The sequence below is a fragment of the Magnolia sinica genome, chromosome 4 (assembly GCF_029962835.1).
Source record: "Magnolia sinica isolate HGM2019 chromosome 4, MsV1, whole genome shotgun sequence".
Classification (NCBI taxonomy): Eukaryota; Viridiplantae; Streptophyta; class Magnoliopsida; order Magnoliales; family Magnoliaceae; genus Magnolia; species Magnolia sinica.
Genome location: NC_080576.1, coordinates 70272142 through 70344230, shown reverse-complemented (window position 1 = coordinate 70344230; position 72089 = coordinate 70272142).

Below are 72089 nucleotides of genomic sequence, written 5' to 3'. Positions count from 1 at the left end.
TGAGATTTGAAGATTATGACATGCATGTTTTGCTTAGGACTAGCAAAATGATTATTAGGGGGTGCGTTAAGACTCAAATATTATATATTTAACCGTTCAATTACATTAGTTTTTCGGGTATTTAATTAATAATTTGATTTAATTATATACATTTTTGTCATGCGAGGTGATTCAGAAGTTTATAATAAATATGCGATTAAAAGGATGGATTTAGAGCTCAAAAGAAGATAATGAAGAATTGGAGATTTGAAAGTCATTAATTAAGAATTCAAATGCTAAATATTCAAAGAAACCAAGTGAGGAATGAAGAGAATCGAATATTTGAACTGAAGAAAAGGAATCTTGAAAATTATTCTTAAAAAGATATTATGAAATTCCAGTGCCAGAAAAACATAGTTCTGAAATAATTCCAAAATAAACTTTAATTCTATCGAAGTGCCATCGAAGGTGCAATCGAAGCTAGTTCGATTAATCGAGAATTTCAGAATTTTTCAAGACAAATTTGCTGGACAGTTCTAGACAATTTTCGATGGCATCGAAGGTGCAATCGAAGGTTGTTTGATGCATCAAAGGTGTTCCACGAATTTTACGTGGAGTGCATAAATTTGAGGCGGTTTGTAGATTTTTCCAACTCAGCATGAAAGATGGAGATCCACAACTATAAATAGGAGTCCCTAGGATGCTTCAAAGCATCTTCTAGGGTTTAGAAAGGTTACAAGGAGCCTAGCAAAAGGGTGGAGCAGCCGCCAAAGAGTTTTTCTTCTTTCGTAGTTTATTTTTCATGTTTTTTTAAAGAGATTTGGTTTTAATCATGTCGATGGTGAACTAAACCTCTTAGCTAGGGCTAAGAGGTGAAGCTTGTAGCATGTTACGATGTTTATCTTGCTTTGATTCTTGTTTATGCTGAACTTCATTGATTTATAGTTTGAATTTACAGAATATTTTCAGTTTTCTATGATTTATTGTGACTCAAATTATAATAGATATTGTGATAGCTTTGAATATCTTCTTTCCTGTTCTCAGATTGTGAGTTGGTAAAACTCGTGATTCACTATCATCTCCTAGGCATGGTGGATGCATGAATTCACTTCCAATCATCATAATACTCCTTCATTGAGGACTAGATTAATGAAAAGTTCAAAGATTTGATTTAATTACTTCATCTTCTAATTGGATAGGATAGGACTCTGATTCCATTTGTATTTATTGAATCAACTAAGGTAACATCCTGATAGGCACAAGTGGATCCTTGGCGCTCTAGTTTACTTTTGATTATTGATACTTTATTCACAATTCCTCTCAACTATTCCAGAATTCAATTTAGGTCTTTTTCTAGTTATAGTTCTAGTTATTTTCAGATTACATACAAGGTTTAGTCCATGTGGATTCAACCTTGGTCTCACCAAGTTGTTACTAAATCGCGACCCTGCACTTGGGGTTGTGAACAATTTCTTTCATTGATATGTTTCCATCATCAGCTACTACTTCCATTATAAGAGGAATCCATTTAGTTACAATGGCTTGCCACGTATTTTCATCAATGGATTTGAGGAAAATACTCATCTTGGCTTTCCAGTATAAATAGTTAGAGCTATCAAAGGAAGTTGGCCTGGTAATGGATAGGCTTTCAAAATTTGATATCTTTTACCTCTAGATCAAGTTCAAAGATGTAAATCCAAAAAAATAAAAAGAGCAACCCGCTCTAATACCATTTGAAAAGGAGAGCTAGAGATGTCCTAGAGGGGGTGTTTCGAATAAGAAACAAATGCATTCAATTTGGGGGAATTCATTTAATGATAACAAAGAAAGAATGAGAGAACAATGATCACAAGATATTTTATTCATTCTAAGTTCATTTACATCTTTGGATTCCCTTGATTCTGAAAACAGAGTACAATCAATGCAATGCAATGAATGAAATAGAAGGCAGTTCAGTGGCAATTTTAGCAATATTTTGACGCTTTGATGTTCATTGCAAAGGCAGATGGCTTATGCAGACTTGAAGTCCTTAATTTAGTTGTATGATAGGTGTTGATCATCGTCTTTCCATTTATCCTTTCAATCATATGAACAGACACTTCTTTCTTTTGGAAGTCTCTTTCTATACTTCACACTTCCTTCATTTTTCATCTGAAGGTGGAGCACACGACCCTTGAAATGTGGAGCACGCGACCTTGAAATGTGAAGCGCACGACCCTTGAAATGTGGAGCTCACACCCTTGAAATGTGGAGTACACACTGTCACGCCCCAAACTCGAAAACCGGGCCCACAAAATTCTCAATCACCGAATCTAGTGCCGACAGCCTCCGTAGTACCCCTTTCTCGGCTTATAGTGCCACATGCCAGATTCCAATCCTAGGATCCTACAAGGAGGATTTTTAACGTACATTTGCCTCATAAGAAGCATAACTACAAGTATACCCAAATTACAAGAACAACATCATCACTACATATCCACTAATATAGTCATTCGAGTACAATGCTGAAATGAAAATATAATATAGAGATATCAAAGAAAACTCCAAAAGCTCCACCGCACACTCCTGCCTTAGCTCGGCTGCATCCTAACGTCACCTGCATGTATCTATCATGTATAAGCTTATAGAAAGCTTAGAGAGTGGTGTAAGTGTGTGTAGAAGGTAAGTGCCAAGTATACAATGCAGGTCCATAAATCATACAATGTCGAAAATACTGGCAAGTCTATAAATCATACAATATCAGAGTATGCAATGTAGACCGATTATGCAATGCGGAAACATAGTAAGCCAAATATCAGATATCGAGTCCACGAATATTGTCAACCTTAATCAGGTTATGTAATATAAAAGCACAATAAACCAAATGCTATGTGCTGAGGATGTAATGCAATATGTGATATGAATGAAATGACCAAGCTGGAGTGTGAAGTCAGGATGATAATACGTAGTATCGCAGGCTACGGGGTCCACCATAATGGACTTTTATCCAAACCAATCCCATACCTAAATTTGGATAGTCAGACTCAATGTGGTAAACTCCTAGTCTTAGGTTAGTCGTGCGCCCCAATCAAAATCCTAGCCATTGCAAAGGTACACGTAACAAATAGTTGCGCACCACCAGCTTGAGTGGATAGTGAATGAATGAATGAATGAATAAACAACTCCTGCTCAATAAGTCCACATATCAATATCGTACATCACTGGGATCATCACCACGGTCTAGTATACTCTACATGCAATCGCCTCCCACTGGACGCGTAACCATGCAAGTGGAAGAGACCTCACTATTCGCCTGGCCAGTAGTCAGCCAATATGTACCTGGTACGTTGATAGTGGACCTAATCATGAGCTGGTCAAACTCAGCCTAGTTATGCCTACTACCCTCGGGCAGGTAAGGCCACTACCCCTTTCCAACCGACCACGACACAGTGAGAGACGTAGCCTACTAGTATTCGGCACTTGGGCCCTCATGTATCCACTTAGTCTCGACGTTGGGTCGTCTCCTGGCCTCGGAGGTTTAGGGATTTTTACCCAAGGCCATCCATGGCGGCCCGATGCTAGTAACAGATTTTCGGTGTTCCATCTGGCTATCCACAATATGCCTATGGAGGCTACGACCCTCATCTCATTAGGGCGTACAGTAGTCATAACACACAAGTGAGATGCATGAGTCATACAATTTAGTCATGCATTAATCTTGCGCATACCTTGCACTCATATGAGACAATCTCTGCCTATCATGAGTGTCATAACAACCTGCCTAATGACATATGCAATGGTCAACCATATCTCATAACAAACGTGTAAATGATACGTATGGGCATGTATTATGATGCTATGCTGTCACATACTCATAATCAGTATCGATAACCACCGATAATCGGCCTCGATAATCAGAATCGGCTTTGACAATCGGAATCGGTAATCGGCCTAGCAAAGGACCTAAGGGAAGGTCACAATGTGGACATTTAACCATCATCGCCCATCAATGTGGACATTTAACCAACATTGCCCCTAAGGAGTGGCCCACATAGAGCCTAACATATAGTGGACCCAGGGCCTAACATAAGGGCCCAATACACATCCCATTAGCAGCACACAAAAACCCCGTGCACAATGTAATGAGCCTCATTAAATGGGCCGCAAATGCATTAAGGTGGGCCTCATGGGGATGGGCCATAAATACATCAAAGTGAGCCTCATGAATAGGCCACAAATACATCAAGGTGAGCTTCATAGATGGGCCATAAATACATTAAAGTGGGCCTCATGAATGGGCCACAAATACATCAAGGTGGGCCTCACAGATGGGCCACAAGTATATTAAAGTGGGCCTCTTGAATGGGTCACAAAATACATTAAAGTGGGCCTGACGGATGGGCCATAAAATACATCAAGGTGGGCCTCCTAGATGGGCCACAAAATACTCAAGGTGGGCCTCCCAGATGAGCCACAAAATACATCAAGGTGGGCCTCACTGTCTGGACTGATAGATGACTGGATATAGAATACATGCACCAAAGGGCCCACCGTCCCTAACAGATGGACAACGAGGAGAATCACATACATCATGGCATGCCCCACTCAGCACCGTCTTTGGACGGTGTGTTTAAAACACATACATTAACTGGCCCCATAGCACTGTCCCAATTCATGGACGGTGCAGATAGAATAAATACATCGAGGCGGGTCCCGCCTGTCCACACATGTCACACGTGTGGGGTCGGCCCCACGCCTCAACAGATGGATGGCTAGATGTAAACCACAAGCATCATGCTGGTGGGGTCCACGTCCTCAGTGGACGGACGATTGGGATATAGCCCACACCTCATGCCAAATCCACAGAACTTATTGTGTCAATACCACTGCTATACAACCGTATAACGGACACCAGCCAATCCATTTAAACATAGGTGGGTCCCATGTGGGGCCCACCATAATGTTTATTTTCCATCCAATCTATTCATTAGGTCACAAAGACCTGAATTAAGAGGAAAAACAAATTTCATTTTGGTCCAAAACTTCTAGGATCCAAAAAGGGTTTCAATGGCAGACGTTCAATCCCCCACTACTCTTGTAGTGTGGACCACCTGAGTTCTATGTACAGCTGATTTTTGGGGTGACTTGCTGATTAAAGGGGACCCATCAAATGCATGGTGTTGATGTTCAACAAACATCATGGTAGGGCCCACTGCCCCTGCCTGTTCTAAGTAGCAGGACACTGCTTGCTGCAGCATCCTCTGGATGCTGGCAGCAGTAGCCTCTACGTATTATTTTTCAAAGTATTTTTATAGGTGAGGCCCACATCAAGGCGATCCAATCCACCTACTGGGTTCCTGGGCTCGGGAAAGGTCCAATGAGCCCAATATTGGGTATGTTTTGATGCACAGAAACATCACAGTGGGCCCTAACTATTTATTAATATTAAAATAATTATATCTGATGGTGTGGCCTACTAGAGATTTGGTTTGGCTCCATTTTTTAGTTCAACACCTAAAATGAGCTGAGAAATTGGATCGAGGTGAAGATATAACATACATTTAGGTGGGGTCCTGCTTCAAGTAAAATGGATGGACGGTGTTGAATAACACATACCTTAGTCAGACCTACAGAACTTGGTAACGTCAATACAGCAACAATATAGCTACTGTAAAGACTCCAACCAATCAGCTTCCACATGGTGGGTCCCACGTGTGTGGTCCCACGCTGCTAGGCAGTGAGGATAAAACACATATAGCACGATGGGTCCCACGCATAGACGGCATGGATATGATACATACTTCATAGGTGGGCTACATTCCATCACCAAAGGATAAAGAGAGGGAGAGATAGATAGGGAGAGAGAGAGAGAGAGAGAGATCAGAGTAACAGAGGGACCGCGCCACTTGGGTCCCTCTTGATACAATCATACATCAAAATGGGTCTCACCATATGTGGGCCCTAAATTAAAAGAAAAGGTACTATGAACACCCACCTTTCCTTCTTCTTCCTCCCTAGTGCTCCAAGGCTCCTAAGAAGCTCCTTCAATGGTGAAAATGATAATCTAAGGGTTTAATTGAGTGGTAGGAAGGTGGGCCACATCTAGCTTTCTCCTCTCCCTTGGACGTTCTCTCTCATGGTGCTTGGGATGGAGTGAGAAAATGAGAGAGAGAGGAGTGGTGATGGATGGAGTGATGGGATGAGAGGTATGGTGGTGTAAGGAAGGGATGGGTGGAGAGAGAGAGAGAGTTGACTTTGGGAATGGGAGAGAGACTGGTGGCTATTACTTGACTTGTACTTGTGCTATGATGTGCACTTTGATTGATTGATGTGACGTGTCGTAGAGATTCTCTCGGGATTCGCACGCACGGAGTTATCCTCAAACTGAACGCGAGCCCACATCTCTTGGCCTGGGTATCGTTTCAATGCGCGAGATGCGACGTCGGAACCGCGGTGACAGCGCGGTTGCAAGGGTATAAGTCTCAGGATGAATTGATTCAGATCGATAGGATGCAACTTAGGATCACGCGTAAATGCCGATTACAGGTCGCGGGTTGTCAAAATTTGACCGGGAGGACCGTGGGAGCCTACGGAGCAATATGGGCTAGGATACGGGTCTCACACACACCCTTGAAATGTGGAGCGCATACCCTTGAAATGTGGAGCGCACATCTCTTGAAATGTGGAGTGCATCCTCTTGAAATGTGAAGCACACACCCTTAAAATGTGGAGCGCACATCCCTTGAAATGTGAAGCACACACACTTGAAATGTGGAGCTCACATCCCTTAAAATGTGGAGCAGGGGAGAATGTCTTCAAGACAAAGCACAAAGGAGCACACAAAGCTCCTTTATAAGTGGTGCATAATGCCAACTCTTTGGACATGGGAGCATGAGAAGTGACGCACAACACTTTGTGTTAGGACAAAGCTCCATTAAAAGTGGCGCAAAAGATATCTGTCAAGACAAATCTCCACCACAAGTGGCACATGGAGCAGGCTTCAAGACAACAAAAGCCTTGCTTTAAGACAAAGAGAGAAAGAAGTGGTGACCAAGCCTTACTTCAAGATAATATTCCTATGGAAGTGGCGTTCAGGCTTCTCTTTAAGACAAGCTCCCTTATGAAATGGCGTTGAAAGGCTTCCTTTAGGCCATGCTTCCTTATGAAATGGCATTGGAAGGCTTCGTTCAGGACATGCTTCCTTATGAAGTGGTGCTCAGGCTTCTCTTTAAGACAAGGAGAGAAAGAAGTGGGTTGTGCGCTAGGACGAAGGTGGCGTTGTGTGCCACATGCATTGTGCGCTAGCTTAAGACAAGGACCCTTCCAAAGTGGCGTACAAAAGACTTCCGCACAATGCAACCTTAAGACAATGCTTCCTTTGGAATGACGCATAATGTAACCTTAGGGCAAGGGTTTCTTTGGATGTAGCACACAAAGCATGATTACGCACAACATGAAACTGCGCACAAGGGGAGATAACACACAACATGAGACTGCGCACAATGGATGAGTTGGACAAGCTCCTCTCCACTTTCTTCTCCCCACCTCTCTCCCTTTTGTCTCTTGTCCAATTGAGGATTAGGAGGGGGTATTTATAGGCCTCCTAGGCTCCTCCCCTCCTTAAACAGTGGTGATCACCACCACTTCTCCTTAAGGCAATAACCAACCTCTTTCCTTTACATAGTGGTGTTCAACCACTTCTTCCTTAAATGATGGTGTACCTCCATTTACAAGAAAAGAACCTCACTTCCTCCCCTCATACAAGGCAACGCCCATCCACTCCTTTTTACCAAAATAACCATATCCACTCCTTTTTACCGAAATACCCCCACACACTCTTTTTTACCGAAATACCACCATTCACTCCTTTTTAACGGCATACCCCGATTCACTCCTTTTTACCGAAATACCCCTATTCACTCCTTTTTACCGAAATAAGGAATGCACAACCCTAGAAAGGATCCGCACCATGGAATTCTCTAACCAATGCAATGGACACGCAATGAGATGGAATATTTTTATGCCTCAACAAGTGCCCCCTTAATTCTTCTTTGATTGATTCATGAAATCAAATGGAGGATCGATCTTTTTTCGACTGAAGAACCAAATGAACTGCAACTGAAGGATGAGTAGATGCTCATGCTTGCATGGAAGACTGAATTATCACTCTCGAATGGAAGACTTAAATGATCATGTTCAAACGGAAGACTGAATGATCACGCTTGAACAGAAGACTTGAATGATTGCGTTCGAATGGAAGACTTGAATGATTGCGCTCGAACGGAAGACTTGAATGATCGCGTTCGAATGGAAGACTGAATGATCACGCTCAAACGAAAGACTTGAATGATCTTGTTTGAATGAAAGACTTGAATGATTGTGCTCAAACGGAAGACTTGAATGATCGCGTTCGAACGGAAGACTTGAATGATCCCAGCCAGCAGTGTCAAGTAGATGCTTCACTAGAGAGGATATAATTCTCTTTCCATCAAAGCCTATCACTGTAATAGCTGAGGTAACTTCTTCTTTAAGTAACTTGACCAAAGAACTATCTTTTAATATTATTGCTACTGCAATGGCCTTTTTTATTAACTCTGGCAACTCTTTCTTTGAACTCTGTGTCTAGGGAATTGTTCTTTAATGTTGCTCCTGCTGCAACAACTCTTTCGATTGTCTCCTTTGTTCATAATCTACATAACTCAAGCTTTAAATGATAGTCTTTTCTGCTAAATTAATTGAAATTAGTATCTCCAGATATCATAACTTTCCAATTTAGCTTCATGAAGTATTTATAATTTTGAAATATATTGAAAGCTTTTTCTCTCTTTTAGGTTGATTGTGATATTTGCAATATGAGATTTAATCATTTCATCTTTTTGCTTGTCATCATGCTTCGCATTACATTTGTTGCATCCTTTACTCATTATATCACGCTTTCAGAGATGTCATTTGTAGCTCCAAGGGTTTAACCGCTGAGTCTTTTCTAGTTTGTGCTCCTTAACATTTCTTTATAAACTGACTAAAAGTATATGTTCCTTGTACCTTTACTGCTTTTGGAGAATAGATAAGACTTTTCTCAATTCCATTTAATAACTTTCCAGAGGACATAGAATCTACTGATGATGATTTTATCTCTTTTGATAAACATTTATTCCTTATCTCCATCAAATCCGGTACTTGGAGTCTTACAATATCATTGCTAGAACAATGAGAAGTTATGACATCGGACCACATAACTGGGCCTTAATATAAAAACAACTCTTGAAAGTTCACACTAGATCATGCTTCATAATTCTCGGCATAATTCTCCAGTTCATACTTAGTGTGTTGGTGGGGTCATCAATATTACTTAGTGCATGATTATTGCCCAGCTGATTATGTCATATTGATTCCTCCGCAGTGTATAAGAAATTATCAAAAAGACTAAGGCATGGATTACTTTAGAGAAATATATCATGCTTCTTCTCTAAGTCAATCTTCGCATAAAGATTTCTTCAGAAGATAGTATTTCTGAAGTAAAGCCTGCTAATACCCTTGAAGGATGGAAATCTTTGCTACTCCTTTTAAAAAATCTAAAGGATATATCTGAATCTTTAGATGGCCTAGAAGAGAATGATAATCCTTAGCTAGTTTATTCTCTGTCGCCTTTGAGAATTTTGTGAGATAATATTTCTTTATCATCAAAAAGATAAAAAGACCTCGCAGCTCCTATCAGAAGAATAGATATATTGAAATTGAAGGCTAGTAGTTGATCTTGAAGATCTGGACTTTCGAATAAAGAACTGCTAATATTTTGAAGGCATTCGCTGTTGCTGTAATTTGAACCTGATTCAAGAGAAACACATTTTTTATATATTGTCTAATCAATGTTTGATATTTTCATCAGGCAATTGCATATTTGAGCATATCTTAAGTGAAATATATATTTGCAGCATTTTGATGCACGCATAGTTTAAGCTCTTAAGTATTGGAGCCAACATACTTTTGACTGACCATACTTTGACCGAACTGAACTTGACTGGACTTAACTTTACTGACTGGAATTAACTTGACTAGACTGGACACTTCACATAGTTTAGGCTCTTGACTAGTGGAGCAATCATAGTTTTTTAGACTCATAAGTAGTTGGAGTCAGGTCTTACATAAATGGTCTCTCTAATTCTCATGAGTTCTCTAGACTTATGATCTAGACTTATCGCGGTCGGGGAGTTCACAAACTCGATCCATCAGAGGGGCCCAGTGAAGCTACCGGGGCCGTGAACTCAGTGGGATTTACGCACAGGGTTGGCCACAGTAACTCTTTAGAGTTCGCGGGGCTCACAAGGCTACCTTTGGTACCAAATCTAAGGCCGCCAGTCCATCAATGAGGGGGTATTTTGAAATGTTGTTATCATGAGTTAATACTAAAATCAAGCCAAGGACCTAGGGGGCTTTATTCTTCTCCCTGTTTTTCTTCATCTGTGAGTTAGGACCCATTCACGGGAGGGTATTTTCATCCTCGTCCATGACGCTATCAGAGAGCTCACAGACCACATTGGTCTCATGCATGACTGGACATTGAGGACTTTTTGGCCGTTTAGGGCTTTTAGTCACTGACTTCGTCTGCTGCCCGCATGGGTATACATGTCATATGGCCTATACGAGCTTTTTAGGGCTTTTGGCTCCACACTGCTGTCCCGAATAATATATAGGTCTTATGCATAGTTGGTCGTATAGGGCTTGGCTAAGCTGCCTTAAATGATAAACTATTGTCGCTGACGTGATGGTTGATCGTACAGGCTTTGTTGAAGATAAAAAAAATTGATAACTGAAGATAACAGATCAATGATTGATATATCACCCCTGCTGTTGTTGCTAATATTATAAAATTTGGTCCGAATGGAGCTTCAACTTGATAATAATATCAATTTCGATAAACTTTGATAATAGAATAATTTTCATGTCAGCGATATGGTGATGGCAATAGCAACTTGTTATGCTTGGGAATCTGTCTCTTATTCATGTATGACATCGGCATTCTAAGACTTGGCATTCTGAGACTTGCATTCTGAGGCTTCGGTTATCATGTCCCCTTTTGATTTGGAAGTATTATGCTAATAATCTTCAAAATTAAAACTGTAATTACTTCGAGGGTAACATATTTTGTATGCTTTTGTCTGCCCCCTGAATAATTATGTCATGAATCTTCTGAGTTAAAACGCCATGAAACTTCTTGGTATGCAGAGATGATATATTTTGTTGAACTGGCAGGTATATTGATGAAAATTTTCCCTCATGATGAATATACTTATCTAGCTTTCTTCTTGCCCGTTCTCCTATAAAGTGAATATCTTTAATCGGGATCACATGTCATTACTTTTTCTCTTATTTCATATATCTTCTTCATGACTATTTCTACTATCATCGGTTTTCTTTGATAGAATACCCTTTTCTTCTTTGCTTCATTTCCTTTGATGTTCTCTGTAGCTAGCCATTGATTCATTATACGAAGTATATCATTTTCTTCAACCGTATATTTCCCACAGTCCTTGAATTGTCTGAGCCCTTTCTTTACTTTCTTAATAGTAGAACCACCCATGTTCTCTCTCTCTTCTTTTTTTCTTTTTTTTTTTTTTGAAATTTCTTCTCATTCATTTTGACGAATCTTGCTTTTCTTTCTTTGGTAATATCTGTTGCTGCTCTCTTAAGATTTTGAAATAACCAATTCATATGAGATATGAGCAGCTTTACTTTGACTCTTTCTAAATTGCCAACTTTTATAATCAGATCTTAAAAGATTTGTATATTCAGATCATTGAGTTCTAATATAATGTCTATTTTTATGCATTATGTATGCAACTTGACTTCTCCATTGACTGATGAATTCGTTAATTGATTCGTCGTCTCATTGATGAGCAGCAGCTAATTTAGTCGAATTTACTTCTCATCAGAAGGCTTTCCTTAGGGTTTAATGCTATTCACAGTAGTCACTGTTGGAAAATTAGGGACTTCTTCAGTAATATGCTCGTCTAGTGAAGTCTAGTTAATATCTGTTGGCAAATTTTCTGTTTCTTTATACTTCGAATATACTGATATTAAAGGAGAAAGTGAAAACTGTATTGTTGATGCTGTCGAGGAGGATGAACTGAATGAGTGAGATAAAACCATGCCTCGTATATTGTGCATGATCGACCGGTTATCCATACTTGACAGATTGAACCTTTGTTTTTTTTAGATGTCACTATCATCCGTCCTTCATTGTCTTACCGTTCTACAGTTGAAGCATAAACTATTCCGAATATTACTTGATATTATCTATCCTTAATCGTAACTGATTTGATATTCTCTGATGCTTTCTGGTGGAAATTCGTTGGATGCGAAGTAGACAATCAATTTAGTCGGAAGAAAGGTTATTGCAGTATACTTATCATTCAGAACAGAGTGCTAGTTATTTTATTTAAATAAAATTGTACTTTGTTTTTAAAGATGAAGGGGAGGATGATCCCACTAAGAGTCACCATTTTGGCATCTATACAGATGCCAAAAAGTGATAAATGTTCTCTGAATATTTTCTAAGTTATTATTGTAAAGTATCCCCAGCAGAGTCACCATTTCATTTCGAACAAGAAACAAATGCATTCAATTTGGGGGAATTCATTCAATAATAATAAAGAAAGAATGAGAGAACAATGATCACAAGATATTTTATTCATTCTGAGTTCATTTACATCCTCGGAGTCCCTTGATTCTGAAAATAAAGTACAATCAATGCAATGAATGAAATAGAAGGCAGTTCAGTGGTAATTTTAGTAGCATTTCGACGCTTTTGATGTTCATTGCAAAGGTAAATGGCTTGTTTAGACTTGAAGTCCTTGATATGGTTGTATGATAAACATTGATCCTCGTCTTTTCAATTATCCTTTCAATCATATGGACAGACTCTTCTTTCTTCCAGAATTCTCTTCTATACTTCACACATCCTTCATTTTCATCTGAAGGTGGAGCGCACGACCCTTGAAATGTGGAGCACACGACCTTGAAATGTGGAGTGAACAACCCTTGAAAGGTGGAGCGCATGACCCTTGAAATGTGGAGCACACACCCTTGAAATGTGGAGCGCACATCCCTTGAAATGTGGAGAGCACATCCTTGAAATGTGGAGCACACATCCCTTAAAATGTGGAGCAGGGGAGAATGTCTTCAAGACAAAGCACAAAAGAACACACAAAGCCCCTTTATAAGTGGCACACAATGCCAACTCTTTGGACATGGGAGCATGAGAAGTGACGCACAACACTTTGCGTTAGGACAAAGCTCCAGAAGTGGTGCAAAAGACATCTGTCAGGACAAATCTCCACCACAAATGACGCATGGAGCAGGCTTCATGACAACAAAAGCCTTGCTTTAAGACAAGGAGAGAAAGAAGTGGTGCCCAGGCCTTACTTCAAGATAATATTCCTATGGAAGTGGCCTTCAGGCTTCTCTTTAAGACAAGCTCCCTTATGAAATGGCGTTGGAAGGCTTCCTTCAGGACATGCTTCCTTATGAAATGGCGTTGTGCGCCACAAGCATTGTTCATTAGGACAACTCCCTTTGAAGGTGGCATTGTGCGCCACATGCATTGTGCACTAGCTTAAGACAAGGATCCTTCTAAAGTGGTGCATAAAAGACTTCCACACAATGCAACCCTAAGACAAAGCTTCCTTTGGAATGACGCACAATGTAACCTTAGGACAAGGGTTTCTTTGGATGTAGCGTACAAAGCATGATTGCGCACAATAGGAGACTATGCACAAGGGGAGATAACGCACAACATGAGACTATGCACAATGGACAGGTTGGACGAGCTCCTCTCCACTTTCTTCCCCCCACTTCTCTCCCTTTTGTCTCTTGTCCAAATGAGGAATGGGAGGGGGTATTTATAGGCCTCACAAGCTCCTCCCCTCCTTAAACAATGGTGATCACCACCACTTCTCCTTAAGGCAATAACTAACCTCTTTCCTTTACATGGTGGTGTTCAACCACTTCTTCCTTAAATGATGGTGTACCTCCATTTCTAAGACAAGAACCTCACTTCCTCCCCTCATACAAGGCAATGCCTATCCACTCCTTTTTACCAAAATAACCCTATCCACTCCTTTTTACTGAAATACCCCCATACACTCTTTTTTACCGAAATACCCCCATTCACTCCTTTTTACCGAAATACCCCCATTCACTCCTTTTTACCGAAATAAGGAATGCACAACCCTGGAAAGGATCCGCACCATGGAATTCTCTAACCAATGCAATGGACATGCAATGAGATGGAATATTTTGGTGCCTCAACAGGGGGGTGAATAAGACAATGCCAAATAATCAACATAAATGCAGAATATGTAAAGATTACAAATATTTCAATCACTTAAGTATTGAAACCTAAAATATTAGGCAGGACAACCTTATTTTATGAATTTCTTTAAAATTAATCATTTAAACTTACAAGAGAATATAAAAATGATTACAACATTCACCACAAGAATGAAATAGTAAATAATATCCAATCACCAAAAAGAATAGAACATTCACCACACGGCACAAGGAGTTATAGTGGTTCGGTGCTTAAAACAATCACACCTACTCCACTCCCAAAATTACTACCCTCGTAATTTTAGCTTTCACTATAATAAGGTTTTCACAGGGTCACCTTAACAACCTAATACAGTTCCTTATGATTTTCATGGGCTATCACAATAAAAACCTATTTGTGATTTTCACAGGCTCTGACAAATAGAAACCCCACTGAGATTTTCACAAACTATCTCATACAAAACCTCACCGATATTTTCACAGGCTATCTTAGAAAAACCTTTACAAAAATATAATAAATGTACTTATCTTCAAATGGAGATTCGAAGACGTGGCAGAAGCTTGTTGCAAGACTTCTTTCTTGAACATAGATGTCGCAATGTTCAATCAAACAGAAAGAGTCTAGGGTTTTATAGATTTTATAAATGAAAAACCTGAATGTTACTTGATTCAATTATCTTAGATCTCGAAGAAGAGTATAGTTTACCCTCTTAAAATAAGATTAAAACGATCTAAAGATAAGGGAATTGAATAAGCTATAAATTAAATTTATAAATACCAACAGATAGCTTGCTGAGGACTTAAGCTTCTCTCTTTTTCTTTCAAAAAAATTATAGTAATTTTCGTTGTAATTTGTGATGAAATAAAGCTTCAATTTATAGGCAAGGAGGTTGAATCTTCAGCTAGCCTAAGACTGACTTCGGCTAGCCGAAGTTCACCGGATTTGTTCCAATGGCTCTCGGATCGCATGGGATAAGATATATCCAAAATTCAGCTAGCTTGAGGACAAATTTGGCTGGCTAAATTTGCCAATCGACTAATGAAATTTCTAAGAAATTCAAATATTTTCTTTGCTGGAATTTCCCTTGAACTTTCTCGAGCTAACCGAACCAAAACTTCAGCTAGCTAAATTCTCAACAGATTTTGATATTTAGTTTGACCTTTGTTATTTAGTTCGAGCTTGAAGTTTTGCTGACCAAGGAAGTTAGGTTGGTTGAACCATGAGATAAGCTAGCCAAATTCCAAGATAAAAATACTTATAAAACTCAATATAATGATATTTTGAAAGCACCTAATCTTAAGGTCTCTCTAGGATTATACCACCTGTGTTTTAGCAAATGAACGATTCATCTTGTCTCAAACTTTGACTTGATCTTTTCTTGAATACAGGCGTCAATTTCTTTGAGAAGATGTGCCGATCTTGACTTGTTCATAAGTTGATCTTGAGTTCATCATAAGTCATGTAAAGTAGTTGTGATTCCATACTTGTGATATGACCTTGAAGCACTTTTGTCTTATGAAATTTGACAACCTATTTGTGCTTAACATAATAGCACACACAGTAACCCCCTCTTTCACCTTCATTGTCAGAATCATCCTTTGGTTCTCTTTTTACAGCTTCAACTGTAGGAGAACTTTGGGTTGACTCTGATCTGGAGGTGTCCAAAAGATGGTCGTTTACATCTGATGAATCGAATGGTGGAGATGTCTTTCCATCATCCTCATTCATATATTCAACAAGCTTTTTCATTCACATTTTATGCTCCGATTTGTACGGAATTACCAACTGCCTATAGAATGTTGCATGACTTTTAAGACACTTTGATGATTTACTCGTGCATGCTTCGGCATCATGTTGCTCGGAGGGGGTTAATGTTGCTATTTGGTCCTAGATGCCATTTTAAAGTTTTCTTTTATAGCTTCTCTATAATCTTGTTCTTCTTGCTCCCTGAAAAGTCTCTCTTGTTCTTCTCTACTAATTATGGAGACAGTTCATCTGCTTAACCCTTCTTCAATTATAATAGGCCTATATATCTTTTGTGGCTAGTTGTATTGGTTGTAGTTATAGGGGAAGGGGTGGAGAAATTCTTTATATTTGGGTCGAGAATGACTCGAAATAAATCCCAGACTTCCTAAGGAGCTTCGCTACATGGTGCAACGTCTCCTCCCCAACAAGCTAAATGTAATTTTAACCATTTTTTTAACAAATTGTTTTCCACACAACTTGCATTGTAACTTTATCTTTCTGTCCTGGGAGTAGACTTGGGCTCCATAATCCCAAATATCTGTCGATGGATCATCTTTCAATGACATATCTATAGGTGTTTATTTTGAAAGAAAAATATTTGGTTAGGTTAAGGCAACATAAATAATTAAGGAATGAAAATGAATAAATGCAATCAGCCAACTATATGAGATTTAAACAACATTAACTAATTTAAAAGTATAAATGAAAAGAGAAAAATATCCATCCGCCCATTAAATATTACAAACTAAGTCTACAAAAAATAACTGTCAAAATCTTGTTGTAACTTGTAAGTAAATGTAAGAGAAATAGAAGGCAGAGTCTCATCCTGCAGCCTCTTTCATGCAATTGTTGCAAGTACTGTCCCATCTTGCTTGTTATTCTCCTCTTCCTCGAACTCCTCATTAACAAAATTCCCTTTCCCCAAGATTCGAGGTAGCCAATCCTGTGTACAAATGAGCGCTTCAACTGGTTCCGGTGTAAGTAAGCTTCAATACTTGTTCACAACCCTACTCCCTATACTAAAAGTAGATTCTAACACCACGGTTGAAATTAAAATTTCTAATATGTCTTATTCCATTAACGAGAGCACAGGGTATTGTGAATCACGAGATTTCGACTTCCACTAGTCTAAAATATCAAATTCTTCACCTTTGTACTTTATAAGTGGCTCTTTAAGATAGTGGTCAAGTTTTGATTGGGTTGTCTGTGTTTGAGTCTTAACCTATGTTAGGAAAGACATGAAATCATCAATCTTATTTTTTTGTTCATTAACAATGGAACTAGAACCCACTTTAGGAGTACTTAGGCCTGCGATTGCAATATTGTCTTTTGCGCTACCCAAAGTTTGTACATAAAAATTGTACAAATCATCTACTACATCACGAATCTTATCGACCTCAGTGGCACTCTTCTCACTATAAAACTTATCAAAGATAAATATAACTATAAACATCTTGTATCGAGAATCAAGAACGACTACAACAGCCATTACTAGATTGCATTCAGACTAATACTTATCAAACTTTAACTACATACCCATGGTCATTAATTGTAAAAAGTCTGGCCCACTACAGCTTCTATGCAAAACATCTTTTACCCTCCAAAGTTTAAGTAGAAATATATTTGTTGTTACATACTTGCTTCTTGAAAATTTTCTCGTTTTGTCGTAAAAAACAGAAAGGAACTTGCGAACTGATTCAGCTCTCGACCAATTATCATCAGAAGACAACCAAAGATATGCACTATTGTGCTCCGCATAGTGAAAGAATGCATCTCTAAAAGCTATTGTTGAATCCAACATCTCAAAATTTGAATTCCAACATGTCATGACATTCAGCTTCTATGTTCTCTGAGATGACAAATTCAATCGTTTCACGATCTCATTCCATGTATATAATCATGAAGGTGACCCCTGTATGTACTTCACACTCTCTTATGTTCTCGATCGTTGGCTCAATTGTATTAAAGACATATTGTACAATTAAATTTAGGATGTGGCCACAACACCTAACATAAAATATCTTTCTACTAAAATACAAGTCACCGGTGGCCCTAAATTGGTTATGCGAATTCGTTATCATGTTATCATTTATAAAGACATTGTTTAAAATTATTGAGGATATTTTCTTCTTAATGCCCCACTCCACAAGACATCTGTAAATGCAGTATGAAATCATTAATCCAGTGTGAGAAGGTGCAAGATAACGATAGTTCATAATTCTTTTGCAAAGCCTCTATTCAACATCAACGTAGTGGGCAATTCGTGACATATACCCCTTTCATTGATTGGATGTCTGATGCCAGGTTGATTCAGGAAACTGATTCTAACTGTCCTTTCGAGTTGAGCTTCTCTCTTGTGTCATGACCCAAACTCAGAAACCGGGCTCACAAAATTCCCGATCGCCAAATCCAGCGTAGACAACCTCCGTAGTATCCCATTCTCGGCTCCTGGCATCCATATACTAGGTTCCGATCCTGGGATCCTGCAAGGAGGATTTTGAACATGAATTTGATTCATAATAAGCATAACCCACAAACAACAACCAACAACTCCATCACATTTTCACTATGATCAAAAACTTTGAGTAAAATGTGCATAAAGGGAAATACAATGATAATAATAATAAAACTCCAAAAGTTTTACGGCACGCTCCTGCTCCTGCTCAGCTACGTCCTAACGTCACCTTCACACATCAATCATGTATAAGCTTATAGAAAACTTAGAGGGTGCTGAAAGTGTGTGTGCATGATAGCAATGCAAGTATGCAATATTAGAGTAATGTAAAAATATTGGTAAGTTCATGAATGCCATCAGTCATACCAAGGCAATGTGATGCAAGGCATAAATGCTATCGGCCATACCAAGGCCATGCAATGCGAGGCATGAGTCCTATCGGCCATACCAAAGCTATGCGATGTAAGGCCTATAAGGCTAATGTCATATGCAAGGTGCAACTCAAGCATACCAAATCTCATTTGAATCATCATATCAATACAGTTTATTCCTAGAATATATATATATATATATATATATATATATATATATATATATCACCAGGGTCTAATACACTATACACCATATTGCCGCCCACTAGACGCGCAACCATGTAAGTGGAAGAGACCTCACTATCTACCTATCAATATCGGCCCGGCCAGTCGATAGTGAACCTATTTACAAGCTGGTCAAACTCAGCCTAGCATTGTCCCCTACCCTCGGGCGGATAAGGCCACACCCCCTTCCCACTGACCACGACACATGGAAGACGTGACCTATTGGTATATGGCCCTCGTGCGCTCATGTATCCACTTGGTCTCGACATTGGAGTCATCCTATGGTGCCATCAGGTTTAGATATCTTCACCCAAGGACATCTATGGAGCCCCCATGCTAGTAAGAGTATTTTCGGTGTCCAATCCTGCCATCCACGATATGCTTGTGGAGGCTATAGCCCTGATGTTGCTAGGACATACAGAAATCATATCACACAAATGCGAGATGCATGAACTGTACTATCCAGTCATGTAGCAATCCTACGCGTACCGTACACTCATGTGGGCAACTCCTATCAGGGAGTCCCATAATAATCCGCCTAATAACATGTGCTCAATCACTCCTCATATCGAGCATACATATGATGTGCATGGGCATGGATCATGGAGCTATACAAAGTATGTTATATGATGATGATGAACTCTCTTCATAACAAGGATGGGCCTAGACTGCCTACTCATAACAAGTATGGACCTAACAATTACGAGGGCCTAATGGTTTGGGTTAGCCTACTAAGGGAATATGAGAATGGGCCTAACAATGGTCCTTTGGGAAGGTTACAATGCGGACATTTAACCATCATTTCTCTTACATTGTGGACATCTAACCATCATTGCTCCCAAGGCATGGCCCATCATAAACATCATTACATACATCATGGTGGAATCACACATCACATTGGTCCTCATATATATCGCTTTGGGCCTCACACAAGAACCTCACATACATCACATTAGGCCTCACTCATGGGCCTCACATGCATCACATTGGGCCTCATATACATCACTTTAGGCCACAACCCATGGGCCTCAAGTACATCACAGTGGGCCACAACCCATGGGCCTCAAACACAACACAATGGGCCTCATATCTGGGCCCAATATACATCACATTAAGGTGGGACCTACACGTGTGGTTAAAACACTTTCATTTTATTATATCTACACTATTCATCTATTTTTAGAGATCAATATAGAGCATTACCCAAAAATGAATCATATCAAAAGAACATCTGGATCATACCACAAATAGCAGTGGAGATAATGATTTTCACTGTTAACAATTCACAAGGGGCCACCTTAACATTTATTTTCCATCCAATTTGTTCATAAGGTTACAAAGACCTGATTTAAAAGGAAAAACAAATCTCACATTGATCCAGAACTTATGTGAGCCCCAAACAGTTTCAATGGTAGACGTTCAATCCTCCACTGATTTTTTGCAGTGTGGTCCACTTGATAGACAGTGTGGATATAGAACATATACATTAACAGTGGGTCCCACCATCTAACCATCTAGACGGTGTGGATAAGACCCATACATCATGGTCGAACCCACAAACTTGTTGACGTTAACACATCAGCTATTTGTTGCTGTGTGCATAGATGGATGGTCTGGATTAACACATCCCTCATGATTAGGGCCGTAGAACTTGCTGACAATAACACAACAACTATATAGCCTGTGGGGTCCACAAATGGGTGGTTTGGATGTAACACATACATCATGAGGGACCCACAGAGCTGCTGATGTCAGAACAACAACTATTAGCTGCCGGATGAACGATTTGATATAACACATATATATCATGTGGTCCCATCGTCTCATCTGTCTGGATGGTGTGGATGACCACATACATCACAGCAAACCCACCGTCCTTACTAATTTGGACGGTGGGGATAAAATACATGCTTCAAGGTGGCGCCACGTGGGTGGGCCACCAGATCTGAATCAAGCTGATTTCTGTTATTTCCCTTCATCTGGGGTCTATCCAGGTAGGACGGCCAGGATAAAGCACATGCAACACGATGGAGTCCCACGATCTAGATGGCCTTGATAAAACATATGCAACACGGTGGAGTCCCATCGTCCCCTCTGCTGGACGATGTGGACTCCACACATGCCAGGTGGGTCCCACCGTCCCGATAGTGGATGGTGTGGATAAGACACATAGATCACGGTGAGTCCACGTTAGCATGGCCCACCATCTGAATAAAGCTGATATTTGTGATTTCCCTTCATCCAGGCCCGTGTGACCGGCTGGTCATGCAGGCCTGAAAATGGGCAGATAGGTGGTCCACTTAGTGGACAGCAATGCTGTCCCACTGGATGGACAATGTAAATAAAATACTTGCATCATGGTGGGCAACAAGCAGGGGAGGGAGGGAGAGAGAGAGAGATCAGAGGAGATGGGAGGAGCTCCTCCATGTACATGTATGCATCGAGATGGGTCCCACCACATGTGGGCCCTCAAATAGAGATTAATGATGAAAATCTTAAGATCACCCACCGATGGTCTTCTTCTTTAGCTTATTGGAATCCTTGGCTCCTAAGCTTTGATTTTGATGGAGGGTGATGAAGATTAAAGGGTTAGATGGTGAGATGGGGGGGTAGGAAGTGGGCCTTCTCTTTTCTCTCCTTAGAATTTTCTCTCTTATTGCTTGGGATGGTAGAGAATGGAATGAGATGGAGAGAGAAGGTGATGGGATGAAAGGGATGGAATGGATGGGAGAGAGGAATGGTGTGGTGTGAGAGAGAGAGAGAGAGAGAGAGAGAGAGTTGACTTGTGGGGGTGAGGTGGCATGGAGTATGGGTTGTTTGTCTTTATTAGTAAGAAAGGGATGGGAGAGGCATGAGTTCTATACTTGACTAGTACTTGATTGATTGATCTAATGTTTGGGAAGAGAATCTCTTGAAATTCTTAACACGCGGCATTTTTCTCGAAATAAATGCGAGCCCACAACTCCTAGCCTGGGTATCACATTGGCGCGCGAGACGTGGTGTTAGAACTGCAGTGACGGCATGATTGCTAGCGTACAAGTCTCGACTCGAGTCAACTTAGATATACGGGATATGACTTAGGGTCACGTGTAAACGCCGGTTACAGGTCGCGGGTCACCAGAATTCGATGGGGAGGATTGCGTGAGTCTAAGGAACGGATACAGGCCTTATAGCTCTCCCCTCCTAATAAAAATTTCGTTCTCAAAATTTATACTAATATCACCACTAGACATAACTCATATGGAAAGAGGAAACATAACATCATCATATAAAAATCGGAGACAGTGTATAAGATACAACATATAATCAATCATTAAAGAGATGGAGATAGTGCTCTCGAATCTCGATCTTGAGCTCCCAAGATGCTTCATCAACAGAAGGTGACCCCACTGTACCTTCACCAAGGGAATAATCATGGTCCGGAGGACCCGCTCCTTCTGATCAAGGATACGAATTGGCTGCTCAATATAAGAAGCATCCTCACAAACCTCTAACGGCTGCCAATCAATAACATGAATGATATTTGACCCATAGTTCCTCAACATAGAGACATGAAAAATGTTGTGGACGCTAAACAATTGAGATGATAAGGCAAACCAATAGGACACGACGCCAATACACCCAGTGATCTCGAAAGGTCCTATGAATCTTGGGGCAAGCTTGCTTTTTGCTCCAAAATGAACCGCACCTTTCATGAGTGAGACCTTGAGATACACATGGTCCCTAACGGTAAACTCCAAGGGATGACGCCGACGATCAATAAAACTCTTCTACTAGCTCTAAGCTGTGCACATCCTTTGCTTGACGATATCAATAATCTTGATGTCTGGTGCACAAGCTCAGGAATTAGGAGACGCTGCTCTCCAACCTCGATCCAACAACTCAGTGATTTGCACAGTCTGCCATATAGTGCCTCAAAAGGGGCCATGCTAATGGTCGCCTGATAGCTGTTGTTGTATGCGAACTCAGCTAATCACAAATGCTCATCCTAGATACCCCTGAAGTCAATCATGCAAGCCCGAAGCATATCCTTAAGGATCTGGTTGATCCTCTCGGTCTGCCCATCGATCTGTGGATGATATGCAGTGCTGAGCTGCAAAATAGACTCCATCGCTCTCTAAAAGCTCCTCCAAAACTGAGACGTAAACCTTGGGTTTCGGTCAAAAATGATCAAAATTAGAACGCCGTGTAGTCTCACAATCTCCTTGATGAATAATCTGGCAAGCCAGTCCAAAGGCTAGGTCGCACGAATCGCAAGAAAATGTGTCGACTTCGTCAGATGATCAACGACAACTCCGATGGCATCATGACCGCGCTGAGTCCTCGGTAAGCACATAATGAAATCTATTGACGCGTGGTCCTACTTCTACAATGGGACACTCAACAACTGCAATGAACTAGGGGGTCTCTGATGATCGGCCTTGACACACTGGCATGTGTCACACTCGGCCACAAAACGGCGATCTAGCACTTCATCCCCTTCTAAAAATATTGTCGCCTCATATCACGGTAAATCTTTGTCGAGCCAGGGTGGATAGAAAATTGTGATCGATGTGCCTAAGCCATAAGATCTCTGCGCAACTCTGAAATATTCGGGACACCTAATCAGCCTCTAAAGCGAAGTCCACCATCAGAACCAATCTACCAATCTTACTGACTCTTAGATTCCGCCTCTGCTCTATAACTCTGCAATGACTCATCTATCTGCTGAGCCTCGATCACCCTTGCGACAAGAGAGGGTTGAATTGATAGGCTCGATAGCTGCATGATAGAAGTCTGCAGACCGATTTCGAAGTCATATGCTGCCACATCCTCAAACATCTTCCACTCCTGAACCATCAAATGCACCACCAGGCCCCGTGGCTGATGGCTGAGGGCATCCGCCACCACGTTTTCCTTATCTAGTTGGTACTAAAGATCAAAATCATAGTCCTTCAGGAGCTCTATCCAACATCTCTGCTGCATATTTAGCTCAGACTGAGAGAATAGATACTTTAAGCTCTTGTGGTCAGAGAAGAGCTCGAACCTAACCCCATAGATATAGTGCCTCTACACCTTTAGTGCGAAGACGATTGATGCTAGCTCCAAATCATGCATGGGGTAGTTCAGCTCATGGACCTTAAGCTGGCAAGACGTAGAAGCCACTAGCATCCCGTGCTGTATCAGGATAGCACCCAAACCCACATGTGAAGAATTGATAAATACAACAAATCCTTCACTCCCAGAGGGAAGAGTGAGGACAAGAGCGGACATGAGGTGGTCCTTCAGCTCCACAAATGCTCGCTCACAAGCATCACTCCACACAAACTCTGTGCCCTTTTACGTTAACCTAGTCAGCGGTGCTGTAATATGAGAGAATCCCTCAATAAAGTGTTAATGATATCCCACCAAACTAAGAAAACTGCAGATCTCGGACGCGTTCGTGGACTAACCCTACTGACGCACTGCATCTATCTTTGAGGGGTCCACTACGACACCTTCCCTCATCACTACATGGCCTAGGAACCCTATTTCCTCCTGCCAAAACTCACACTTCTCTAGCTTCGTATACAGTTGGTGGGCACGGAGGGTCTACAATGTAATCTCCAGATGCTGCTCATGGTCCTTGTGGGTCCTCGAATATATTAGAATGTCATTGATGAACACCACAACAAACTAATTGACATATGGATAGAAGACCTCGTTCATCAACTGTATGAAGACCGTAGGCGCATTGATCAGTCTGAAGGACATGACCTGGAACTCAAAATGACCATAAAGCATCCTAAATGCTGTTTTCGGGATATCCTCCTTTCGGACCTGAATCTGATGGTAGCCGGACCACAGGTCAATCTTTAAAAAGAACTATGCACCCTGCAGTTGATCAAATAAATCATCTATCCTCAGGAGCAAATACTTATTCTTGATTGTGACCCGGTTGAGCTCATGACAATCCACACAAAGCCTCAACGAGCCATCCTTCTTCCTGACGAAGAGTACCAGTGCTCCCCATAGCGGACTTCTCGAACGGATAAAGCCTAACTCGTGCAACTTTTCCAACTGCTTCAGTAGTTCCCACAACTCCAACGGTGCCATACAATATGGGGCTTTTGAGATAGGTGTGGTGTCATGCACAAGATTAATCTGAAACTCAATATGCTGATGTGGAGCAACCCCAGAATCTCCTAAAATACATCGAGAAAATTGTAAACCATAGGCAACTGATCGACGCTCACCGCTATGGGCTCCTCTATGGCACACGATATCAAACAAGACAATGTCTCTCCTCTGGGCTCGACAATGAACTGGAACTGCGGCAAGCCTGGTATAAAGAATGTGACTGTCCTCGTCCAAGATGGCATGGTACTCTGCAAGCCAATCCATGCCGAGGATAACGTCGAAATCTGACATCGTCGGTACAAACAAGTCGTCAGGTAAGAAAATCTCTCCCATCGACATGGGGTAAGAAAAATAGAAGTAGCTTAATACAGTAGTCTTCCCTAAGGATGTCGATACGATCAAACCCTCACTATCAGACTCTACCAGCAATCTAGACGATCGACAAAAATCCTCAGATATAAAGGAGTACGAAGCACCAAAATTAAATAAAACTCGAGTGATGCATGCAAAGACTGGAAGTATACCCTCAACGACTCCTCTGGAGGGCTGCAGGTCCTGCTGAGCCGCATAGAACCTAGCTTGAGTTGGCTGGGGAGGTGTCTGTCTCCTCTGAGGGTGCTGCTGCACTGCTGCCGCTGCGGTGGTTTGTACTGTTGTCTCAGCTGTGGCTGGGGCCTCTGCGACAAAGGTGGCTGAGGTCGCTGCTGCTGTTGTGAAGGCTGCTGAGGGCGGGGGCACTCATGCCTGCGATGCCCTATCCCACCACATCCAAAATGAGTCCCTGTAAATGGCCTCTTGGGTGCGCTGGAGGTGCCGCTGGTGCTTTGGCGGATGGGTGGCTCCTGTGCCTCTGTGGCCGTCGATGCTACTGGGAGCTACTGAAGGGAGCTTGCCTTTTCCAGTCTCTCCTCTTATCATGATCACTCTGTGGTCCAGCCCACTCAGCCTCATAAATATGGGCCCTCCGTACTACGTCCTCAAAAGTCAGGAGCTCATGCCCAATAACGTGGCCTCGAAGACTGTAACATAAGTCGTTCTTGAAACGGCGGGCCTTTCGGCTCTCATCATCTACCAAGTACAGTGCAAATTTAGACAGCGCTATAAAATGAGCTGCATACTAAGCCACCGTCATATACCCTTGCATCAAAGTCTCGGACTCTAGCACACGCTGTCCTCGAATGTGGTTAAGAAAATACTACCGGTCAAATCGGCCTATGAAATCCTACTATGTCTAGATGAAATCAGGCCCCACAACATGGGTAACGGAGGTCCACCAGTACTCAGCCTCACCCTAGAGAAGAAATACAACTAATTGGACCCACTACTGGGTTATATATCTGAAAAGGCCAAGCTATATGTCCTAGAGGGGGGGGGGGGTGAATAGGACAATGCTAAATAAAACTTATAACAGTGGAATTAAAATAAAAATGATAGCCAAAGTAAATCACAATGTAGGAAAGTAAAATAACCTCAAAATTCAAATCTTGAGAGGTTGATACAAATGTTATTCTAAGGACAACCTTACACCAAAAACCAGAGTTTATGGTAGGACAACCTTATTTCTAGAAAGGTCTTTGTATCAAATCTCAAATCGAAGAGGAATACAAAATTAAATACAAACTGAATTGAAATAACTTGTAATAAAAAATGTATTGTTCTAAGGACAGCCATACACCATAAAAATGGCAGGGCAACCTTGCTGGAACAACTTTCAAAAGAAATTGTAAATCAAGCTGAAAAAGAAATAGCAGAAAATAAATTCTAAACTATTACAACATTCTCACAATGCTTGAATTAAATGATTACAACATTCACCACCATACATACATCCCACAAAAGAAATAATTAAAGATTAGAAGAATAAATCAATCAACCACAACACAAGGGTTTATAGTGGTTCGCCTGTGTGTTCACCAACTGTTAAACAACAGCCACACAAAATGCTACTCCACTCCTAATATCCTCACACAGGGGATATTAGCGTTTACTAACAAAATAGGTTTTCCCAGGTTCACCCAAAACCTTCACAATTGTGTCTTTGTCTGTGAGCTTACACAATTAAAAAAACCCCCTTTCTAAGTTTTCCTGGCTCTCCTCAGATAACCAATACAACAAGATTTTTCTGGCAAATCTTGAAAGAAACCAAAACAAAAAGGAATTTACAATTAAATGTAAAATACCTGATTATCTCCTTCGATGTAGCAGCCCGGTAGAACCAAATCAGAGTAGATGATTGAATGTCCAAGTTCAATGTCCAGTACTCAATTACAATGGTTTTAATTCTAATAGATTTTAAATTAAACCAAATAGGGCTTGCCTTAATTGATTTTGATTCCAAAGAAAGGGAATAATAATTCCTCTTATCAAATTAGATTGGAATAGCAGAAACAAAATTAATTAAATAAAGCTAAGGAAAGAGAATATTAAATAAGCACACTTAGCTTAGATGGAGCACAGAATTATCTCTCAGAAGTTCGATGAAGATTGGCTTGAATAGATTAATTAATTCGATAATTTCTTCTGAGATTCGTGCACTATTTATAAGTGAGAAGATCGGGTCTTCGACTGGTCTAGAGTGCTCTTCGACTAGTCGAAGTAACAACAGATATTTGAAAAATCCGGCGGGATATGCTCTGACTGTTCTACGACTGGTCGAAGCTCTCTTACGACTGGTCATAGGTCACCTACGACTGGTCGTAGGTCCTGAATAACTTCGTTGGAATTCGAGTCGAAGATGTTCGACTGGTCAAAGATGCAGTCGACACTGTTCCTACGACTGGTCGAACTGATTCCTGGACTAGTCGAAGCCTAACAGATTTTATCTGAAATTTGTAACAAACTCACGACTGATCGAGGAATTTCTTAGACTGGTCGAAGCAAGTCTAGGACTAGTCGAAGAACAGACCAATCACATGTAAAATAAACATTCGGTTTATGTATCCGAAATGACCTACTTCTAAGGTCAACCTATGGTCAATCAAACCTCAATCATGAAGTATGGACATTGAAACATTAGGAACAAGTGACCTTGAAGTATAAGTCTTGAAGTCTTGATGTAGATCAACCTTGATGTAGCTCAATCTTGAAAGTGTACAAATTGCCTTGAACTCTTCTTGAAGTCTTGCAGCTTGAGTCTTGTCTTGTGAGCTTTGCTTGATGTGAGCTTAGCTTGTTCATGAATGTTGATCCTTGAGAGAGCTTCACTTATGCAGGTTATATATAACATAACAGTGATTTTGGCACCACAAATTTGACAACAGACAGGGATATAAACTATAGCACTTACAATATCCCATCGTATCAAAAATCTTCTCCACCTCAGAGCGTCATCTATCAACTACTATCGAGTCTGCCTCGCCCTGAAAGCACTAAAGATCGAGCTGTCAGAAGTCTCGAAGAAGGGCGCTCACACCCTCCTGCTCTACCTAGGCTGGCACAACAGCGGGATGCCTACCCTACCCCTGGAGGGAGGCTTCCATAGCCCGCAACATCTGCCGTAGCTGGGCAGCACTTATGGGTAAGGTCAATCCGCACCGATCTCGGGTAGAGGAGCGACATCCTCAGGCTGGGGAGTAGGAATCTTCAGCGGTGGAGTGGGAGTCGCAGGTGGTAGAGCAGGAGTCGCTTGGGTCCCACTCTTGGGCGGCATGTCCTATAGAAAAGAATAAAGGTGCCTATTAACCTTGAGAACTCTCGAAAGCGTGTACGTTAAGGGTCTATAATAAAAAATCGCTAAGTTATTCGAACTCGAGACCTAATTATTCTAAATTCATAACAGACATGTGATGTTGTTCTCAGTTATTCCCAAGTTATGCTATATACCAACTCCTGTCGTGCCCCAAACTCAGAAACGGGGCTCACAAATTTTCCAATCGCCAAATTCGGCGCCGACAGCCTCCATAGTTCCCCTTTCTTGGCTCCTGGCACCCATATACCAGGTTCTGATCTTAGGATCCTACAAGGAGGATTTTGAACATAAGCATAACCTACAAACAACAACCAACAACTCCATCACATTTCCATAATGATAAAAAACTTTAAGTACAATAAACATAAAGGGAAATACAATGATAATAATAACAAAACTCCAAAAGCTTTGTGGCATGCTTCTACTCTTGCTCAGCTATGACCTAACGTCACCTGCACACATGAATCGTGCATAAGCTTATAGAAAGTTTAGAAGGTCGTCAAAGTGTATACACACAATAGCAATGTAAGTATACAATATCAGAGTAATGTGAAAATACTGGTAAGTCCATGAATGCCATCAGTTGTACTAAGGCTATGTGATGCAAGGCATGAATGCTATCGTCCATACTAAGGCCATGCGATGCAAGGCATGAGTGTTATTAGTCATACTAAGGCTATGCAATGCAAGGCTTACAGGGCCAATATCATATGCGAGGTGCAACTCAAGCATACCAAATCTCATCTGAATCTTCATATTAATACAGTTTATCTCTAGAATATATATCACCAGGGTCTAGTACACTATACACCATATCGCCGCCAACTGTATGGGCAACCATGTAAGTGGAAGAGACCTAACTATCCGACTACCAATATCAGTCTGACCAGTCGATAATGGACCCATTTATAAGCTAGTCAGACTCAGCCTAGCATTGCCCCTACCCTCGGGCGGATAAGGCCACACCCCCTTCCAACTGACCATGACACAGTGGGAGACATAGCCTATTAGTATAAGGCCCTCGTGCGCTCATGTATCCACTTGGTCTCGACGTTAGAGTTATCTTCTAGTATAATCGGGTTTAGAGATTTTCATCCAAGGACATCTATGGCACCCCGATACTAGTAACAGTATTTTCAGTGTCTAATCCTACCATCCATGATATGCTTGTGAAGGCTATAGCCCTAATGTCGTTAAGGCATACAAAAATCATATCACATAAATGCAAGATGCATGAAGCATACTATCCAGTTATGCAGTAATCCTGCGCATACCGCGCACTCATGTGGGCAACTCCTCCTATCAGGGAGTCCCATAATAATTCACTTAATGGCATGTGCTATGATCAATCATGAAAAGGCCAAGCTATATGTCCTAGAGGGGGGGTGAATAGGACAGTGTCAAATAAAACTTACAACAGTGGAATTTAAAAGAAAATGATAGCCAAAGTAAATTACAATGCAGGAAAGTAAAATAACCTCAAAATTCAGATCTTGAGAGCTTGATACAAATGTTATTCTAAGGACAACCTTACACCAAAAACCAGAGTTTATGGTAGGACAACCTTATTTCTAGAAAGTTCTTTGTATCAAATCTCAAATCGAAGAGGAATACAAAAATAAATACAAACTGAATTGAAATAACTTGTAATCACAAATGTATTGTTCTAGGGACAGCCATACACCATAAAAATGGCAGGGCAACCTTGCTGGAACAACTTTCAAATGAAATTGAAAATCAAGCGATAAAGGAATAGCAGAAAATAAATTCTAAACTATTACAACATTCCCACAATGCTTGAATTAAATGATTACAACATTCACCACCATACATACACCCCACAAAAGAATAATTTAAAGATCAGAAAAATAAATCAATCAACCACAACACAAGGGTTTATAGTGGTTCGCCTGTGTGTTCACCAACTGTTAAACAACAGCCACACAAAATGCTACTCCACTCCTAATATCCTCACACAGGGGATATTAGCGTTTACTAACAAAATAGGTTTTCCCAGGTTCACCCAAAACCTTCACAATTGTGTCTTTGTCTGTGGGCTTACACAATTAAAAAAACCCCACTTCTGAGTTTTCCTGGCTCTCCTCAGATAACCAATATAACAAGATTTTTCTGGCAAATCTTGAAAGAAACCAAAACAAAAAGGAATTTACAATTAAATGTAAAATACCTGATTATCTCCTTCGATGTAGCAGCCCGGTAGAACCAAATCAGAGTAGATGATTGAATGTCCAAGTTCAATGTCCAGTACTCAATTACAATGGTTTTAATTCTAATAGATTTTAAATTAAACCAAATAGGGCTTGCCTTAATTGATTTTGATTCCAAAGAAAGGGAATAATAATTCCTCTTATCAAATCAGATTGGAATAGCAGAAACAAAATCAATTAAATAAAGCTAAGGAAAGAGAATATTAAATAAGCACACTCAGCTTAGAGGGAGCACAGAATTATCTCTCAGAAGTTCGACTAAGATGGGCTTGAATAGATTAATTAATTCAATGATTTCTTCTGAGATTCGTGCACTATTTATAGGTGAGAAGATCGGGTCTTCGACTGGTCTAGAGTGCTCTTCGACTAGTCGAAGCACTAACAGATATTTGAAAAATCCGGCGGGATATGCTTTGACCGTTCTATGACTGGTCATAGGTCTCCTACGACTGGTCATAGGTCTCCTACGTCATAGGACCTGAAAAAACTTCACTGGAATTCGAGTCGAAGATGCAGTCGACACTGTTCCTACGACTGGTCGAACAAATTCCTAGACTGGTCGAAGCCTAACAGATTTCATCCGGAATTTGTAACAAACTCACGACTGATCAAGGAATTTCTTAGACTGGTCGAAGCAAGTCTAGGACTAGTCGAAGAAGACCTAGGACTAGTCGAAGAATAGACCAATCACATGTAAAATAAACATTCGGTTTATGTATCCGAAATGACCTACTTCTAAGGTCAACCTATGGTCAATCAAACTTCAACCATGAAGTATGGACATTGAAACATTAGGAACAAGTGACCTTGAAGTATGAACCTTGAAGTCTTGACGTAGATCATTCTTGAAATCTTGACGTAGCTCAATCTTGAAAGGGTCTTGAGTTCTTTACCAACTGCCTTGTACTCTTCTTGAAGTCTTGCAGCTTGAGTCTTGTCTTGTGAGCTTTGCTTGTTGTGAGCTTAGCTTGTTCATGAATGTTGATCCTTGAGAGAGCTTCACTTATGCAGGTTATATATAACATAACAGTGATTTTGGCACCACAAATTTGACAACAGACAGGGATGAAAACTATAGCACTTACAATCTCCCCCTTTGTCAAATTATTGACAAAACACTTAACCAAGATAAACAAAAGTAAAACAACTGGTTAATACCTGCAAATCAATATTCAATATTCAACATTCAACCAGTTTCAACAGTCAACAAGCTCAAACAAGATCAAACATATACTCCCCCTGACTCCCCCTGAGTAACATAACCAATGCTACTCCTCTCACAATCACATTAAGAACAAACCATTCTCTCCCTTTTTGTCACAATATGACAAAGGAGAACTAAATAAGGAATTCATGAGAGGAAACATGAGGAAGTAAGAGAGTATAGTAAAAGAGTCATAGAGATACTCAAGATAGCATCACATATATCCAACATAAATATTACATCAAGAACGCATATCCAGCATAAAACATAAATAAAATCCAACTCAAAATCAAGCAAACAAGTGCTAAGTAATAAAGTTATTACAAACCAGAAGACACATATAAACTACTCAGAACTAGAACTTGATGAAGGAGCAGGAATAGAGGGATCAAGTTGGTTCATGCCTTTGTTCAAGCGCCTGAGATATTTGCGCATGTACTTGAATTGCAAATCATGAGCAACAGACATGTTTTCCAACTTTACATTTATATTCTCAACTTTACCCTCTAATGCACTCAGACGTGCATCAACATCAGATGGTACAAAATCTGGATCATTTGCTGAGTCAGAATCCAGTTCCTCAAAAATGTCATCCATATTAATGTCATCACCAGCTTGTTCATGACCACCACCACCACCACCACCTTGTTCAGGAAGCAGATCCAACTTCATCTTATTGATATTTGTATTGTTGAAGATCAGATGATGGATTGGTGCTTCATCAATAGGCATATCGACTAACATATGAGTAGCCAATACAGTCATAAAATAGGCAAAAGGAATGTCACTATGACCAGGATGGAGTTGAAACTGAATAATGAAATGACAGATTAAGGAAGGTAAATAAATCTGAGTACCATTGGAAATAGCATGGATAACACGAACCATAAACGAAGTCAAGTCAGATTTATTACCCGAACGAGGATACAGATTAGACACAAAGATTCTGTGGAGAATTCTGTACTTGGGTAACAAATACCTTGCAGGGAGCGCATTCCCTTTTTGAGTCCATTAAACATCCATGTTACACAAGTCTCTAGTGAGCATGCGTTTTTCAGATATTAGGGTTTATCAGTTAAGTTATGGATAGGAATACCCTCATCATTCACAGAAATTTTCATAAGGGCTGAATTAAATGACGATCAACGTCAAAAGGCCCTTCTCTAGTAGAAATTTGAAAAGTTAAATTATCCTGTGAAAATGCACTAATACATGTAAACATGGATTGGGCAATGGACCGGTATGCAGGCCCACCCCAATGTAATAAGTTAATCCAACCTACAGCTTCAAGCATAGGAAGGATGTCAAAAGGTGCAATGTGATTGACATCAACAGAATGTTCAACGATAACATTACGTGATCTAATGTCCCTAACATATGATGGATCATCATTGGGAACAAGAAGATGATGTTTAGAGATAGCGGTCGATCTGAAGGAAGAAGAAGGACCACGTGAAGTAGTTTTTCTACCTCTAGAAGCCATTTGCAACAAGGATTTCAAGAAATTAAGAAGTTGCAAAGGATTGAGAAGTGGGTTTAATCAAAACAGATTTTTTAAAATCCAAACCCCAAATCTCAATGATTTTCAAAATAGAAAGCTTCAAGAGAGAAAAGGAAGCAATCTTGACACAAATATGCAAGAAAAATGGGATTTGGAACACTAACCTTGAAGAACTTGAAGAATGGGTTCGACAAGTCGAAGTTCGGCTCCAAGGAAAAGAAAGAAGAAATGAGGAAGAAAGTGAAAAATCCCCAATTTAAAGTGAAACCCATGTTCCACGACTAGTCGTAGGTATCTACGACCGGTCGTAGGACGACTGGTCGTGTATACTCACTACTGGTCGTATAAACTCCAAAAATTCAAATTTCTTGCAAATTATACAAAAATTGAAATTTAATCTAGCAAATATACACACTATAATACAAGAAGGCATAAATTATCAATTTAAAATGCACATGCCAAGATCAAATTTCATCTTTTTGAACCTGCTTTTATCGAGAGGTTTTGTGAAAATGTCAGCACGTTAATCTTCAGTAGGAATATATTCTAGAGATATAACTTTTTCTTCTACTAATTCCCTTATATAATGAAATCTAATGTCAATGTGCTTAGTATGAGAATGCTGAATAGGATTTTTTGAAATATTTATCGCACTGGAATTATCACAATGTAATAACATAGAATCCTGTTTAATTCCATAATCACTTAGCATTCGTTGCATCCAAACAAGCTGTGTACATGCATTACCAGCTGCGATATACTCAGCTTCAGCTATTGAAAGTGATATAGAATTTTGTTTCTTACTAAACCAGGAAACTAGACAATTTCCAATGTAAAAACAACCACCACTAGTTGATTTTCTATCATCTAGATTACCAGCCCAGTCAGCATCCGAGTACCCAGCTAATTGGACATTAGTTTCATGAGGATACCAGAGACCAAGATTTACAGTACTTGCGACATATCTAATAATTCGCTTGACAGCAGTCAAGTGAGATTCTTTTGGATCAGATTGATATCTTGCGCAAATGCCAACACTTAGAGAAATATCAGGTCTACTAGCAGTTAAATATAACAAACTACCAATCATACTCCGATAAAGTTTTGAGTCAACATTTTTACCATTAGAGTCCTTTGATAGTTTCAGGGTAGTACTCATAGGAGTATCAAAATTCTTGCCATTCTCAAATCCAAATCTCTTGATTAGATTCAAGGCATACTTAGATTGAGAAATGAATATTCCTTCAGGTTGTTGCTTTACTTGCAATCCAAGGAAATAAGTTAATTCCCTAACCATGCTCATTTCGAACTGTGATTTCATCAAATCTGCAAACTTAGTAGTCAAGTCAGTACAAGTTGATCCATAAATGATATCATTAACATAAATCTGCACCATTAAGATATGATCATTATGTTTTTTAACAAACAGAGTTTTATCGACAGATCCCATTTGAAAATTATGACTTAAAAGAAACTTCGTTAGTTTCTCATACCATGCCCTAGGTGCTTGTTTTAATCCATAAAGTGCCTTTTTAAGCCGATATACATGATCAATATTTTTGAAATCTTCAAATCCCATTGGCTGTTCAACATAGACTTCTTCATGTAAATCGCCATTTAGAAAAGCACTTTTTACATCCATCTGATAGATCTTTATCTTTCTAAAACATGCAATGGATATAAATAGTCTGATAGATTCAAGACATGCTACTGGTGCAAAGGTTTCATCAAAATCAATCCCTTCAATTTGAGTATAACCTTGTACCACCAGTCTAGCCGTGTTTCTAATTATATTTCCACATTCGTCAGACTTATTTTTGAAAATTCATTTTGTTCCAATGATGTGTTTACCTTTAGGTCTTGGTACGAGATACCAAACATCATTTCTTACGAATTGGTTGAGTTCATCTTGCATCGCAACAATCTAGTTCTCATCAGCCAGAGCTTCTTTTACATTAGAAGGTTCAATTTGGGATGTAAAACATACATAATTACATATATCCTCAAGTTGTCTACGGGTGCGAACACCGGTGAGAGGGTTTCCAAGAATTTGTGTGGTTGGATGATCTTTAACAGTCCTCAACTCAGAATCAATCTGATTCGATGAAGTATCGGGTTTATCAATGATTAGTACTTCATCATTATCTGAATTAGGAATTGGCGTGTTTAAGTGATCATCAATGACAAAATTAATGGATTCTTGAATCACACCAGTCCTTTTATTCAGAACCCTATAAGCTCGACTGTTTAAGGAATATCCTAGAAAAATCCCTTCATCACTCTTCGTATCGAATTTTCCCAAATTTTCACGATCACGTAAAATATAGCACTTCGACTGATCGAGGCGTGATAAGCTTTGACCGTTCTACGACTGGTCGAAGGTCTCCTTCGACAAGTCGTAGGGTTAATAATATAGCAAGCTGTGTTGACTGCTTCAGCCCAAAGATTTTTAGAGAGCTTCATGCTATTCAACATGACATTAGCCATTTCTTGAAGCACCCTATTCTTTCTTTCAACAATTCCATTTTGTTGTGGAGTTTTGGGAGCTGAGAATTCATGTAATATTCCTTGGTCAGTACAGAACTTCTCAAAATTGCTATTCTCAAACTCAGATCTATGATCACTACGAATTTTACTGATTTGAGAAGATTTTTCAGTTTGAATCCTTTTGAGAACTTTTCTTACTTCTTCAAGGGTTTCAGATTTATCCCTTAAGAAGACTACCCACGTAAATCTGGTAAAGTCATCAACTATTACCAGGATATACTTTTTCCCACCATGACTTTCCGTTCTGGTAGGTCCTATCAGATCCATGTGGAGAAGTTCGAGTGGTCTTGATGTGGTTTTCGAATTCACCTTTTTGTCTGAGTTCTTTGTTTGTTTCCCTATCTGGCACTCACCACATATTTTATCTAATTTTTGAAGTTTGGGTAAACCTCTTACAAGTTCTCATTTGCTCAATCGATATAAATTTCGATAATGTACATGTCCAAGACGTTTGGGCCATAAATCAGTCTCGTCTGTATGGACCATGTAACATGTTTGATTAGATGAGCTGGATTCACTAATAATATAGCAATTTTCAGACGTTCTACGTCCAGTTAATATTACAGAACCCTTATTGTTTAGTATTTCACAGCTTTGATTAGAAAACCGAACATTATGGTTATTATCACATATTTGTGATATACTAAGCAAGTTATGTTTTAAGCCCTCAACGTATAAAACATTTTTAAACACCGAAAGATTAAAAAGTTGAACCGTACCTTGGCCTATAATCTTGCAATTGCTACCATCACCAAATGTGACTGAACCATCAGTCATATCTTTCAGATACATGAATAAAGCTTTGTCACCTGTCATATGCCTGGAGCATCCACTGTCTAGGTACCACTTTGAATGACTTGTTGCTTTGAAAGCAGCGTGAGCAACCAAGCAGGTAACTTTAGGAACCCATTTCATAACTGTTTTGGGTTTAGGAACATAGTTGGTCTTCTTTTGTGTATATTTGTAAGAATGATCTATAGAGTTAGATTTTAAGAGCTCCTTGAGTAAATCAACTATCTTTTCAGCTAGTGGATTTCGTTTCTGATTAAAGTTGACATGACTGTTTCTAGGTTTTTGAAAAGTTTTTGAATTTTTAGAAAAATCTTGATAAGTATTTTTCCCTTTTGAGTTTGAGGACTCTCCTTTAACAAACATAGGAGGAGTATACATTTGTTTAGGAGATAAATTTTTATCATAGCCCAACCCAGATCGATCGCCACATTTTCTAGATCCGGATAAAAGTTTCTCTAACTTTGGATCACCTTGGGCATATTTCCATGTGTCCTTTAAACTCAGAAGAGAAGATACTTTAGTTTTAAGTTTCTCAATTTCAGATTTTAAATCAACAATTAGTGAGTTTTTGAATTTCAAATCACATTTTGATTTTTCAAAACAATCTGAAATTTGTGATTTTTCTAAGACAAGTGAATCAAAACAATTTTTGAGTTTAGAAAACTTTTCTTTTTGAAGTTTAAGTTTGACAGCAATTTTACAACTTTCCTTACATAGGGCATTGTAAGCGTCTTGAAGATCATCTTCATTTTCACATTCACTATTCAGATTTTCTTCACTTGATGAGTCATTATCTGAAAATGTGAATTTGGCTAGAGTCATAAGAACTTTAACCTCATTGCCCGACTCAGTTTCAGAATCTTCTGATTCAGAAGAACCTTCAGAATCAGATGATTCATCCCATGTAGCCAACATACCCTTCTTCTTGGGTTTGTCCCTTTTAGGACATTTATTTACTAAGTGCCCATATTCTTGACAGTTGTAACATTGACTATCTTTCAAAGATTTTTGAGATTTGGGTCTAAACTTCTTTTTATCATTTGATTTTTGAAAATCAACCCTTTTCTTGCTTTTGAAAATCTTGTAAAATTTTTTAGCTAAAAGAGCCATATCATCTTCTGAATTTTCTTCTGAATTACATTTAGAAGATTTTAGTGCGATAGATTTACCTTTAGGAGCTTTAAAGTTTAACTCGTAGGTTTGTAGTGAACCAACTAGTTCTTCTACCCTCATATTATCCGTATCACGAAGTTCCTGGATCGCGGTTACTTTAGAATTGAACCGTTCAGGAAGTGAGCGTAATATTTTTGCACACACTTTACTTTCTGGAATTTTATCGCCAAGACCCCACATTGAGTTTACAATGTCATTCAATCTAGTGTAAAAGTCCATAAACATTTCATTTTCCTCCATATGAATTTCTTTAAATCTGGTTGTGAGGAGTTGGACTTTAGATTTTTTGACAATTGTAGTACCCTCGTGTGTCATTTCTAATATATCCCAAGCTTGCTTTGCAGTATCACAGGAAATGATTCTTTTGAACTCATCCGGTGATAGTGCGCAAGTAATTGCATTTAGTGCTTTAGCATTTGCACTACTCTCACTTTTCTGAAGGGTGGTCCATTGGTAATATGGTGTGACTTTCATTGATTTTAAACCATCAACCCCAGTAACTTCCATGATAGGAGGATTCCATTCAGTCACTGTGGCTTGCCACACATTTTCATCCATTGATTTGAGGAAGATCCTCATTCTGGCTTTCCAATAGGCATAGTTGGAGCCATCAAAGGGTGGAGGCCTAGTGACTGAAAGGCTATTAAAATTTGACATCTTAAATAGCTTAAATCATTAGCTCAGGAATTAAATCCAAGAATAAAATGAGCTATTAGGCTCTGATACCACTTGAAAAGGCCAAGCTATATGTCCTAAAGGGGGGGTGAATAGGACAGTGCCAAATAAAACTTATAACAGCGGAATTTAAAAGAAAATGATAGCCAAAGTAAATTATAATGCAGGAAAGTAAAATAACCTCAAAATTCAGATCTTGAGAGGTTGATACAAATGTTATTCTAAGGACAACCTTACACCAAAAACCAGAGTTTATGGTAGGACAACCTTATTTCTAGAAAGGTCTTTGTATCAAATCTCAAATCGAAGAGGAATACAAAAATAAATACAAAGTGAATTGAAATAACTTGTAATCACAAATGTATTGTTCTAGGGACAGCCATACACCATAAAAATGGCAGGGCAACCTTGCTGGAACAACTTTCAAATGAAATTGAAAATCAAGCGATAAAGGAATAGCAGAAAATAAATTCTAAACTATTACAACATTCCCACAATGCTTGAATTAAATGATTACAACATTCACCACCATACATACACCCCACAAAAGAATAATTTAAAGATCAAAAAAATAAATCAATCAACCACAACACAAGGGTTTATAGTGGTTCGCCTGTGTGTTCACCAACTGTTAAACAACAGCCACACAAAATGCTACTCCACTCCTAATATCCTCACACAGGGGATATTAGCGTTTACTAACAAAATAGGTTTTCCCAGGTTCACCCAAAACCTTCACAATTGTGTCTTTGTCTGTGGGCTTACACAATTAAAAAAACCCCACTTCTGAGTTTTCCTGGCTCTCCTCAGATAACCAATACAACAAGATTTTTCTGGCAAATCTTGAAAGAAACTAAAACAAAAGGAATTTACAATTAAATGTAAAATACCCGATTATCTCCTTCGATGTAGCGGCCAGGTAGAACTAAGTCGAGTAGATGATTGAATGTCCAAGTTCAATGTCCAGTACTCAATTACAATGGTTTTAATTCTAATAGATTTTAAATTAAACCAAATAGGGCTTGCCTTAATTGATTTTGATTCCAAAGAAAGGGAATAATAATTCCTCTTATCAAATCAGATTGGAATAGCAGAAACAAAATCAATTAAATAAAGCTAAGGAAAGAGAATATTAAATAAGCACACTCAGCTTAGACGGAGCACAGAATTATCTCTCAGAAGTTCGACGAAGATTGGCTTGAATAGATTAATTAATTCAATGATTTCTTCTGAGATTCGTGCACTATTTATAGGTGAGAAGATCGGGTCTTCGACTGGTCTAGAGTGCTCTTCGACTAGTCGAAGCACTAACAGATATTTGAAAAATCCGGCGGGATATGCTTTGACCGTTCTATGACTGGTCGTAGGTCTCCTACGACTGGTCGTAGGTCACCTACGACTGGTCGTAGGACCTGAAAAAACTTCGCTGGAATTCGAGTTGAAGATGTTCGACTGGTCGAAGATGCAGTCGACACTGTTCCTATGACTGGTCGAACAAATTCCTAGACTGGTCGAAGCCTAACAGATTTCATCCGGAATTTGTAACAAACTCACGACTGATCGAGGAATTTCTTAGACTGGTCGAAGCAAGTCTATGACTAGTCGAAGAAGGCCTAAGACCAGTCGAAGAATAGACCAATCACATGTAAAATAAACATTCGGTTTATGTATCCGAAATGACCTACTTCTACGGTCAACCTATGGTCAATCAAACTTCAACCATGAAGTATGGACATTGAAACACTAGGAACAAGTGACCTTGAAGTATGAACCTTGAAGTCTTGACGTAGATCATTCTTGAAATCTTGACATTGCTCAATCTTGAAAGGGTCTTGAGTTCTTTACCAACTGCCTTGTACTCTTCTTGAAGTCTTGCAGCTTGAGTCTTGTCTTGTGAGCTTTGCTTGTTGTGAGCTTAGCTTGTTCATGAATGTTGATCCTTGAGAGAGCTTCACTTATGCAGGTTATATATAACATAACAGTGATTTTGGCACCACAAATTTGACAACAGACAGGGATAAAAACTATAGCACTTACAAATCACTCCTCATATCGAGCATACATATGATGTGCATGGACATGGGTCATGGAGCTATATTAAGCATGTTATATGATGATCATTAACTCTCTTCATAATAAGGATGGGCCTAAATGGCCTACTCATAATAAGTATGGGCCTAACAATTATGGGGGCCTAACGGTTTGGGTTAGCCCGCTAAGGGAAGATGAGAATGGGCCTAACAATGGGCCTTCGGGAGGGTTACAATGCGGACATTTAACCATCATTGCTCTTGCAATGTGGACATCAAACCATCATTGCTCCTAAGGCATGGCACATTATAAACTTCATTACATACATCATGGTGGAATCACACATCACATTGGTCCTCATATATATTGCTTTAGGCCTCACACAAGGGCCTCACATACATTGCATTAGGCCTCACTCATGGGCCTCACATGCATCACATTGGGCCTCATATACATCACATTGGGCCACAACCCATGGGCCTCAAGTACATCATAGTGGGCCACAGCCCATGAGCCTCAAACACATCACAATGGGCCTCATATCTGGGCCCAATATACATCACATTATGGTGGGACCCACACATGTGGGTAAAACACTTTCATTTTATTATATCTACACCATTCATCTACTTTTAGAGATCATTATAGAGCATTACCCAAAAATGAATCATATCGAAAGATCATCTAGACCATACTACAAATAACAGTGGAGATAATGATTTTCACTATTAACAATTCACAGGGGGCCACCTTACTGTTTATTTTCCATCCAATCTATTCATAAGGTCACAAAGATCACAATGGGTCCATGTCAGTGTGGCCCACCATCTGAATAAAGTCGATATTTATGATATCCCTTCATATAGGCCTGTGTGACCGACTAGTCATGCAGGCATGAAAACGGGCAGATAGGTGGTCCACTCGGTGGACAGCAATGCTGTCCCACTGGATGAACAACATATATAAAATATTTGCATCATGATGGGCCACAAACAGGGGAGAGAAAGAGAGGGAGAGAGGGAGAGTTAGAGAGAAAGAGAGAGATCGGTGGAGATGGGAGGAGCTCCGCCACTATGAGCTCCTCCATTTACATCCATACATCGAGATGGGTCCCACCACATGTGGACCCTCAAATAGAGATTAATGATGAAAATCTTAAGATCACCCACCAATGGTCTTCTTCTTTAGCTTCTTGGAATCCTTGACTCATAAGCTTTGATTTTGATGGAGGATGATGAAGATTGAAGGGTTGAATGGTAAGATGAAGGGATAGGAAGTGGGCCTTCTCTTTTCTCTCCTTTAAATTTTATCTCTTGTTGCTTGGGATAGTAGAGAATGGAATGAGATGGAGACAAAAGGTGATGGGATGAAAGGGATGGAATGGATGGGAGAGAGGAATGGTGTGGTCTAAGAAAGGGATGGGTGGAGAGAGAGAGAGAGAGAGTTGACTTGTGGGGGGTGAGGTGGCATGGGGTATGGGTTGCTTGTCTTTGTTGGCAAGAAATAGATAGAAGAGGCATGGGTTGTGTACTTGACTAGTACTTGATTGATTGATATGCTATTTGGGTAGAGATTCTCTTAGAATTTGCAACGCGAGACGTTTTCCTTGAAATAAATGCAGCCCACAACTCATGGCCTGGGTATCGCATCGGTGCACAAACACGGCATTGGAACCGCGGTGACGACGCGGTCGCTAAGGTACAAATCTCGGATCGAGTCAACTCAACTATACGGGATGCAACTTTGGGTCTCGCGTAAATCTCGGTTACAAGTCACGGGTCGCTGGAATTCAACGGGGAGGATTGCGAGAGTCTAAAGAATGGTACAGACTAGAATACGGGCCTTACAGCCTGTATACATCTTCATGCACACTCTGTTTATTGTTATATGAGAGACTTTCTCATATCTGGGGTTAAGGCCTTTGATTAATTCAATAGTAGAAGGACTCTTTACCATCTGAAATGGTATTTCATTGGCAATAATAAATTTAGTCGTCAACTCATTCACATGGTCTCTATTATACTTATAGATGGACAATGTACCATGTAAAGGATCCACTCCAGATTGGGTAAATGAAAGTGTATATTTCCCTGAGGTCTAACTTCTCACTTTTTATGGCACTTCGAAATGTGTTTCTTCAGAGCTGTGGTTGACCCATAAACTTTTTTAGCATATTAAGCCTTACAATACTTGCATTGTGTCTTCACTGTGCCGTTTTTCAGGGTTACTTCTTGAAAATCTTCCCACACCACCAAACTTTTTTTCACTTTTCCTGTAATATGTGACTGTGAAGTGCTGATATCAATGGGCACCTCTTCATCTTCTAGGAATAATCCTTCATCATCCAAGTTTATCGGCGATGTACTGATAAACCGCTGGGGGTAATGAAAATTTCCTCACTAGTCATCTAATAGTTGAAAGATACTAAATTAGATTAGCATTAGCACTCTAATGCCTTAAATATTTATACTAAACACTAGATTAGTTACATATCCAAGGTTAGATAGCTTGTAATTTTTCATATTTCCATTTAAACGCCCATACCAAAAATCCGGCAGCATCTCCACGTGTCTCTCTAGATAAGTTGATCTTTCATTACATTCTAATGCTAAATATTTAAGCAATGTAAAGATATTTGACATGAGAAATGAAAAAGGAAGAAACATATCTGGAGAAAAATGGCAAGATGGAGTGCAGATTAGGCATGAACATTTAAATAGGTTATATAAAAGCATACTATCTATCTAACCATGAACTGTCTAAAAGGGGATAATTTGAGCGATTTTCATGCCACCAAAAATACACTATATTTATATTTAGCCACATAGAAATTCTCAAATGGGAAACTAATTATCTAACTCACAATAATAAGCTGAGCCAAAAAGCAATGTAATCCATACATATTAAACTAATTATCCAATGCACAATAATAAGCTAAGGAAAAGGCAATGTAATCCATACATATTAAGCTAACTATCTAATGCATAATAATAAGCTAAGAAAAAAATCAATGTAATCCATACAATGATATATATTAAGCTAACTATCTAATGCACAATAATAAGCTAAGAAAAAAGAAATGTTATCTGTACAATGATACATATTAAGCTATCTAATGCACAATAATAAGCTAAGCAAAAGCATTGTAATTTGTAATCCATAATTTACACTAATAAACCATTAATTGTTTAATTCAAATAAATAAAGCACATTAACAATTTAGGATATGGGGTTTAGGGATTAAGTTTAGTCGTTTAGGTCTTATGGTTTAGGGTTTGGATTTATGGTTTAGGGTTTAGGATTTAGGCCTTTAGGGATTATGGTTTAGGGTTAGTGTTAGGGTTAGGACTGTTGAATCAGGTAGCCAGACTATTAAATCGGGTGGGTGGGCGGACTGTTGGATCAAGTGGCTGGACTATTGAATTGGGTGGCTGGACTATTGAATCGGGCGGGTGGGCGGACTGTTGAATCGAGTGGCTGGACTGTTGAATTGGATGGCAAACTGGCCAAACTGTTGAATTGGGCTGGTGGTCGGACTAAGGAATCAAGTGTTGAATCGGGTCGAAGACTGGCCAAATGATTGAATTGGGTAGTCGGACACACCTGAGCGATCTTATTAACATTTAATTAAAAAAACTTTAAAAAAAATTTTGACACACCTGATCGAGTGACTGCTAAGCCGCTGGCTGCCGCCTGCCGAGAGTGGATAGGAGAGGAGAGGAGAGGAGAAGAGAACAGAGAGAGAGAGAGAGAGACGGAGGATTGCTGCTGCCGGCCAGACGGGACGGGACGAGATGGCCAATGGGTGACGGACGAGAATGATTGGGATTTTCAGATCGAGACGTGCGGCGGATAAGGTAGAGGAATTAGGTGTTATACACACACACACACACACACACACACACACACACCTTACCTGACAACCCGAGTCGAGTCAAGTTTAACATATTGATTTTCAGGTCGAGTGACTAGATAACTTGAAACCGACTTAGTATACTTTCCGAGGGCTATGGCTACTCGATCTGAACCAACTTTGCCATTCCGTTCAGGTTGGGTCTAAACAAATGGGATAAAACAAATGGGACAAGTCAAGTCACCCCTTACCCGGCTTTATATGTAGCCCCCGTGGATGTATCTGTCTTATCCACATGTCATCCGTTTTAGGGGATGGCCAAAGTTAAAGCATATCCAAAGCCGAAGTGAAAAAGTGTGAATTGAATTTTTAACATTGCAAAGGGCCACAAGTTTTATATCAAGCTGAGATTTGTATTTTCCCTTATGTGATCATATGACTAGATTGATGACAAATAAACATCACCATGGGCTCCAAAAAGTTTCAGCGGTAAACATCATTATCCCCTATTGTTTCCTAAGGTATGGTCCACCTGAGCTTTAGATATACTTCAATTTTCTGCTCATTCCTAGAAAGCATGTGATAAAATGGATGGACGACCCGGATAAGATGCTTCATCACGGTGGGCCCACATAATTTGCTCGATTCGCAATTGACTTCTGTAAAACTAACTAAACAGCCCAAACAGCGGGACCCACTGTCAGATAAGTTGAGTGGGGTTACATAGTGAAACTATTGATAATTGCAATTTCAATTAGGGAAATTGACTGTACTTACCTTGAAGTTTGGCTAAATTACCTTGAACGCTACGACACTCCATATATTCCGTAAAGGGCCTTCTGACAGCTTTTGGACTTTGTTTCGGATAAAAATGCTCCTGACCTTGGTTCAGGAATTGTACGGTCCTGGAGTGAAGCAGAAGTCACCCGTTGTTGCAAACCCTGAGAAACGGACGGATCGGCTACTCCCCGGGACATCGGCTAATGGCTAGTACTCAGCGCTCTATGGGCCCCACCACCACGTACATGTTTCATCCATGCCGTCCAAATATTTATCTAGATCATTTTATGGTAGGAGATAAAAAATGAGCATAATCCAATCAAGGTGGGCCCTAGGAGGATTTTAACGGTGGATATCCAATAATTATAATTTCCCTACAGTGTGGTCCACCAGAGAGTTATATCACTCTCGCTTTTCTATTCAAGTCATAAAATGATATTTTAAACTGGATGAATCGCCTGGACGAAGCTCATACATCACGGTGGGGTCCACAGATCACCGATCACCTGCATCACGAGCTTCGAAAGGGAAAAATGTTGCACTTATGTACATTTGAAAGACCCTCTCCTTCCTCTTCTTTTATTTTCCTATAGAAGCCAAGATCTAAGGACCAATAGCCAGAGAGTGACGTTGTTTCTCCTTATCATTTCACTCGTCTGAAAGCCTCTTCCACTAAGAGGTTTGTATTTTATTTTGTTTCAACTGTAGGTAGGCATTTGCCAAGGTAAAGGAAGGACAGAGTCGAGAAGCTAAGGTACTTTGGTGGTCACGTGAAACAAGCCAACCTGCATTCATGCATTTATTTGCTCTTTCATTCAAAATAATGGAGCAGATATTCGAAGAAACCATAGAGCCCCTATTGCGTTCTTCCTTTATTCTTGATCCCTTCTGTTTCCTCAAAGATGTTCACGATCTTCCTGAAGCTCAATGGCCTCCACTAGAAGTTTTGAAGACAACTTCCGAAGTTCGCTAAATCCACAATTTCAACGGGCACTCAACCAGTGGAAAATGTTAGCTACTTCCATTTCCTTTTGCCCTGTCCTTCGCAGCTCTTGCGTTTCTTCGGAATCATTGTCGTTGAGCTGAAATACTTCCCATACAATATGACAACCACGACTGCTATAACATGACATCTAAGACCATAATCACAACACAATAGGAAGAACAGTCTCTTCAACCATTGCTAGTTGCCAGCTGAAGAGAGATCTTCTTCCTACTGTAAATGTCATTATGGTCATAGTTGTCATGTTAAATCGGTTGTAGCGTTCATACTAGAAAGGAGTCCAAGATGCATTTATGGTATTTATCATGTTAAATGGGTCGTGGCTTACATGCTGCATGTGGCGCTTATTCCGGACGGTCGCTCTGGATCTGAAGGAAAGGATCGTAGTTTTTAACCACCGAAGATGAGAGTGAGGAGGATGATAATATCCTCATTTACAAACTTAGGGGGAAGAAACTTGCAGAGTCTAGGCTTGCATGTCGAGCTTCTCTTTTAAAAGTCACTGTATTATATGGGTCGTGGTTATCATGTTGTATAGATTGTACTTGTCATGGATTGTTTGTTTAACTTTACAATGGATCATGATGTTCAGGTTAATTATATGGGTCAAGCGTAGCTTGCCCCAGTTTAGCCACCCACGTATTATCCTCCTCCGCCCGTTCAAGATGAGCCTTTATGGTTGTCACGTCGGACTCAGTCGAGTCCAAGCGAGATTAAATTGGCCTTCTCCTAGAGCATCATGTCCCTTAGTTGGCCTTCTCCTACTAGGCCTTTTAGCTTCCCCTGTTCCTCGTCTGAAGTCTTCAGGAGCTCTTCCAGCCTGGCCTTCTCCTTTCAATCTTAGTCATCGCCTTTAGCCTCTCCTGAATCAACAGAAACATCGGCTGCGCCTGAGAAAGAAAAGAGTTGAAAAGTATAAATCGACAATCAGAGCAAACAAATCAAGTAAGCTTAAAGCTTACTGTATAATAGACCGAGGCATAATTGTCGATGAATGACTCGGGAAGGTGAGTAAGAGTATTGGCGATTGATTTGCCACCCAGTCGACTACAAGAGACATATGATAGTCGGGTGAGAGTATCTCCGATCCTAAGGGGGGTCGTGGTTTGTAATGTAATATGGGATGTATTTGTCATGTCATATGAATAACAACAATATTCTTGAACGGGCCCTAGCGAGGTTTGGTCGTGGTTTGCATGGCAGGTTGGTTGTGAAGATGACATGGGTCGTGGTTCACATGAACAATGGGTCGTGTTTGTCACGGCATATAGGTCGTGGTTGTAATTTAACATCAACGATCCACTATTCATAATAACCATGACACAATGCAATGCATAATCATGACCCACTATTAATCAACGTTTCATGGGTCGTTGTATCCTTTGACATGACTCATGTTTGTAATGTTGTATAGGTCTTGACTGTGATGAAATTTAGATCCTTCATGTAATTATTAAAGGGTCGTGGTTGTCCTGTTATACAAACCGTGATTTTCGTGTGACATGGTTCATAGTTGATGTGAAGCATTGATCGTAGTTGTCATTTTGAAATGGGTTCATGTTAATCGTTTTGCATGGTTGTTGTTGCCTTATTTCATGTGTCGTTGTTGACAACCACGACACTGTTTTTTTACACTACCTATTTACATGACAACCACGATCATTATATCATGAAAATCACGACCTATTGTATGTACATGATTGACATCTGTGTTCGTGGCTCAGATGCATAAAGGCCCATTATTATCATCCACCTTAGGTCGTGGCTGTCATGAAACATGGGTCGTGACTGACATTGGATAGGTATTAGTTGTCATGATACATGGAACCAGTAATGGATTAATACGTCGTAGTTGATCTAGGTCGTGTTTGTCGTGTTAAAATGGTCGTGCTTCATAGTTGTAATGGTTCGTAGTTGTAGCAAATACGACGATCTTACGAGAAACACGACCCAGGCAATATGAGATCCATGATCCACCTGTCATGGGTGCCACGACTAGTCGCTAAGCTCACAATTTCCTTTATGGGTCATGGTTTAAATGCACAAGAATTTGTGGTTATCATCCACATTGTATCATGGTAAACACGCACCAAGGTTCGTGAATTAACAAGTATATATATTACAGTTCAAATTACATCATCTCAAACATTAAAAAAAATCACGACCCAATCATGGCGACAACCACGACCCGTATAACATGACAACCACGAACCCATATCGAAAGACAACTACGACCAATGCTTCACGTCAACCACAAACCATATAAGACATCAACCACAAATTTTATTAGATGACAACCCCGACCCATATATCATTACATTCAGGATCTATATTTCATGACAACCACAACCTATACAACATTGTAACCACGATTCATATACAATGACAGTCACGACCCATGCATCGCCTCTGGAGTGCAATCATAAGGCTTGTCTCTGTCTGAGCATGACCTTATAATCTAAATCCTTCCGTCTCAGCTTTTCTGAGTTCCATGCTGATTTCAAGTCTCTACAAAAGAACTTGATATTTTGTCAATGAGCACCTACTCGGAGTTGGCGGACCTGGTGTGTAATGGCTTCTTCGGGATTCCAGGCTGATGTAATCTGTCTTCTTCCAGGTTCCAACTTGAAGTGAAACCTCTACAAAAGAACTCGTTATTTTGTAGCGTGACAACAACGATTTGTATAATAATAGAACAACTATCTATAAAACATGAAAACCACGACCCATAACAACCGAAACCACAACCTATGTAACGTTGACAACCATGATCCATATATCATAACAACCACAATTCATTTTACATGAAAAGCATGATAAAATAAAACAGAGAGTCAACAACGATCTTGTACTTGGGTCGTTTCTTACCCACATGAAGGATCGTGGTTATCATCTACAAAGGGTCGTGTTTGTCATTGTGCAAGGTAGAGATGACTTTGAGCAAGTTGTGACAACCAAAGCCCTCACTATATCTTGTTTGAAGCCCAAGTCCTTGGCCCACATCTCTATATCGATTGTTAGTTGTTAGAATACGTACTAATCTTTATCCAAAAATTTGAACCTTACAGGCGTAGTTGATCACACTGAAATAAACGATTATAAGGCGTTGAGAACTACGTAACCCGTACATCCGCCTGATCAAACTTATTTTTATGCTATGACTTTATACATGTTCATTACATACAATGGTCAGTTTAGATGACATATATATCACTATGTACCCCATATATCTTAGTTTGTACCAAATATGTTGCATGTACATACATTACGTGTGCTAAAGGCGGGAAGTTCGCTTGCGGTTCGAAATGTAAAAGATCAATCGTCGATCATTTGATTAAAGTCTATGGGCCCATCATAAATCGAATCTAATCTGTTGGAATTGTTCATGGATGATGGATTCCTTTGAAAAAAAATTTAGTGACACGTATCGAGCCATCAGTGGCCCACACTGTGTGAAGATGACAAATTATGGGCTTTTACAGAAACTATTGGTTGAACTATTGTGGTTCATTGGATTCGAATATTTTGTCCATTGTTTGGGTTTCTTGATGTTATAAATTAAATGGACGGTGCGGATCAAAGAATATCTACAGTTCGATGTGACTTACGGAACACCGACTATATCTTGGATGTTTACGGATGCTTATGTTTCCAAATGCAGAACATCAACAAGCTATCCCCATATGGATCACCGACTATATCTTGAAGCTTCTTCTCTGGGACCCCTTCACTTTACCCCTTCACTTTTTATCCCTAATCCTTGTTTTTTGTTTTTACTGGATTTGAATCTTCTTCGCTAGGCCCCTCCATCGCCACTCAGCGAGCAAGTTCAATGCATCTCAGTACAAAGCAAGGTAATGGTTGACAGGGTCGGTGTATGGTGGTTATTATGATATGTGGGTTGTGGGTGTGAACTACGACCCAATGCATATGACTATAACGAAATGTATAGAATGACAATCAACACCCAATGGATCGTGGTTGACATGGTCACTGGTCAGTGTATCATGGCCCACATGTTATGTAGGTCATGGCTGTGAATCACGCCTCAATGTAGATGACGTCAACGATATGTATGGTATGACAACCACGATCATGGTCGTGATCGTGGTTGACAGAAGAGGAGTTGGGTACACCAATGAAGAAATCCAAACACTGATTTGACGTTAAGTGATGAATGGATTTGTGCATTAGATGTTTTTTCTGCTTATTATCGTCTATAATGGGTTGGTGAATGAGATGGGTCGTAATTGTTCGTGAACAATTCAAAGCTGTATTACACTTAGGGTCGTAATTGTTTGTGAATAATTTGAAGTTGGTTGACATGCACAATGGATCGTTGTTGTATATGGGTGGTTAAACGTGAATGCCAAACAAGATCCATCTATCATGACAACCACGACCCCTGTAACATCAGAACCATGACACATATCACCTTACAACCACGATCTATCTAACATCATAACCACGACCCATTTAAAACAAAAACCATGGTCCATAACAACAACGACACAGTCTGTATGACAACCATGAAACTATCACATGATCTCATCCCGTCGTTCACATGCATATTAGATCGTGGTTATTGTCCACGTTGGTTCTTGGTTCACAACCACGGCCCTAATCTGGTCCCCTGAAAAGCCTGCATGATATGTGTACATGACATGACTCATGGACGGCTTGGTTCTTATCTGTTTCGCACATGGCGTACATAATCGATGCCCTGCCGTACACATTGAAATAACAATAGCGATCTAGGCAACATGACAAACACGATTCGTATAACATGGCAAATACAACCCATGTAACATTACAATTACGACCCACATAACATGACAAACATGTTCCATGCAACATGGGACTACGACCCAAGCAATCCACGTCCCATATAACATGAAAAATCATGAGGCTTATAACATAAAACCCATGACCCAAGCAATCCACCACTCATTGACATTCAAGTTAAACATCTCCATTCCATCCCTCATTATCTTCCGCTTAATTCTAGGTGTCCTTCTTACAATCACGATCCATGTAACACAATCACGACCCAATGTTCAAGCAAACCACGATCACACAGAACGATCGTTGTTGTCATACACATTGGGTTGTGATTCCCACATACGATCCAAACGTTAACTACTCCATTTCCTTCTGCCTACTCTCCGGTAGCTCTTGTATTTCTTCTGGATCATCGCATGTATAATAAATACTCCCCATACAGCATGACAACCAGGACCCCTGTGACATGACAATTAGATCATGATCAGTTTCTTCATCGGGACCTAGGGAGATCTGCTGAAAAACACTTGCGAGTATGTCTTTTTTAAGCCTGACCTTCTCAATAGAGTTTTTTGTTTGGCCTAAAATAAATCATCATCTACAGAGTTTTCTACATCGATGGTTGTCGGTTGAAGACAAATCTTCTTCCCACTGTAAATGTGATTATGGTCGTGTTGGTCATGTTAAATCGGTCGTGGGTGTCTTATAATGGATTGTGATTTTCAGGTTATATGGTTCATGGTTTGTAAGGTAATATGGGATGTATCTGTCATGTTAGATCGGCCGTGGCTGTCTCACCATTTACAATTGTCTTCAACGGGCATCCAGGGAGGTTTGGTCGTGGTTTGCATGGCAGATTGGAGGACCATTCAAACATGGGTCGTGTTTCACATGAATAGTGGGTCATGACTATCACGGCATATGGGTCATTGTTCTCATTTGACAACAATGATTCATTATTCATCATAACCACAACACAGCGCAAGGGATAATCACGACCCTTCATGAGTTGTAGTTTGGATCCCTTCACAGTGCTTGTTCCTTCATGAATTGTTTCCAACAAATCCCATGCTTCTTTGGCTGTCCCACAGATACTGATTTGATTGAAAATATCTTGGGACATAGCACAGTAGATAGCATTCATAGCTTCAGCTTCAGATGTTTATTTTTCTTTGTCGAATGATGTCCACATTTCTTTGGATTTTGGTTTAGTGATAGCTATGCCATTTTCAAGTACTACTTGTTCTGTTGGTGGCACATATCCTCTTTCAACTATATTCCAAACATTATGATTCAAAGATCTCAGAAAGTAATGCATTCTAGCCTTCTAGTATGCATTATTTGATCCATCAAATACTATATGTCTAGTGACCGATGAGCCCTCTCCTTTGGCCATATTCCAACTTCAGTCAAGATCACTCTCTAGGCAATGAAGCCCTTAAGAGAGACCAGGCTCTGATACCAATTGAAATTGCGATAATGATCGCTTTAGTTGAAGTAGAAATATGCCACTATGTCCTAGAGGGGGGCGATTAGGGCTTGTTTAAATATTTTATGATTATTTAAAATCCTATCAAACCTCTCCTGAGAAAATATGTATAAATCAGGATTTCTTCAAGGTAACTCTAATGGCTTCCAAGGCAAATAGAGGATCCAGCCATAGTACTATTTGACAGATGAATAAGATGCATTTTATAGATTATAATGGATGTAACTGTGTGTGAGGTGTAATCTTAGATATTCAATTATGAAAGCATTTTAAAGAAATCGCACAAGTAATCAAAGACAATTATCAATTACAAACACAGTCATTTTTATAGTGGTTCGACTACTTATCTACTCCACTCTCGGCAGACGCACTCAACCCATAGGTGTACCGGATTTCACTAATGGAGGTTTCACAATAGGTTCACCTTAAACTAGAGTTTTTAAATCATGTTCACCTCTAACCAGTACAACCTACACTTAGGGTAACACAATGTGTCTGCACGACACTGTTTATGCTCCCATGAGCAAGGGTCAACACATAGCACCCAACTTTTAGGCCCCATTGGCCAAAGATCCACACAAGGAACCTAACGGAGGTTTCACAATAGGTTCACCTCTAACTGGATGTTTTAAATAGGTTCACCTCTAACTAGTTTATGCTCTCCACTGAGTAAGGGTCCTCTCAAAGCACCCCCATGTACACTCTTGCTGGAGGCCTCCTATGAGGACTTGTAAGGGGTGAGAAACACCTTTGACCCAATACTAAGAAGGAATGATCACAAGGGTCCTCTGGACTCTAATGACTTACAGATAAGTAGATGAGCCCCGTTTAGCGCATTGATAAAGATCTCCTCCTTTGATGATGAAGAATCTTCAGTTTTCTTGAACCACAACTCAGAAGATGTACCAATACATGGCGACAGGTTAGGTCAAGGTTTTAATGAAATCCTACTCTATTAAATGTTTTCCTATAAGGGAGATAGAAAGATTCCAATCATCTATGTATTCAAGGCATCCCAGCTTAATGATTTTCCATTGAGGTGGTAGCTGGAGGATCCTTAAATACAGAAGTTCATTCCCCAATCCACTCTATTGAATGTTAATGATGAGGGTGGATTGGAGGATGAACTCGCATGAGAGAAAAAGGCTTAGGGTATACGATCAAGGGTTAAACACACAAAGGCACTCTCTCGTTTTCTCTATCCAACAACTAAGGTCAAGCTCTCATTAAATAGGCAAAAGGTTCCAACGGATATAAAATGGTCACATTTTTTACAGAGTTCGATATCATCGAGCAGGGTCGATATCATTGAGCGTATACTCTCGATAGCATCGACCGGCCACTCGATGATGTGAACTCAAATGTCAAACACTTTACAAACCTTTTGCCAGCTGGTCGAGAAAATTAAACATGCGTCGATGTTATCAGATTTCAAACTTCGATTTCATCGACACGAGGTTCGATTCCTTAATATTTAAAAATGTAAGAGACTTGACTTTGAAGGATTTTCAGGAACAGATATGATCGAGCTTCACTTGATATCATCGGAATTTGAATATCGATGATATCGAGGGCAGTATCGATTCATCGATAATTCCAAGGAATTTTCCTATAAGTTTGTTAGACAGTTTCTGTCCACTTTCGATGACATCGACCATGCCTCGATATGATCAATATCTGAATATCGATTTTATCGAGTGACCCTCGATCTGAGAAAAAATATCCTAAAAAACTTACTAGAAGAAAATGTGTCCAAATCTAATATCATCGAAGGGCTTCTAATATCATTGAGATTTGAACTCCGAGGATATCGAGAAGCTCTTCAAGATATCGAAGATTACATAGTTTACCTTAGCAAAACTTTAGACACAACAGACGTGATGTCAATTTTATCGAGTTTACTCGATGAACTCGAGATTCAAATTTTGATGATATCGAACCTTCTATCGATACATCAATAATTCTGTCCAGATATCTTTGTAGTTGCTGGACATCTTATGTCCTCATTTCAATAATATCGAGTGAGCTTCAAGGACATCGACAATAAGGTTTGATTACATTGAACCACTTGTTGATAAATCGACAAATGCAGAAAAATTAGAGATTTTTCTATTTTTAAAAAAAGCTTTCTAACCATAATTCCTTGGGGTGTTCTAACCAATTTTAAGGGTTTTAATTACCTGGTATTTTGGGACATGGGATGTGAGGCTCAAGATTTACCTGTGATGAGTTCAGACACACATCCAGTTGAGGCAGTTGCTTGATCAATCTTCCTATAGAGCTCTTCTGCCTAGCTAACTCAACGCACATGCTAATTGACAAATCAGGGCACTTTCAATCTCCCCCTTTGTCAATTACATGACAAAACACCAAAACACCCTAGAATAATGTTTAGACTAACACCCTAAATTGTGTGTACATGAACTTTACACAATTTCACAAATGTGTCTAATTTGCCCATATACAAATCAGTAGTTGCTCCCCCTAGCAGCAATCTCCCCCTGTTTCCTTGCAGCAGCTCCCCCTAACACCTGCATCATCATCAACAAATAGATACACACAATTTTCCTTCAGGGTGTGGATTTGTTCTCCCCCTTTTTGTCAATCATTGGTAAAGGATAACGTAACAGTTGATATTGACTGAAGTTTAGATAATAAGGGAGAACAAAAAATCAGGGAGCATAAGCACAGTAGATAGATGAACAAGATCATCTCATTTCAGAAAACAGATATGCCTATCAGGACAAAAAAAGCAGTGAATAGTAGGTAATCTGAAAATAACGAGCAAGCATCACACGCATAGTTGATAGAAACTAGATAAACCAGGGAGAACAGGGTATTACAAAATATGGCAGTAAGATATATTAGATGTAATTAGCCATAGCCCAACATTCCAAAAAATATATATCCTGCCCAATATTGGCAGTAGTATGATCATTCATTCTATACCAAAAAAAATCCAACCCATCCATGGGCACCCAAAAATAACCACCAGTATCTAGCCCATCCATGGGCATAAACATATCAAATAGAAAGCGAACCTGTCAGACTGTGCAGGTTAGTATGCTATCACTGACACTCATGGGATCATAAGGCATTCAAAAAGATACCAATGCCCATACATTGATATAAGAGACAAGTGTATGTGACAGATCTCAGATGACAGTACTAAAGCAGAGGAGCGGAGGAGGATGGTGCTGTATCGTCATGTCGGCAGGTGAGCAGATCCACCAATTGTTGCACCGTCTGCTGTACTCCATTCACCGGTCATTTCGAGACGGTGAACCATGCATTCATGGACTCCTTGAGTTGGGTAACATCTCACTGTATTGTTCCAATCCTATCTTGATGAAGCTTGAACCTTTTTGCATGTCTGAGGTCAGATGGGGGCAGAGCTTGTTGAGATGCAAGAGGGTCATCCTTAGCCATTCTAGCACCTTCTGCTGGAGCATCCCCTACACCACGTTCACCTTCTTCTTGAATCCCTTCCTCTGATAGTTCTTCAATAAATTTATGGAACTTTAAATCCATCCTTCTAATATTGGTCTTGTTGAATGTTGAAGGGGAAGTTCTAGATCGTTTATTGATCCAATTGCATATAGAGCTAATAATCCAAGGATAGGGCAAATGCATGTCCCAAAAGGTATGGATGGCATATACCAGCTGATGAACAATTAGGGTAGGAACGTAAATTTTGATTCCTGTAGCTACGGAGTAAACTATCATGGCCATGAACTCGGTGAGATCTTAACGATTGGTAGTTCTAGGATATACATTGGAGGCAAAGATACCACGCAAAATACGATACCGAGGTTCCATGAACTTTGATTTTAGTGCATTGCCTTGATACCAGAGGATATCATGACCATGACAGAGAAATTTGGTAACCATGGATCGGGTTTTAGGGCTCTCTAGGTCCAAGTTAGGGAGACCAACAGGTGATAGTGTAAGCCTAAGAATGTTTGCAACCGATGCAGGAGTGATCTCTACATCGTCACCATCAACAGAAACTGTGATGGATGGAGGATCAGACACCGGCTAATGACAGGAGGCAAAGAAATGGTAGGTCCGTTCATAGTGACAAGAACCCCCAAAATCGAGTAGAGGCAGCCATCCAATTTTCGCTAATAGGGGTTCCAGATTATAGGGTTGTAAGCATGCCCTGTCGACCCTTCTTTCAAAAACTAACTTCCGCCCAGTGTATTTTGCCAGCACCAGATTCACCTTGGCGAGAGGAGGTGCTGGAGCTTTGGATTGGGACTCGCCGCATGCGGTCTGTCATGTCCGCTAGCGAGTGGGAGTCCCACGTTCAGTAGCTCTTGCCCTTTCTTTTAGAGCAAGAACTTTCTGTCAGGAGGATCGTGAAGATTCTCCAGTCCCGGACGATTTCCCTTTGTCCTTCCCCATTTTTCAATTCTCACGGAAAGGGACTTGAAGAGTTTGGAGATAAAGGAGAAGATTTTCTTTCAAAAATTAGGAAATACCCTAACAAGACCGAGATGGAATCTTGATTGTGAGGAGGGAATGGAAGGAGTATTACCTGATTTCAGCAATGTCCGAAACCCACTGATGAACCTCCGGTTGAAGGGGATGAGTAGGGAGAAGAAAAAAAAAACTTTTTAGAAAAAATGTGATTTTTCCCGCTCGACCGCCTTTTATCGGCTACATGCTTCAATATCATCGAACATCTTTTCGATGATATCGATTGACCCCATTCGATATCATCGAGACTGTCTTCGATAACATTCTTAATCATGTGACTTCTCAGATTCCAAAGAGGTGTCGATGATATCAATCCGTTGTCGATTTAATCGAGAGTCCACATGTTTTTATCGACACACATATCGAAGGTTTATATTTTCTTCATTTATCAACATATCAACAATCTTTTATATATAATAAAGTATCTCTTTATATCAACCAGTATACTCAGTAAAAAAAAAATTATACAGGCACTGTTCAAATCAAAATTATAAACATCAAGATGTTTATATACAAAAGTTGAGGAGAGATACCTCAGATATAACATTAAGAGATTAACAAAAATTGCATCATTTCAGTAGCTATCCTGATCTAAATGCATGATCTGGACTTGTTTTTCTATGCTCAATATTTCTAGGCATATGGATCAGCCTTTCCTCTTCCTTTAATAATATAGCAGTGGTTATTTGTAGGAGAACCCTTCATTACTTTTTTACCTGAAAGGTCTAGGATCTCTCATTTTTTTTGTTGAATATAACCACATGCTTATTGTCACATATTTGAGAAATGCTTAAAAGATTATGTGTTAATCCTTTTATACAAAAGGCATTCTCATCTTTGAGCACATTTATTCCTTTAATAATTCCCTTTCTAATTACCTTAGCAGTGCTTCCGTCTCCATAGGTGACTATCCTATCATTAAGATTTGAATAATTTAACAGGAGGGATTTGTCACCTGTGACATGTCTTGAGCAACCGCTATCTAGGTACCACTTAGTATCATTACCTGTTATATGCTTTGAATGAGTAACAAGGCAATTCTTCTTCTCTTTTACTACCCACTTTGTGACAGGATTTTTAACTGTGGTAGATTTAGTTTCTTTAATCAAGTTGGGCAACTGAATTGTGTTTCCATGTGTTACAAATTCATTAGTTTCTTTGTTTAATTCAATCACTTGATTCAACAATTCCTTCATTTTATTAGTGATTCTAGGTGGTGATGGATATGTATTTCTTCTATGCATATCCCTAGGTGGACTCTTCACATTTTGTATTGTTCCTCTGGTCGGTCTATTTTTACCGGTATGATTTTGACCAGAATTATGTTGAGTCTTCCTAGGAGACATGCATTCAAACTTATAATGACCAGAATCACCACATAAATGATAAACAGGAGTGGTTCTTGTTTTATTACCTGAAGTAGCAGATTTTTCCATTTATGCTGCATTTCTAGTTTTTGTTTTAAAATTTTCATATCCTAAGCCACTCTTGTCCTTTTCAGGTCTTCCCATACCTAAGAGTTTTTCTAATTTCTCACCACTCTCGGAAAACTTATAGTTTATATTAGCAAGTTTTTTGGATTCTTCTAAATTAAACAGGAGTGTGATTTTCATTTTGAAGGAGCATGTTTTTATCTTTTAATAGCTCAACCTATTTTTTTAGTTTGTCAGACTCGGATATAAGGAAGGTATTGATTCTTTCTAATCTATCATTATCTGAATGATATTGTTATAGATCATTAATTAGATGAGTATTAATTTTCAAAGTTTTATCTAGATATTTTTGCAGCAATTCCTTTTTGTTTTCAGATATTTCAAGTCTTTTAAGGATGTTGATGTTATGAATATAGAGTTGATTGTAAGCATCCTGTAGTTTGTCCTGTTCCTCTTCTTCCTTCTCAGTTTCATCATTATCAGATGGAAATGATTCAGCGGCTTGCAGTTCTTCATCGTTCTTAGTTTCAATGAGAATGATTAGAGCAGTAGAGACCATAAGAATTTTCAAAGATTTTTAGTCTCCATCACTCTTTGAGTCGCTGCATTCTAAGTTTGACTCTTCCGTATCATCCCATGTGGCTGCCATTGCCTTTCCTTTGGTTTTTCTATTTAGGCATTCGGTAGATAGATGTCCAAACTTTTAACAGGTATAACATTGTGGTTCCTTAACCTTTTTACTAGATTTACCTGTGAAATGTTTGTTGTTCATCTGTCTTCCTTTAAATGGTCGGTCACGATTTTTCTGAAAGAATTTTCTGAACCGTTGAGCCAACAAAGCCACTTCTTCATCTTCATTTTTTCTTTCACTCTCAATGTCCTCATTTGTTGTATTCTTTGAAGTTTTAAGGAAAATAGTTTTGAATTTTGGGGTTTGTTTGAAGTGTAATTCAAACGTTTGTAGGGAACCTACTAGTTCTTCTACTTTCATTTCATCTATGTTTCTATACTCTTCAATGGTTGTTACTTTAGGATTGAACCGTACCGGTAATGATCTCAATATTTTTTTACAGATTTTTAGGACTGGAACTTTCTCACCTAATCCACCCATGGTGATATTTAGTTTTGTGAAAAACACCATGAAGGTCCCATGCTCTTCCATTCTGAGACTTTCAAACTGTGATGTTAGGAGTTGTAGTTTGGATCTCTTCATAGTGCTTGTTCCTTCATGAATTGCTTCCAACAAATCCCAAGCTTCTTTGGTTGTCCCACATATACTGATTTGATTGAAAATATCTTAGGACACAACACAATAAATAACATTCATAGCTTTTGCTTCAGATGTTTATTTTTCTTTGTCGAATGTTGTCCACATTTCTTTGGATTTTGGTTTGGTGATAGTTGTGCCATTTTTAAGTACTACTTGTTCTGTTGGTGGCACATATCCTCTTTCAACTATAACCCAAACATCATGATCCAAAGATCTCAGAAAGTAATACATTCTAGCCTTCCAGGATGCATAATTTGATCCATCAAATACTGGAGGTCTAGTGACCGATGAGCCCACTCCTTTGGCCATATTCCAACTTCAGTCAAGATCACTCTCTAGGCAGTGAAGCCCTTAAGAGAGACCAGGCTCTGATACCAATTGAAATTACGGTAATGATCGCTTTAGTTGAAGTAGGAATATGCCAATATGTCCTAGAGGAGGGTGAATGGGACTTGTTTAAATATTTTATGATTATTTAAAATCCTATCAAACCTATCTTGAGAAAATATGCATAAATTAGGATTTCTTCAAGGTAACTCTAATGGCTTCCAAGCCAAATAGAGGATTCAGTCATAATACTATTTAACAAATGAATAAGATGCATTTTGTAGATTATGATGGATGTGACTGTGTGTGAGGTGTGATCTTAGATATTCAATTATGAAAGCATTTTAAAGAAATCACACAAGTAATCAAAGACAATTATCAATCACAAGCACAATCATTTTTATAGTGGTTCGACTACTTATCTACTCCACTCCCGGCGGATGCACTTAACCCTTTAGTGTACCGAATTTCACTAAAGGAGGTTTCACAACAGGTTCACCTCAAACTGAAGGTTTTAAATCAGGTTCATCTCTAACTAGTACAACCTACACTTAGGTTGACACAATGTGTCTACACGACAATGTTTATGCTCCCATGAACAAGAGTCAACACATAACACCCGACTTTTAGGCCCCACTGGCCTAGGATCCACACAAGGAACCTAATGAAGGTTTCACAATAAGTTCACATCTAACCGGAGGTTTTAAACAGGTTCACCTCTAACCAGTTTATGCTCTCCACAGAGCAAGGGTCCTCTCAAAGCACCCCCATGTACACTCCTGTTGGAGGCCTCCTACGATCACTTGCAAGGGGTGAGAAACACGTTTGACCCAATCCTAAGAAGGAATGATCACAAGGGTCCTCTGGACTCTAATGACTTACAAATAAGTAGATGACTCTCGTTTAGCGTGTTGATGAAGATCTCCTCCTTTGATGTCGAAGAATCTTCAGCTTCCTTAAACCGCAACTCAGAAGATTTACCAATACATGGTGACGGGTTAGGTCAAGGTTATAATGACATCCTACTCTATTAAATGTTTTCTTATAAGGGAGATAGAGCGATTCCAATCATCTATGCATTCAAGGCATCCCAGCTTAATGATTTGCCATTAAGGTGGTAACTGGAGGATCCTTAAATGCGAAAGTTCATTCCCTAATCCACTCTATTGAATGTCAATAATGAGGGTGGATTGGATGATGAACTCCCATGAGAGAAAAAGGCTTAAGGTATATGATCTAGGGTTAAACACACAAAAGCACTCTCTCTTTTTCTTTATCCAACAACTAAGGTCAAGCTCTCATTAAATAGGCAAAAGGTTCTAACGGATATAAAACAGTCACATTTTTTTATAGAGTTCGATATCATCGAGCAGGGTCGATATCATCAAGCGTATACTCTCGATAGCATCGACTGGCCGCTCGATGACGCGAACTCAAATGTCAAACGCTTTATAAACCTTTTGCCAGCTGGTCGAGAAAATTGAACATGCGTCGATGTCATTGGATTTTGAACTCCGATTTCATCGACACGAGGTTCGATTCCTCGATATTTGAAAATGTGAGAGACTTGACTTTGAAGGATTTTCAGGAACAGATATGATCGAGCTTCACTCGATATCATCATATTTTGAATATTGATGATATCGAGGGCAGTATCGATTCATCGATAATTTTAAGGAATTTTCCTATAAGTTTGTTAAATAGTTACTTTCAATGACATTGACCATGCCTCGATATGATCGATATTTGAATATCAATTTTATCGAGTGACCCTCGATGCAAGAAAAAATATCCTGAAAAACTTGCTGGAAGAAAATGTGTCCAAATCCGATATCATCGAAGGGCTTCTAATATCATCGAGATTTGAACTCCGAGGATATCGAGAAGCTCTTCGATATATTGAAGATTACATGGTTTGCCTTAGTAGAACTTTGGACATAACAAACCTGATGTCGATTTTATCAAGTCTACTCGATGAACTCGAGATTCAAATTTCGATGATATCGAACCCTCTATCAATACATCGATAATTCCGTCCAAATATCTTTGTGGTTGCTGGACATCTTATGTCCTCATTTTGATAATATCGAGTGAGCTTCGAGGACATCGACAACAAGGTTCGATTACTTCTAACCACTTGTTGATAAATCGACAAAGGCAAAAAACTTAGAGATTTTTTTGTTTTTAAAAAAAAGTTTTCTAACCATAATCCCTTAGGGTGTTCTAACCAATTTTAAGGATTTTAATTACCTGGTGTTTTGGGACATGGGATGTGAGGCTCAAGATTTACCTGTGATGAGTTCGGACACACATCCAGTTGAGGCAGTTGCTTCATCAATCTTCCTATAGGGCTCTTCTGCCTAGTTAACTTAACACACACGCTAATTGACAAAGTAGGGAACTTTCAAAAGCTCCAATTTTAGTTACTCACTTTCTAAATCTAATGAAGAATTTTATATAGTGAAGCTTCCTTTTCCCTCTCCACATTTCTCCAAAGGAAATGGTTTCTTTTTCGTCGGCTAGGTGCCCATTGATATTTTCGAGATGCCAGAGTTCGGAAGATGTCTTCAGAACTTCCTGTCGAGGCCGTTGAGCATCAGGAAGATCGTAAACATCCCTAAGGAAAGGGAAGGGATCACATGTAAATGAAGAACGCTATAAAGACTGGATGCCTTCTTTGAATATCTCCTTTATGGTTTTTTTTTAAAGATTCTTAAAACCCAAGTACCACTTTTATAGGCTGGTCAGATAGATGGATTAACATGCCAATTCCGAAGGGTCGCGCATTTTTTGAATGGTCGCAAGGATTCCAAAGGGTTGCGCTCGGTTCCCAACAGATTGCGTGGAGGAAGCAACATTAATACGACTTCCTAAAATGACTATGGCGGTTGTGGGTACTTTGTTAGAAGGTCGTTGTTGTTATGTTATATGGATCATGGTTGTTATGTTATATGAGTCAAGGATGTCATAACATAAAACACGATACGTATAAAGTAACAACCATGATCCATAAAACATGGAACATGGTTCTCGTGTTATATTGGTCGTTGTTATAATGTTATATGGGTCGTGGTTGACATTCTTTTTTCTATGATCCATGATCAGGCATTGGAAGTCAATGACGATGCAACATGGATAAAAACCACGATCTAGTGTGCATGTGAACCTCGATCGGTTCTGTTTCTAGTCCGAATTGGTTCAAAACCCAATTACCACATCTATGTCTTGTCATTCCATGGTCAAGGCTTTGATTCCGAAGGGTCGTGCATGATTCTGAATGGTCGCTGGTTCCCAACGGATTGTTTGGAGGAAGCGACATTAACGCGATTTCCTGAAAAGACTGTGGCGGTTGTGGTTGTTGCGTTGTAAGGCTCGTGGTTGTTATGTTATATGAATCGCGGTTGCTACGCTATATGGGTCGATTGTGTCATAACATAAAACCACGACACATATAAAATAACAACCATGACCCATATAACATGACAACTACAACCATTATTACAATACAATATGAATAATGGGTCGCTTCAACGAGAACGCAGCGAGCTGACAAACACTGTTGAGAAGGTCCATATAACAAGGGTCGTGGTTCTCATGTTATATTGGTCGTTGTTAGAATGTTATATGGGTTATGGTTGCCACATCTTCTCCCAATGGTCCACGATCCCATGTTGGATCACAACAATGATCTAACGTGGATAAAAATCATGATCCAGTGTGCATGTGAATCATGTCCCACTATGTAGATAACCACGATAAATTCTCAGACATATCCATGACCCATCCATTAAAATTGACTGCGATCCTCTAGGAGTAGCGCCAAACACTCTACTTTATCAGGAGAGGACATTAAAACTCATTACTTCCCATAATCCCTTGGGCATCGATGCAACGTGGATAAAAAACACGATCCGGTGTGCATGTGAACCATGATCGGTATGTTTTCCGGTTTGAAATGACTAGAAACCCAATTACCACATCTATGTCTTGTCATTCAATGGTCTAAGGGTCGCGCATGATTTTGAATGGTCGTTAGTTCCCAACGGATTGCGTGGAAGAAGCGACATTAATGCAATTTCTTGAGAAGATTGTGGCAGTTGTGGCTGTCATGTTACAGGGGTCGTGGTTTTTTTGTTATATGGATCATGGTTCTTACACCATATGGGTCGATAGTGTCATAACATAAACCCACGACACACATGAAGTAAGAATCACGCCCCATATAACACAACGACCACGACCATTATTACAATACATATAAATAATGGGTCGCTTCAATGGGAACCTAGGGAACTGACAACCACTGCTGAGAAGGTCCATATAACATGATTCATGGTTATTGTGTTATATTGATCACTGTTATAATGTTATACGGGTCGCGGTTGCCAGTCCTCTTTCCAACGGTCCACGATCCAGCGTTGAATGACAACCATGACACAAAGCGGATAGAAACCGCGATCCATTGTACATGTGAAACATGATCCAACGTGTAGATTGAGCTCGAACATGACATTAAAAACCACAATGTGGATAAATTAGTAGGAATGGTTTAATAGAAAAAGGAAGAGAACACGTTAAAAACTACAACCACGATCAAGAAAACATGACAACCACGATCCATATAACATGGCAACTACAAACCACATAGCATTACAATCAGGACCCATATAACATGAAAACCGCGACACTTACAAAATTACAACCATGACCTATGTAACACAGTAATTGCCAAAAGCGAAACTCAGTGATGCGCAAGACTCTGCAAGTTTCTTCCACTTAAGTTTGCAAATAGGGATATTATCATATTTTATTCCTTCCACTTCGGATTCAGTGTGACCCTTCAAAATCGGTGCCACATGTAGTATGCAAGCGACGACACTCTCGATGTTCAGGGCACCATGATAAAACTTATCATGTGGCACACTGATTCTAAAGTGTAGTGCTGCTGCCACGCTAAATGTAAGTAGAAGAAAAGGTAAGTAGTCCCATGTCATTGCAGAGAACTATTCCCCAAAAATGTTTTTCCGCTGGCTGGGTGCCCGTTGAAATTGTCGAGTAGACGGAGTTCTCAAATTGTCTTCGGAACTGTTTGTGAGGACCGTTGAGCTTCTGGAAGATCGTCAACATCCCTGAGGAAAGAAAAGGGATCACTAATAAAGGAAGAACGAGAGAGGGACTCAATGGCTTCTTCGAATATCTCCTCCATTATTTTGAATGAAAGAGCAAAGAAATCCATGACCGCATAAGGTGATGTAATAAATAAGGATTCTGGTTCGGATTGGCTTATGGAAGTAATATGAAGCCCAAGTACTACTTTTATAGGCTAGTCATTCAATGGTCCTCCTCCATTATTTTAAATGAAAGAGTAAAGAAATCCATAAATGTGTAAGGTGATGCAATAAATAAGGATTCTGGTTTGGATTGGCTTGTGGAAGTAATATGAAGCCCAAGTACCACTTTTATAGGCTGGTCATTCAATGGTCAAGGCGCAAATTCCATAGGGTCGCGTTGAATTTGAACAGTCACGCCATTCCGAAGGGTCGCGTGGTGTTACCAATGGATTGTGTGGGGATGTCATAACATAAAACCACAACACATATAAAGTAACAACCACGACCCATATAACATGGTTCGAGGTTCTCGTGTTATATTGGTCGTGGTTAAAATATCATATGGGTCGTCATTGCCATTCCTTTTTTCAATGATCCACGACCTAGTGTTGGATGACAAACACGATCTAATGTGGATAAAAAAACACGATCCAGTGTGCATGTAAATCACAATCCATCATGGAAGATAACCACGACCAATTATTGGTTACATCTACGACCATTCCCTTCAAATTGAGCACGATCCTCCATAAATAGTGTCGCATTCTACCTTTTCAGGAGAGGACATTAACTCACTACTTCCTCGCAATCCATTGGGCAACGAGTGCGATCCTTCTGAATCTACGCGACTATTCAAAATCAGCGCGACCTTTCTGAATGGCGCCTTGACCATTAAATGACTCGCCACTTCCCTGCAATCCGTTAGGCATCGAGCGCGATCCTTCGAAATCCATACAACCATTCAAAATCAGCGCAACCCTTCAGATTCACTGCCTTAACCATTGAATGACTCACTACTGGATCCGCAATCCATTGGGCACCGGGCGCGATCCTTCAAAATTCACGCGACCGTTCAGAATCAGCACGACCCTTCGGAATCGGCGCCTTAACCATTGAATGACTCACTACTTCCTCGTAATCCATTGGGTAATGAGCATGATCCTTTCAAATCCGTGCGACCCTTTGGAATCGGTGCCTTGACCATTGAATGACTTACTACTTCCCCACAATCCATTAGGCACTGACCGCAATCCTTCGGAATCGATCATTTAGAATCAGCGCTAGCCTTTGGAATCGGTGCCTTGACCATTGAATGACTCGCTACTAGATCCGCAATCCATTGGGCACCAAGCGTGATCCTTCAGAATCTACGCGACCATTCAGAATTAGCACGACCCTTCAGAATCAACACCTTGACCATTGAATGACCACCCTATAAGAGCGTACTTCATCCACAAACCAATTCAAACCTTATTGCAATACCTTTCTCATTATTTTCTTCACTCTTTCATTCAAAATAATGGAGCAGAAAGTCAAAGAAGCCATCAATTCCCTATCATCTCCTTCCTTTAATAGTGATTTCATCTCTTTCCGTAGGGATTTGATGATTTCCTGCAGCTCAACCGCCTCTGGAGGAAGTTTTGAAGACGATCTTCGCAGTTCTTTCAACCCTTAGTAATCAACGCGCCCCATGATAATAAGTGCTTCCCATACAACATGACAACCACGACCGCTATAACATGACAATTAGGACCATAATCACAACACAATAGGAAGGACAGTCTCTTCAACGGGACCAAGCAAGCTGAAAAAACACTGGCGATAATGTCTTGTTTAAGACTGACCTTCTCAATAGAGTTTTAGATCAGGCTAAAACAAGACATTCTCGATAGAGTTTTTTCCACTGGCTAAGTACCCGTTGAAGAGATTTGCTCTTTGGATTGTCACCGTGAATATGGTCATGGTTGTCATGTTAAATCTGTCATGGTTGTCATACTGGAAAGGAAGTAATTCGATGATTCATTTATTATGGTTGTCATGTTAAATGGGTCGTGGCTTGCATGTTACATGTGGCGTTTATTGTGAAGGGTCGTGGTGAATATGAAGGGAGTGGTTAAGTTGAATCCGAAGGGAAGGTTGTAGTTATTAACTAGTGATGATGAGAGTGAGGAGGATGATAATATCCCCATTTGCAAAGTTAAGTGAAAGAGTCTTGTGCATCATTGAGCTCCTTTTCTGGTAGTAACTATGTTATATGGATTTTACTTGTCATGGATTGTTGTTTTAATGTTATACTGGTCATGATTTTCATGTTATATTGGTCCTTGTTTGTAATTTTACGTGGTAGTTTACACTAACAATGTTATGAAATTATAAGGATCGTGGTTGTCAGCTGATATTAGTCGTGGTTTGAATGGCAGAAGTGTCGTGAAGATGACATGGGTCGTGGTTGTCTGCTTATTTCGTGTGGTGCGACTAGCCTATATGGGTCGTGGTTGATGTGTTATATTAGTCATGCTTGTCATGTTATGTGGGTCGGGTTTGTTACCCTACATGGGTCGTCGCTGTCTACTGATTTCATGTGGTGTGTTACACCTTATATGATGGTCAAACCATAGGAAATCTGCCGACAACTAAGGAAATATAACGTAACAACCACCACCCACATAACATGACAACATCTACCATATAACACTAGAAAATGACCCATATCACTTAACAAATACGACCTATTTAAATGGGTTATGGTTCTCGTCTTATGTACGTCGTGGTTGTCTTTCCTCTTTACTCAGATCCACGATCCTGTGTTGGATGATAACCACGATCCAACTGGATAAAACCATGATCCACTATGTATAAAACCACTATCAAAACCTTATCTTATTGCAATACCTAACGCAATTTTTTCAGACTGCTTTGCTCGATATTCAAAAAAGGCAACGAGTCCATCTCGCTTTCTTCCTTCACAGGTGATCCCTTCCCATTCGTTAACGATATCCAAGAAGATCAACTGCCTCCACAGGAAGTTCTGAAGACAAATTCTGATCTTCGGCAACATGACAATTTCAACTGGCACCCAGCCAGTAGAAAAACATTGCTGAAGAATTGGACTAACTAACTACCTTCTATTTAGCAGCTCGCCACGTGATAATAACTACTTCCCATATATATTCACAACAACGATCCATTTTTCTTGTCAAACATGAGATCCAACTATATGGTTGTAGTTGTTCTTGTGTACCACGCGATCCAATGACAGGGTCGTGGTTGACATGCACAATGGATTGTGTATTTCAACAGTTATCCATCATGTGTTACATCATGATCCAATGTTCGTCACATCCACAAATGTTCGAGTTTGTCGTGGTTGGTATGGGTCGCGGTTTTAATGCTACGTGGGTCATGGCTGTCACGATATATGGATCATGCTTGCATCCATGTTCAAACACCCGTATACAACAACAATCCATTGTGGATGTCAACCAACTTGGCTGACAAGCACGATCCATTGTGCATCTGAGTCACGATCACAGAACGGGACCATTGTTGTCATACAAACTTGGTGATGGTTTCCAATCACGATCTATTGTGGATGTTAATCACGATACATTGGTCGTCATGTCCATGACCCACCTCATTCACTAAACCATAATAGAAAATATGTAGAATAAACATCAAATACACCAATCCATTCAGCATTTAATTACTAATCAATATTTGACCCTCTTCTGTGGTCTACACATCATCTCATCCTATTTTTTTAGGTTAGCAACCTCATCTTCTAACTCTTGAGCTGCAGACAATCATATGCAATTGTCTTTTGAAATTTAGTAATGTCCTCCTACAAAAAAAGAACGAAGTAATATTAAATCAAAGGACAGAGCAATCAAGATTTAATGTAGACAAATATATAATATACACTGACCTTCATGAAATCAATTTTGTGCATGCTGCTCAAGAAGTCTATATATTTCAGCATGAATACACCACAATCATCTAAGTTTTCTTGCCCAGGTCTGTCACTGATTGTCTTCAAACTCCATAGCTTCTCCCAGTTCTTAGATCCATTATCAAAAATATGGAATAGTCATCTCAGTTCGTCCGTTACCTGCACAATAATCAACTCGTTGTTCTCTTTCAACTCGGTACTCAGGCTATTGTACAAAGTGACATCTTTCTTCATCGGATTAACAATATCCAAGAACAAATGTTGGCTCCTCGTGTTGAGTGGGATGTATAACTGTCAAGCACAAGAAATATCACAACAATTAAAAGACTTGCCTTTCCAAAATGAATAATATCATTTAAGTTCATGTATATGTGCAAGTAAATATGCTCTTGCCACTTCATACTTCCATAAAGGCTTCGATCTACCTCGACCGTCGACTATTTCTATAAGCATTTCGTTCAATTTGCCATTGTTAATGATGGCCTGTCGATCCTTATGGTTGCCAGCTCCATAAGTTTATAAATCGCTAAGTTGGACTTCCATGATTTGCTATTGATATATTGGAAAGGGTCAGACACATAAATAATTAATGATGTTTTAAAGATAACTATGGTCCTCAAATTCACATTACTGTAAATATTGACGAGACGAATGCGCAGTCCTGTCTACCTTGTGGTCTCTTTTTCTGATGCACTAATAGGTAGCATAGGTAATTATCGATGGCCTACACAACGAGGAAGTCGTGTGAGATAATTTTCATACATCAATATTAAATAAAACATAAAGAAAGTCAATATTTAGAAACTTACCTCAGAATCGACCCATGATTTTAGGTCATAGATGCTCTTCAGCCAGACAGGTGAATCTGATGATTCCCTGACAACTCTCAACTCATTGTCTTTAGCTTCAGTTAGAGCTCAATGCGAATCCATGTACCCCTGATGACTCTCCTTTATAGGTAGAGCTCGGTGGGGTTTTGCTGCATCGCGGTGTGGTCTCCCTTCCTCACACACTTGCGAAGTACTAATGTTGAGCTGTAATAAAATGATATAATATCCATGCAATTCAGAACATAATGTCCATTGAAAACCATGATCCAAATGCAATTTCACGTATAGTTGTCTTATTAGCTTCATCCTTTAGTAGATCCATATCCTGGCTCAGCGCAGCATGGAGCTCCTTCAGATTCAGATTTCTTCTTCATTGCTTTGCACCAAAGTGATTTTCTCCTGTAACACATGTATATTATTTGATTTTTACATATTTCAACACGTCATGTAGTGAAGTCATGCTGTCATCCATGCAGTGACGTGGATCATGGTCGTTGTCCGCGTAAGGTCGAGCTTCATATTTGACCTGGTTCGTGAATCGTGTCTGTCATCCATACTGTGTCACTGTTCATACAAGATCTACACTGGGTGATATCCACGACCAATTATTACATGATAACCACGACCAATAGACGATAACAACGACCCGAAATGTGGCCATAAAAAAAGTCCTCATTAGATCGTGTTTGTCATCCAAATTGGGTCGTGCACCAACCACCCACGACCCACTGTGGCTGGAAACTACAATCCACTTATGAGCTGGCTCATCCCAGCCTCAACGGTGGAGATGTTGACCTGTTATAAACCTATATAGTATAAGACATTAGACTCATAGTAACTTGTTAAATATTAATAATCCAAAGGCAAACCAAGTACATATTATTCTACATCGTCAACATTGAGTCGTAACGTCAACCACGACCCATATGGACGATAAACACGACCAATCACACATGGTAACAATGATCTGAGCTTCATAATGACTACGATCAAACGTGGAACACAACTATAACCAAAATTCAATTTCATATACCTTTATTGCTTGTATCTCCTCTTCATTATGCTTTATCTACTCATTCATATACGCATTCTCTTCCCTGATATCGCCCACTGAATGTACATGGGCCTGTCACAACGACCCACATTGTATCATAACCATAACCCAAAGAGAGACATAACAACGACTACTAAGATTCAGAAAAAATTTAACTTCATATACCTTCATCCCTTGTATCTCCTTTTCAAGCTGCTTCATCTGCTCTAGTAGCGAAGCATTCTCCGTGATCGGAGGGCTGGTTGAAGGGACATTGTCCTGTAATAAAATCATACACCAGAAATGAGCCAAAACGGGACATAACAATGACCAAATAAGATTCAGGATAAATTGATAAATTCAATTTCATGTACCCTCATTGCCTGGATCTCCTTTTTAAGTTGCTTCACTTGCTCCTGCAGTGAAGCATTCTCCCCTACAAGAGGGCTGATCGAAGCAACGAATTCCTGTGATGGAGTACTATATTATTGTGTATTTCCTATGTATAATAACCACGACCCATACTTCATAGAAACCACGACCCATTTTACACGAAACCACGACTCTTGGTTGAATTGTGGTTGCCACCAATGTTGGGTCGTGTATCAACCACGACTCGATGTTCATGGCAGCCACAACCTTTATTAGATGGTAACAACGATCATATGTGGATGATAATAACAATCCATTTTTCATTTACCTTCGTTAACTGAAACTCAACTATT